At 33.7% G+C, this 72,089-nt stretch overlaps 2 protein-coding genes across 2 annotated transcripts in view; one reads left to right on the forward strand and one right to left on the reverse strand.

Moving 5' to 3' along the window:
• Positions 1–23,201: 23,201 nt before the first annotated feature.
• Positions 23,202–29,095, reverse strand: LOC136062203 (uncharacterized). The gene is made up of 2 exons (XM_065761006.1): positions 29,010–29,095; positions 23,202–23,529 (listed from the first exon to the last, which is right to left on the reverse strand). The coding sequence occupies exons 1-2, from the start codon at positions 29,093–29,095 to the stop codon at positions 23,202–23,204; spliced, it is 414 nt and encodes a 137-aa protein (XP_065617078.1).
• Positions 29,096–69,537: 40,442 nt separating this feature from the next.
• Positions 69,538–72,089, forward strand: part of LOC111993029 (long-chain-alcohol oxidase FAO4A) — a 19,525-nt gene continuing 16,973 nt past the window's right edge. Inside the window, exons 1-2 of the mRNA XM_065761016.1 lie at positions 69,538–69,808; positions 70,122–70,391. Of these exons, the coding sequence (XP_065617088.1) occupies positions 69,548–69,808; positions 70,122–70,391 (531 nt within the window). The 5' untranslated portion in view covers positions 69,538–69,547. The remainder of the gene's footprint in view (positions 69,809–70,121; positions 70,392–72,089) is intronic.

Below are 72,089 nucleotides of genomic sequence, written 5' to 3' on the forward strand. Positions count from 1 at the left end.
CAAGGATGATCAAGGGGGCATAAAGAATCCATATAAATACATGAATGTAATGAAACAAAATGCTATGGATGACAAGGTAAAAGAAAGATGCAAAACATGTAAAAAAAAACACATCTTTCAATAAGAAAAATGTTAGGCACATAGATCCCAAAACACACACACACACACACACTAAACAAGTCTAACCAATTTTATATTTCAAAAACAAGTCAAGAAAATTTAGTGAGTATACATTAGCACATGTAAGACCTATGATAGCCAAATCATATTGTACCTGCACATGTATCAAGAGTAGCAAAGAATATTGCGTGTTGTGTATGAAAAACATCGCAAGATTGCATATGTGTATACATGTTATAACGATCTGAGATATGAGAAAATAACTTTAGCTTACACACAATCATAACTGTTTGATGGGGACTATCACCTTCGAGGTACATCCTATAACTCCCACATCTCCTAGAATACACGCTTGCAACCATATTTAAAGCATTTTTGATCTTTTTGCTTTTTATTTTCTTTGCATATTTTCTTTTATTTTTAGCATATCATACATGGGCATAAAAAGAGAGAAAAGAAATACCCAAGATGTTCAGCATTTGACATCGCACTTTTGCTATGCTGAAGTATACGAATGTCTTTGACACTGCACTTTTGCTATGCCGAAGTAGACAGGTGTTATATTATGATTGGTGGGCAACAGTGGTGAGATGATTATTTATGCCTTTCTCTTAGGATTTTCTAGTCCTACCCGTCAAAAAGAGTGATATGAGTGTTAAGTTTAAAAGATAACTTAATCTTACTCATCACAAACAAGAGCCACAAAACTCACTTGCTTAGTTGTGCATAGAGATGCACATCTAAGCTACAACAGATACAAAGTTTAGAAAACTCTGTTTCAATGGGGCAACTTAATAATTGGACTTGGGTTGGGTTTCCTAAGAATATAGGTGATATTTTGTAATGCAAGTTCAAATGCACTTTTCAACTTTTGTAATAAGATGAATTTTGACTTGGCTTATTTTGATGTGTCTCATAATATTGAAATTCTGCACTTAAATGATTCTAATGAATTTAAAAATGAAATTAATAAATGATTGGAAAAGAAAATTCAACCTATGGAACTAACTTTTGAAACTCTTAATTTAAGCAACGATGAGAATCCATGCTTGTAGATACTGCATTTTGTACCCCTTACGATTCGAGTCCCCATTCCCCAATAATGCTAAAATTCTAAAGCCCAAAGTTGGTTTAGGGCCCAATCAAATTACAAATTGACTTGAGATGTGTTAAAATGGAAAATATAACTTTTAATGAGCAAATAAATCTATTTTTGAAAAATAAAAGGCCAAGGAAATCCTCGGCTTGCATATGCAGGCACAAACCTACGCATGCAGCTAGGGTTTTAGAAGCCTATGAAAGGCAAGTTTTCTGCATTAATTTTGAGGTTTGGAATGAATCCCATATCATCTAGGAGCTGTTCCAAACCCCTATTTTCTCACTATATAAAGCCATACTTGGCACCTTTTTAGAAAACACAAAAAATCCTAAGGGAAAACCTAAGATTCACTAGCAATAGTGAATTAAAGAGGGAGTTTTTCACAAAACATCCCCAATTCAATTTTTTTGAATGGGACCTTTTCTGGTCTTGATCTTTTGAGTTTAAGATTACTAATCATATATATATATATATGATTGTGAATAGATTGACTGAGGGGAACGGTCAAAATTAAGCTTGAAAAGCTTCTTGTTTGAGGATTGAGTTTTAAACCTTTTCTTTTCATTTCTTCTTTTTTAATAATGTTTTAATTTATTTTCTTTCTTTTTTTATGCATTATAGTGTTTGTTTAGTTTATGTTTTTATGTAGTTTTTGTGTTTTAAAGAATGCTAGGTAGCTAGATTTATAGTTTTGAAGCTTTGCTTTGTTTTTTGTGTTTTTGTGTTTCTGGGTTAGGGTTTAGGGTGTGTCTGTGTGCGCATGCTTTGGCATGCGTGCGTAAGCTCGTAGTGTGTGTACGCATACACTGGCCTGCGTACGCAAGCCTATGTATGCACATGCATACTTGTGCTCAGAAACTCTAAATCAAGTTTTTCTACTTTTGTTTCTTTGTTCCTTTCACATAATATGCTTCTGTTTGATCCCTTTTTATACTTTCTAAGTCTCTGTTCATTTGTCTTTTTACTTTAATATGCTAGATTAGGGTTTCCTTTTGAAAGCTCAAATTTGTGCAAAAACCCAAAAGCTTGTTCAGACCCCCAATTAAAAATTACGGCTAGATAGCTTTTACTCTAACTTATACTAAGTGTGAAACAAGAGTAAATAAGTTCAAAGAATCGTTAACATTACCCTAAGCCATATTTATCTGTTATCAACAATAAAATGAAAGTTTAAAGAGTAGGGTAGAGAGATGCAAATACAAGATAACACCAAGACGTGTTATCAAAGAGAAAATCGAAAAACTCAGTGAAAGACCTCTCTGCGACCCTCTAAGTCGAAATTGATCCATTAGAGAATAAAGTTGGAATACACGAATAACAAAAGACCCTGCAAGCCTAGTCTACCCCATGTACTTGAGCCCTCTAAGCTCCTGCTACCAACTGACTTCTTAGAGCCTTGGCTTTTCTAGCTTTTTGGATCCCGCAATTTAGCCCGATTGCATCTACCAATGAATGGCTCCTTCCAATACTTCCTAGCAGCACCAAAATCTCACTTTAAACTTAAAAATGGTGTGATAAGTGTTTGGGCTAGCAACCTCTCAAGGATATAGAGATGGAGAGGTAAGAGTTGAGGAAAATCACAAGGAAATGTGTAGATGATTGTGGGTATAACAATCTCTAACTCTCAAGTGTATTTTCTAGAGTTTTCTCTCTGAAAAGTACTCAAAATTTGTGGGTAATGAGAGTATATATAGTGTGGATAAAGATTTGGTAAAGCAAAACACAACTATTTACCAAACAGAAAGTTTTACAGGTCCTTTGCGGGTTGGCCTTACCTGCGAGATAGTCGTGAAAAATCCAGCCTAGCATGACTCTTCATCTTCCAATCATGTGCTCTACACGTGGCTCTTTTTGTGGGTTACTTCTCGCGAGACAATCGCGAAATCCTCTTGTTCAACTTTTAAAGCTTGATTCTTCACCGATCTCTCACACTCATCCCTTACAATTAATCCCACATACCTATAAGGAAAATGATTGAAGAAATTACAATCAAATTTGACACGGAATTAAAGCCAATACAATATAGTTGGAAATCACAACTTTACACCTTCCTTTTCTTATTTTAGTACCATGCGTTCATATGATCATGCATTAATGCCATAGGTGCTGAGATGTAGTAAGGTAAATGAGGTAAGACATGCATTCACATGAACATGCATTGATTTGAATACGGTTATTGTTTGGATGAACATAAATGAGGTTTGCAATAACATGTTTGTTTGATTTTTCATGTGTTTTTTATGTATGCTTGTTTGCTGCCATGCCTAAGTTCTACCTTGACCATGATAATGCCACATGAGATGCGATGCTTTGATAAAGACATGTTAGGGTTTGTGTTGGTTGATTGCCATGATAGATATATGCTAGGGTTGGTTGATTGACATGATAGATGTATGCTAGGGTTGGTTGATTGCCATGATAGATTTATCTTAGGTTTAGGATGAAATGCCATGTTGTATGCTTAGATGTATGCTAGTGTGTGTGTGTTAAGATGTAATGTTGAATATGATTTAATAGGATTAAGATGTAGGACATAATGAGTGGAAGCCGACCCATGGGTGGGGCGGTTTTGGGTGCCTAAAACCTTCCCAAAATCGTACCTAAACTCCAAACCCATACTTTGGTAGCAAGATCAGTCCTTCCAAATAAGGGTGCTATATTCATGGTTCCTAGACCATAAAACTAGGTGGTGACTCCTTGTTTTCTCCGCCCCAGTCCACTCGGCCAAGGCGTACTCCCCATAAAAAGGCCTAATCGCATGTTGCGCCCATAGTGGCAACTTTGCTGGGGATAAATAGTTTGATTCCAATGTGTCCTATTTCTTAATCTTAATAAAGGCTTATTCAATACTTGTTTGCACACACTTCACTTGGTTCTTTTGTCCCTTTACCTTGGTTGGTGATGAGTGGGAAGATGAGTACATTCCATTTGGGCCAAAGTCTTTCAAAGTTCATTCCACCAACTCACAATGTCTGCTATTGCGTATGATGGGCTTTGAGTACGTTAATGGTTTGCCACCAATCCACAAATTTCCACTTAGGCCTTCGGTTAGAATCATGGCCCACCTAGTTGTAAGTGACCTACTTATCTATCCTTTTAGCTCTAGGGAGCCTACTTACACATAGAGAAATCCTAGATCCCATCAAAAGAGGATACCTTTTATATCTCTTGTTTGTTCAATCATACATATCTTGTGTTCACCTAATTCTAAAAGACAAATAAAAGATGTAACGTTAAAGGATGATCCAAAAGTTATGGCATATCCTAAGATGTTTTGGGATAAAGGAAAAGAAGTTCTCACATATAAAAGACTTATCCCAAAGTCCAAAGGTATATCTTAACTTGAAAGGTTCATAAGACCATAGTCTAATTGCTATCATATGCCCAAACCAAAAGGCCTTTTGGAAAAGAGGGCATTGGACTTAAGGTAACAAGTATGCTATGGACTTAGCATCCAACATCCTACAAAGTTGAAATGAAATTCCCTAATCTTAGGCCTCCTTATTGTGTTCCTAGGTCCAAAATGATGAGAAATTCATGGACTTTGAAAGGAAGACTACAATGTATCCTAGCTAAAAGACTACTTCAAAAAATGATGATGATAATGAAATAAAGAAAGAAGAGCCCAAAGATGATGGATACATTGTTGGCTTGTATTTGAGACAAAGGGTTGAAAATCTCTAAGTTCATTCTAATGAAAGCCCATGAGAGTAAGATGAGAGCATTATTGTAAATGGACTAAAGCCCAAATGAAACAAGGGGTAAGGTTCATAAGAGGATAGGGAGTGATTTTGTAATAAAGTCCTCATTAAAATAGACTTTGTTTGGGTCATATGTTATATGTAATTGGCAAATCCTTTGTCAAAATGCACTTGTAAAATGGGTAGATCTAAGTTGGGTTTGATACACATATCAAGTGATTGTATTAAAGACATGAAAATTGATCCAAAAAACAAATGAAGAAAAGCTATTTTACTGAAGCTCAATAGATTGCTCGATAAAAGGCATCTATTGAGATTTACTGGGCAAGCTCGACACTAGCTCAATCTATTGAGCTTTACGAATTCAAGATTTCCAGATTTGAATTTTGGCACATGCTGATGTATTTGTTTACGGTTTCTTTTCTCACAACCTTAGCTCGACATATATAAGGCTTATTTTAAAAGCCGTCACACATGAAGACAAAGTCCGAGAGCTTAATTTTCTCTATGAGAAGCTACTGCCTTTGTATGCCATAGGGTTTTGTAACCAAGTACTTCCTACTCTTCATTGTTGATGGAATGAAGAACTTTGTAGCCAATAACAACCATTCAAGTTGCTATAGTTAGTCACATACTAGGATCCGTGCAAAAATGGGTTAGTCACAGATTGGAGATTAGTGCATTAAAGGAAAGAAAGCTACTACAAGATCAAGTCCAATTGAGTATTGGAGAAAGGGTTCAACTGTAGATTGATATTTTGAGATGAACAAAGTTTCTCTTCAAATTAGTTTGGAGAGAAACTCTACAAACTCATCATATATCTTTATATTGAGTGTGAATTTTAAAAATCTAACCATTAGATTACATGTTCTTATTACATTCTTAATGCTTACAAAATTTCAAGAAGATCAAAGGTCAATTATTATGTCATCAAATAAATATTATAATTTCAAGTTTTTGTGATCTAATGTTGTATATAAAAAATAAGTTAATTGATTAAATAGTAAATAATATCCAATTTGAACAAAATTTGATACGTATGTTAAGAATATAAGGAATATGAAATTCAACAGTTAGATTTTCAAAATTCACACCCAAAAAAGAAATATATAAGAAGTTTGAAGAGTTTCTCTCCAAAAACTTTGTTCTTTCGGGATAGGCCAGGGTAGTGGTAAGATTCTTTTTACTTGTAACCGCTTGATTGTTGATTGGTGGATTCTTAGAAGTGGTGACCTTAAAATCACTTGGTGGAGTTTTTGCCTTGCAAGAGGTTTTCTCCATTTATCAACAAATCACAGTGTCATTTTAATTTTTGCTGCATTTAGTTTAATTTGTGATTTGTTAGTGCCTCCACGATTTGCATGAAATTTTACCTAATTAATCAACTTGGGTAATTGAATTAATTAACTAGGGTCAAGCTATTGTAACCCAATAGACTTAAAGACTTTCTAAGAACATCCAAAGGATCTTTCAATTGGGACATGTACTTAATAAAGATGGGACTTCTCCTCAGGCACCATTGCACCACCAAGATCAAGTAAACACGTCCCCACTCCAATTTGGGTTCGAGAGAAGCATGGAAGACGCTTGGTCAAGATTGAGGACACACATCAAGAAAAAGTATTTCAAGAAGGGGAATCATCTTAATTAACAATGGCTACTCCAATTAATGATGAAACCACACAAAGGATATTCAAGGCAATGGAGGAGCAAAGCGATGTTCTCAAGAAGATGGGGAGTCGCCTTACCAAGCTAGAATAAGCCAAGTTGAAGAAGATTGCACATGTAGATATTCCCTATAATGAAGAAATGGAAGGTTTGGATGAAAGAGACAAAACCGATTATGAAAGAAACAAGCAATTTGGGAAGCTCACCGCAGAGACAGTGGCTATGAAAGAAAAGATGGAAAAGATGCAACTAGCCTTTCGTAAAGCCCAAGGGATGGATGATTGCCTCTGTAGCATAAGAGGCATAAGTTCAAAGACTCCCATTGCGTTGCCTCAAAAATTCAAGATTTCTGATACAGAAAAGTTTGATGGAACTGGGGATCCAAAACAACACGCTAGGAGGTACCTAAGCATTGTTGAAATGAAAAGGTTGGATGAGAAGCAAACTTTGCATGCATTTCCTCTCTCACTCACGGGAGGTGCATCAAAATGGTAATATAACTTGGATCCAAGCAAGACTAAGGTGTGGAATGAAATAGTGGAGTTGTTTGTGGATCAATTCTTCTTCAATACTATGATTGATGTGACTTTAAGAGACTTGGAGACTACTAAACAAGGGGTAGGGGAGACATTTTCCGAATATATGACTAGATGGAAGGGAAAGGCATCGAGGATGGTCAATATGCCAAATGAGAAAGACAAAATCAACATGATTATCAAGAACTTGCTTCCAGCATATAATAGTAGGCTCTTGTCATCGCCTATTAGTTCTTTTGGAGAATTGTGTGATTGTGGAACTAGAATCGAAGATGCCATCAATAATGAGAAATCGGAGAAAGGTGAGAGCAAACCTCCAATCAAGAAGATATATGAGGGAGGGGGAGCTACTTCTAAAGTATCTAATCCCGTGAAAGTAAGTGCCATCATATCTCAACAAACCTTAGCCTACCCAAGCTTCACAAAGAAAGCCCGTCGAGAATTTTCCGACCTAGGAATGACCCTCGGCCAAGCATACGAAAATTTGTCCTCCAAGGGATTCATTAAACATCTAGATCCCACACCTATGCCCAATCCCATACCTTCCACCTAGAACCTCAATGAATATTGCCACTTCCACCAAAAATCCGACCATAAAACTGACAATTGCTTCCACCTCAAGCACAAAATACAAGACCTCATAGACAATGGAACCCTCCCAAATCCCAACATCATCACCAAGCCTAGCATTAGGAAGAACCCCTTGCTTGATTACCATTGAGCTCCTCTTCTATATCAAAATTGGGTGCAAATAGATGAGATTGAATAAGATTGTTCTAAGTTGATAGAGACCGTAGAAGTTAATGTGATAGAAGTTCAAGGGATATGGGATGCTGATATGGAAGAGGAGCGGGCAAGAGATTCTTCCTAATGTTAGGTTTGGTAATGATGTTGGGATTTGGGAGGGTTCCATGGTCTATGAGATCTTGTATTTCATGTTTAAGGTGGAAGCAATTGTCGGTTTTATGGTCGGGTTTTTGGTGGAAGTGACAATACTCATTGAGGTTCCAAGTAGTAGGTACAAGATTAGGCATAGGTGTGGAATCTAGAGGTTTGATGAATCCTTTGGAAGTCAAATTTTCATATGCTTGTGCAAGGGTCATTCCTAGGTCAGAAATTTCTCGGCGGGCTTTCTTTATGAAGCTTGGGTAGGCTAGGGTTTGTTGAGGTATGATGGCACTTAAATTCATAGGATTGGGTGCTTTAGAGGTAGTTAATCCTCCTCCATATGTCTTCTTGATTGGAGGTTTGCTCTCACCTTTCTCCAATTGTCCATTATTGATGGCATCTTCTATCCTAGTTCCACAATCACACAATTCCTCAAAAGAACTAATAAGCTATGATAGGAGCCTACTATTATATGCTGAAAGCACATTCTTGATAATCATGTTGATTTGGTCTTTTTCATTTGGGCTATTAACCATCCTAGTTGCCTTTCCCTTCCATCTTGTCATATATTTAGAGAATGTTTCCCCCACTCCTTGCTTAGTGGTCTCTAAATCCCTTAGAGTCACATCAATCATGATGTTGAAGATGAATTGATCCACAAACAACTCCATTAGCTCATTCCACGCCTTAGTCTTGTTTGGATCCAAGTTATAGTACCGCTTTGATGCACCTCTTGTGAGTGAAAGAGGAAATGCATGTAAAGTTTGTTTCTCATCCAATCCTTTCATTTCGGCAATGCTTAGATACCTCTTAACATATTGCTTTGGATCTCCAGTTCCATCAAACTTTTTCGCATCATAAATCTTGAACCTTGGGGGTAGTGTAATGGGAGTTTTGGAGCTTATACCCCCCCATGTTATAAAGACAATCATCCATCCCTTAGGCCTTACGAAAGGCTAGTTGCATCTTTTCCATCTTTTCTTTCATGGCCACAATATCTGCAGTAAGCTTCTCAAATTGTTTGTTCCTTTCATAATCGACCTTATCTCTTTCATCCCAATCTTCTACCTCTTCATCATCAGGGATCTCCACATGTGCAACCTTTTTGAGCCTAGCCTCCTCTAGCCTAGTAAGATGACCTCCCATTTTCTTAAGGGTATCACCATGTTCATCCAAAGCCATCAGGATCTTTTGTGCTGTTGTGTCATCAATTGGCAGCCATTGTTTCTTGAGATACTTCCTTCTATACTTCCTTTTGATATGTTCCTCAATCTTGACCAAATGCCTTCTGAGCTTTTCTTGAACCTAGATTGGAGTGGGGACCCTTTATTTTTTTTTTTTTATTTTTTTTTTTTTTTATTTTTTTTACCTTGGTGGTGCAATAATGCCTAAAAAGAAGTCCAATTTTCATTAAGTCCATGTCCCATTTAAAAGTTTTCTTTTGGATTTTTAGATGTTCTTAGAAAGTCTTTAAGTCCATTTTAATAAAGGCCCAATTACAAAATCACTCCATTTCCTCTCATAAACCTTGCCCTTTGTTTCATTGGGCTTTGGTCCATTTACAGTGAAGCTCTCATCTTACTCTCATGGGCTTTCATTAGAATGTACTCAAAGATTTTTAACCATTAGTCTCAAACATGGGCTTACAATGTATTCATCACCTTTGGGCTCTTCCTTTTCATTTTATTATTATCATTCATTTCTTTTTTGAAGCAGCCCTCTATCTTGAATATATTGTAGCCTTCATCTCAAGGTCCATGAAGCTCTCATCATTTTGGGCCTAGGCATACAACAAAGAGGCCCAAGATTATAAAAATTCACATTGACTTTGTAGGATGTTGGATGCTAAGTCCATAGCATACTTGTTATCTTAGGCCTAAAGTCCTTTTTTTCAAAAGGGCTTTTTAACTTGGGCTTATGATAGCAATTAGGCTATGGTCTTATGAACCTTTCAAATTAAGATACATATTTGGACTTGGGGATAAGCCTCTTACATGTGAGAACTACTTTTCTTTTATCCCAATTGTTTTACGGTCTGCCATAACTTTAGGGTCATCCTTCCATTTTTACATCCTTTATTTGACATTTAGAATTAGGTGATCACAAGATATATGGTTGAACAAATAATGGATATAAAAGGGTACCTTCTTTTGATAGGATGTAGGATCTTTCTAAGTGTGGATAGGCTCCTTAAAGCTAAAAGGATACATAAGTAGGTCACTTACAACCAGGTGGGCCATGATTCCAACCGAGGGTTTAAATGGACCTTTGTGGATTGGTGGCAAACCTTTGGCGTACTCAAAACCCATCATAGGCAATGCCATAGATTGTGAGTTGGTGGGATGAACTTCAAAAGACTTGGGTCCAAATGAAGCCTTCCATCTTCCCACTCATCACCAACTGAGGTAAAGGGACAAATGAACTAAGTGATGTGTATGCAAACAAGTATTGAATAAGCCTTTATTAAAATTAAGACATAGGACACATAGGAATTAAACTCATCGTCCCCAGTGGAGTTGCCATTGTGGACACAACGGAGGGTGTCACCACCTAGTTTTACAATGGCCTAGGAACCATGAATATAATGTCCTTTCGGGGAAGGACCTTTTGATCTTATTACCAGAGTATGGGTTTAGAGTTTAGGTATGATTTTGGGAAGGTGTTAGGCATCCAAAACTGCCTAATCCTAGGGTTGGCTTCCACTCATTGTGTCTCATATCTTAATCCTATTATAGGCATATTCAATATTGTATCTATACTCACATATACACTAGCATACATCTAAGCATACAATCATGGCATCAATCAGCCTAAAACCTAATCATTCATCTATCATGGCATATCACAACCCAAGCCTAGCATACATGGCATCTCATATCAACCTAGCATTCATCTAGTATCATATCACATCCAAGGTAGAATTATAGGCAGTAAACAATCATGGCAGAAACACAAGCATAGAAAGATCCAAGTAACATGTGATTGCATCTATACATTAAGAATAACATATCCAAACAAACATGTTCGTATCTATCATTAAACATACATCATGTGTATTCATGTGAATGCATGACTTACCTCACTCACCTTGCTACATCTCAGCACCTATGGCATTGATGCATGAACATGTGATGAACATGTGAATGTGTGTTCATGGCATCAAAACAAAGAAATGAAAGATTAACCCTAATTTAAACATGTGAAAGGAAAATAAACAATAAACAGAAAACAAGGACTTATATCTATAAAAAAGAATCAAAGTAGAGGCATAACATGTGAAACAAATGAAGAATATGAAGTAGAAAACCTAAATTAGGGTTTTTGGGCAGTAGTATGCGTGTGCAGGTCAAATGCATACATGTGCATACGTGTGCAAGCTAGCTCAAAAACCTTAGCCTAGAATCCATAAAACACAAAAGAATAGAGTAACACTTAAAACAATAAATCTAACAACCTAGCATGCTTAGAAATATAAAAGATAACTAAAACTAGCCATATAAGCATAAAACAGACAAAGAAGCAAGATTAAAAGCAAATTAAACCAGAAAAGGGAAAAAAAAAGCTTAGAACTCAATACCTCAAAATAATAGCTCCTAGGCTTGATTTTTGACCGTTTCCCTCAGTCAAATCTATTCAAAATCAATAAAAAGTGATTAGCAATCTTAAACTCGAAGATCAAGGCCAGAAAATGCCTTAATCAAAAGAAAATTGACTTAAGGATGTTTTGTGAAAAGGTCCCTCTTTGATTCACTATTTCTAGTGAATCTTAGTGTTTTCTCTTAGGATTTCTGTGTGTTTTGAAAATGTACCGTGTATGGTTATTTATATTGTGAAAATGAGGGTTTGGAACGGCTCTCAAGCGATATGGGATTCATTCAAAACCTTAGTCTTTAATGTAGAAAACTTGTCTTTCATAGTTTCTAGAACCCTACATGCACGCGTAAGTTTGTGCATGTGTGCACATGCATCATGGTTGCGCTCGTAGGTTGATTCCTACGCGTGCAGGCCGAGGGTTTTCTTGGCTTTATCTTTCCAAAAATAGATTTATTTGCTCATTAAAAGTTATATTTTCCATTTTAATATTTCTCAAGTCAATTTTACATCTGGTTGGGCCCTAAACCAACATTGGGTCTTAGAATTTCAACATCATTGGGGAACAGGGGGGCCTGAATCTAAGGGTTACAAAATGTGGTGTTTACAATAGGGAAAGATACAAGAGAGACCAAGAGGGATGAGAGCATCCTTGAAACTAGGGCCAAGCTTCTTAATCCATGCCGAAACCACTAAAGGTGTGAATTCTACCATTGGGAAGCCTTGAGAGGTGTTTTCTAAGCTTAGAACATGTTTTGTGAGGGTTTGGAGGCCCTTAATGGTTATTATTCTATTAAAAGAGGTAGCTAAGGTTTTTTGGCCTGCAGCATGCGTATGCATGGTCAAGGCTGCGTACGCATGGTCAACACCTGCGTATGCAAGCCCATGTATGCACATACAAGGAGGAAGGCAGAATTGAATTCCTTTTCCTATTTGGAGTGTGATCCTCCATCAAGGCTCCTCCTATGATTCCTACAACCTAACAGACTTCTCAAGGCACACTCAAGCTTAGATTTTCAAGTATCAATGAAAAGAGAAAAGCAAGACAATGTATAAAATTCCCATGAGTTGTAAAATAAGTACTTGTCCCAAATAAAGGCAAAAATGTAAAAGATATTCTTAAATACAACCCAATGTCTCAAATAAAATCCAAGACGTCACTATTTTAAAACACCTTACCATTCATGTTTACTACCTTAGACTTTGAGACTACTTCACATTCCATGCATAAGTGCTTTGTAAAAATACGTAACTCTACTTTAAAATAAACCCTCATAACATATCATAGCAATATGACAATTTGTCAATGAACTAAAATATAAATCTTTATTTCATAATAACAGCACATTATCATTTTCTGATATGTTTACATTTGTATTACAACTGGTGGATGGTCATGTCCTGCACCAGGGCTATGACCAGGAGTTGTTGGGCGAAAGTCTTCAATCTCGGCCATTTTAAAACGATTTATAGTGAACCATGTAGACGGAGGTTTTGGCTTGGTTAAGGAGCTTGTTGGATCAATATCGGTTGGCCTTGATGCTGTTATGGGGCTAAGGTTTTGATAAAGAAGAAGGATAACCATGAAAATGGTTATCATAAAAGTTTCGTTTGCCATGAAGCTGGGTGGAAAGAAGAGGTTTTCTTAAACTAATTAAGTAGAAGATGATGCTTGTTACTAGTTTAGAGTGCTATTTAAAGATGTTTGTAATGCCCTACACGCATTTATGTCAAATTCATAATTTATTATCACACATTAATTAGCGCATGCATTTATGCATGTGTATTTATTATCTAATCAATGCATTAATGTCACTGTATTAATTCATTTTTGTATGTAAAATGAGTAGATGATGCATTTGGAAGGAGTGTAATTTTCTTAAATTAATATATAGAAGAAATGAATCTATTATTTAATACATAGTAATGAGGTAATACTTCGACATAAATGCAAGGTTTAGATAATAAATGAATAGGAATAAATGAATGCATTTGGGGCCTTGACAAACATCTTTAAAAAGCACTGTCTATTGGAAAAATACATGTTTGTATCGCATACAAAACATACGCAGCAAAAAAATTAATGGATTTACTTCATTCACAGTTGATAACATGTACTATGTAAATTTCAGAATATATGAACTAGAGAGTGTACCTTAGTGCGGTGAAATTCAAAACCAAAGATTAGAAGTGCTTGGGAACACTTTTAATCTGCACTCCAATTCCACTTGTGCCCAAGAAGTGTGGTCTCTCATTCAGTTTATATGTATATGTTCAAAAGAGAATTAGAGAGTGCCCTACACTCACATACAAACCATTTCATACATCATACAAAATTCTGTATGTTTCTCTCCTTATAACCGCTTATCTAATTGGGCTAACCTTTTGGGTCATTCCAATTGGGTTTTAGTATGTGACTTGGAGTGGGATCAAATGGAAACAAATAAGACTCTAGCTCCAACGAGCCTTGGGCTTTTCTGTCATCTCTTGACAAGTCCAAAGTTACCATTAATTATAATTAATACCACTATATAAATATAATTGCATTCTAAATCTTATAAATAAATTATATCCCAAAACTTTATTATACCTACAACCCCTTCATAAAGTATTTGTAGTAATACAAAGTCAGGTAGGTTGACTGCCACTTTGAAGATTACTACATCTTAATCCTTGAGTACTCGGATTAATTCTTTAAGTTATTCATTATATATTTATGAAATCCAATTTCATAAATATATACTTTAGTAACTTCTTACTAAAGTAGTTAAGCCCAATATTTTGAGTAACCAAACCCATTAAACTTATTTTAAAGGAATATTTTATATCTCCGTTAAGAGATTATAAATTTCATCTTGAAAATACATGTTCCATCAACACTAAATGTGGCTACCCAACATGCTGAGATTTTGATCGTGACTTTAGATCTCACTCCTGATATATCAAAGGAACCTACACTTCATGATCAAGTCCATTATTCTATCAGGATTAAGAGTTCTTGCAAATAGAAGTCGTGAGATTTATTATTTTATTTGACAGTCATTTGGAGAATAATATCTCACAGCGGTCCAGTTCAATATGTATTAACTCTTAAAACATATCAACGTATCAACTAGAAGTCTCTACTTCTATGATCAAGACAAATCATCTTAGTTAATATGTTATAGTCTTCGCAAATGAAATGCTCAATTTCATCACCAACTACGAACTAAAATTTTGAATTTACAAAGAACTTGTGACTTATATCTTTTGTTACTAAATCACATACTATGCATCTCATGGACTATATGATAATGTCCAAATATTCATGTTACCATTACTTTAGATAATAATAAAACAACTTTATTAATTATAACATTAAGTCATACGTAATGTCACACATAATATCATATATAGTATCATACAATAGGATTTAAGAGCACTAATCCTGACACTGTCAACTAGTAACAAGAATCACCTTCTACTAAATGAGTTTAAGAAAACCTCTTATTTCCACTTAGATTCATGGCAAACAAAAATTGTGTGTTAACCATTTTTATGATTATCATTCTTCTTCAACAAAACTGTTAGGACATATGTGATTCACTTGTTAGGAACATATGTCAATATTTTATGTAATTGGCTAATCCTTTGACAAAACAAATTTTACTTGTATTTGGGTAGATCTAGGATGTGTCTAATACTTCAAGAAATCTTGTTTCAAGATCAAGTGTTAAAGCCATGCAACTCTGTCCAAGATTCAAGTTGAAAAGTGCAAGTTCATACAAAACTGTTAGGACATATGTGATTCACTTGTTAGGAACATATGTCAATATTTTATGTAATTGGCTAATCTTTTGACAAAACACATTTTACTTGTATTTGGGTAGATTTGGGATGTGTTTAATACTTCAAGAAATCTTGTTTCAAGATCAAGTGTTAAAGCCATGCAACTTTGTCCAAAATTCAAGCTGAAAAGTGCAAGTTCATTAAAGCTCGACAGCTAGCTCGACAGCTAGTGTCTATCGAGCTTGAATGGTTGTTCCAGCCCCATAGCTTGACTGATAGGATTTCTGTCGAGGTTTATGAAAAACAAAATTTCAGTTCTATTTTGATTCCAATCCGTGATTATGTGTTTTGACTTTCTTTTCTCATAACCCTAGACATATATAAGGCTTATTTTAGAGGTCATCACAAAAGAGAATATAAGGAAAACATATGCAAAAGGTGATCGATGTCTTATTTTCTCTGAAAGAAGCTATGGCGTCTTTGTGCCTTGTAGTTTTGTAACCAAGTGCTTCTTGACCTTTATTGTTAATGAAGTGAAGAACTTTGTAGCCAACAATCTTTCTTAAGTTAGTGTGTTAGTCACCGACTAGGAGTTGTGCATCTTTTAGTTCGTCATGAACTAGGATTCTTGCAAAAAGGGTGGCGTTCATATATTGAAGAGTTCAGAGGTTCTAAAGCGGTAAAATGTTTCTACTGTAAATTCATTTATGGGGATTGTAAAGTCTAGGGACAAAAGTTTTGCACTAGATCTGAAACTTCTCTTTACTATAGTGGATTGCTTTTCGGGAAGGTTTTCCCTCAGGTTTTTTACTATGAAACTAGTTTGTTTCATTGGTTTTCTTGGGTCATCATATCTTGTCTTATTTATTTTTCTGCTGCATGATTTTGACATGATATTAATGTTTGTTTGTTTTAACAAGTTTTATTTATAATAAATCTAATTAACAAATCCAATTTAAAACTTGTTAATTCTATCAATTGGAGTCTAAATTTTTCAACACACTCCAACCACAAAGTCATGCCTAAAATTATGGACATTATGCATATTAATGGCATATTAACGAATGTGCGAGAACAATTATCATTTCTGAAGGAAATGTTAAGGATTTATCTCACTATCTCTTAATTAAAGCACAAAGAAATGAGATCAAAATACTTTAAAAACCAAAAAACAATGACGAACTATTTTAAAACACCTTACCATTCATGTTTACTACCTTAGACTTTGAGACTACTTCACATTCCATGCATAAGTGCTTTGTAAAATTCCTTTTACTCCACATTAAAATAAACCCTCATAACATATCATAGCAATATGACAATTTGTCAATGAACTGAAATTTAAATCTTTATTTCATAATAACAGCACATTATCATTTTCTGATAGGTTTACATTTGTATTGCAACTGGTGGATGGTCATGTCCTGCACCAGGGCTATGACCAGGAGTTGTTGGGCGAAAGTCTTCAATCTCGGCCATTTTATAACGATTTATAGTGAACCATGTAGATGGAGGTTTTGGCCTGGTTAAGGAGCGTATTGGATCAATATCGGTTGGCCTTGATGCTGTTATGGGGCTAAGGTTTTGTTGAAGAAGAAGAATAACCATGAAAATGGTTATCATAAAAGTTTTGTTTGCCATGAAGTTGGGTGCAAAGAAGAGGTTTTCTTAAACTAATTAAGTAGAAGATGATGCTTGTTACTAGTTTAGAGTGCTATTTAAAGATGTTTGTAATGCCCTACACGCATTTATGTCAAATTCATAATTTATTATCACACATTAATTAGCGCATGCATTTATGCATGTGTATTTATTATCTAATCAATGCATTAATGTCACTATATTAATTCATTTTTGTATGTAAAATGAGTAGATGATGCATTTGGAAGGAGTGTAATTTTCTCAAATTAATATATAGAAGAAATGAATCTATTATTTAATACACAATAATGAGGTAATACTTCGACATAAATGCAAAGTTTAGATAATAAATGAATAGGAATAAATGAATGCATTTGGGGCCTTGACAAACATCTTTAAAAAGCACTGTCTATTGGAAAAATATATATTTGTATCGCATACAAAACATACGCAGCAAAAAAAATTAACGGATTTACTTCATTCACAGTTGATAACATGTACTATGTAAATTTTAGAATATATGAACTAGAGAGTGTACCTTAGTGCGGTGAAATTCAAAACCAAAGATTAGAAGTACTTGGGAACACTTTTAATCTGCACTCCAATTCCACTTGTGCCCAAGAAGTGTGGTCTCTCATTCAGTTTATATGTATATGTTCAAAAGAGAATTAGAGAGTGTCCTACACTCACATACAAACCATTTCATACATCATACAAAATTCTGTTTGTTTCTCTCCTTATAACCGCTTATCTAATTAGGCTAACATTTTGGGTCATTCCAATTGGGTTTTAGTATGTGACTTGGAGTGGGATCCAATGGAAACAAATAAGACTCTAGCTCCAACGAGCCTTGGGCTTTTCTGTTAACTCTTGACAAGTCCAAAGTTACCATTAATTATAATTAATACTACTATATAAATATAATTGCATTCTAAATCTTATAAATAAATTATATCCCAAAACTTTATTATACCTACAACCCCTTCATAAAGTATTTGTAGTAATACAAAGTCATGTAGGTTGACTGCCACTTTGAAGATTACTACATCTTAATCCTTGAGTACTCGGATTAATTCTTTAAGTTATTCATTATATATATATGAAATCCAATTTCATAAATATATATTTTAGTAACTTCTTATTAAAGTAGTTAGGCCTAATATTCTGAGTAACCAAACCCATTAAACTTATTTTAATAAAATATTTTGTATCTCTGTTAAGAGATTATAAATTTCATCTTGAAAATATATGTTCCATCTGTTGGTTAAATCTGGTTTTGTATCTCATACAAAACACATAGCGGAAGCAATAAACAAAGATCTATTTCATTCATGATTGATAACTTGCATTATGTAAATTTTAGAATTAGCGTACCTTGGTGCGGTTAAATTCAAAACAAAAGATTATAAGTACTTGGGAACACTTTCAATCTTCACTCCAATTCCATTTTACGCCCAAGAAGTGTGGTCTCTCAATCAATTTCCAAGGGAGAATAATTGAGTGGTTTCACTCGCACATACACACCACTTCACAATGGTGTCTCACTTTTTCTCTGATAAAAATTCTGTATGTCTCTCCCTTTATATATAACTGATTATCTAATTGGGCCGGCCTATTGGGCCTTTCCAATTGGGCTTTAATGTGTGGCTTGGAGTGGGACCAAAAGGACCAATAAGACACTAGCTCCAATGGGCCTTGGGCTTTTCTATCAACTCTTGACAAGTCCAAAGTTACCATTAATTATATTTAATACCACTATGTAAGTATAATTGCACTCTAGGCCTTATTAATAAATTATATCCCAAAACTTTATTATACATGCAACCCCTTCATAAAATATTCGTAGTAATTCAAAGTCATAAATATAGACTGTCACTTTGAAGATTACTACGTCTTAATCCTTGAGTACCCGGTTTAATCATTTTAAGTTATTCATTATATATTTATGAAATCCAATTTCATAAATATATACTTTAGTAATTTCTTACCAAAGTGGTTAGGCCTAACTCTCTGAATAACTAATTCCATTAAACTTATCTCAAGGGAATATTTTAAATCTCTGTTAAGAGACTATGAATTCCATTTTGAGAATATATGTTCCATCAACACGAAATGTGACTGCCCAACATATTGAGGTTTTGACCGTTACTTTAGATCTCACTCCTGATATATCAAAGCAACCTACACTTCATGATTAGGTCCATTATTCTCTCAGGATTAAGAGTTCATGTAAATATAAGTTGTGAGATTTATTATTTAATTGACAGTCGTTAGGTGAATAATAAATCTCACAGCGGTCCAGTTCAACATGTCCTAACTCTTAAAACATATTAACACATCAACTAGAAGTCTCAACTTCCATGATCAAGACAAATCATCTTAGTTGGTATGTTATAGTCTTCGCAGATGAAATACCCAATTTCATCACCGACTATGAACTAAAATTATGAGTTTACAAAGAACTTGTGACTTATATCTTCTGTGACTAAATCACATAAATCACATACTATACATCTCATGGACTAAATGATAATGTCCAAATATTCATGTTACCATTATTTTAGATAATAATAAAACAACTTTATTAATTACAATATTAAGTTATACATCATGTCATACATAATGTCATACATAATTTCATACATAGCAGCATACAATAGGATTTAAGTGCACTAATCCCAATATATCTCCCACTTGCCCTAAAGACTATTGTGCACTAATCTAACTCCCATTCCCTCCAAGTGCGACTTGAAGGTCCTTTGAGGCAAGGCTTTGGTAAAGGGATCTGCTAGATTATTTGCACTTTCAATCTTTGCCACCATCACATCTCCACGAGTAATAATATCTCTAATGATGTGGTACTTTCTCTCAATGTGCTTTCCTTTCTTGTGATTCCTTGGATCTTTTGATTGTGCAACTGCACCACTATTGTCGCAAAACAATGTGATGGGAACTTATTCCATTCTCATTACACCAAGGTCAGAAAGGAATTTCTTGAGCCATACAGCTTCTTTTGGTGCTTCACAAGCAGCAACATATTTTGCTTCCATGGTGGAGTCCGCAATACAAGATTGTTTGACACTCCTCCATGTTATGGCTTCACCTCCCAAGGTGAATACACATCCTGATGTGGACTTTCTGAAATCTAGATCCAACTGAAAATCTGAATCTGTATAGCCAATGGGTATCAAATCCTCACATCAATAAACAAGCATATAATCTCTCGTTCTCCGTAGATACTTGAGAATATGCTTTACAGCTTGCCAATGTTTTGGTCCTGGATTTGATTGATATCGGCTGGCCATGCCTATTTGGTCTAGTACAAAGCATGGCATACATGAGACTTTCTACTGCAGAAGCATAAGGAACTTGTCTCATCATATATTCTTCCTCTTTAGTCTTAGGCCTTTGGTCATAAGACAGAGGAACTCCTTGTCTGAAAGGAAGTACTCCCTTCTTGGAGTTTTGCATGCTAAACCGTTCTAGAACCTTATCTATATATCTAGCCTGTGATAAGCCTAACATTCTATTCTTGCGATCTCGCCAAAGCTTGATCCCTAGAATAAAGTTAGCCTTACCCAAATCCTTCATATCAAATTGGTTTGACAACCACACCTTTACCGATGACATTACCCCTACATTATTTCCAATGAGTAGAATGTCATCAACATAAAGCACTAGGAACATTACTACTTTATCTCGATGTCTTTTGTACACACATGGTTCATCAAGATTTTGTTCAAAACCAAATGACTTGATTGCTTGATCAAATCTGATGTTCCATGACCTAGATGCTTGTTTAAGTCCATAAATGGACCTTTTTAACTTGCATACCATATGCTCTTGGTTCTTTGCTATGAAACCTTCCAGTTGCATCATATAGATTTTTTCTTCAAGATTGCCATTAAGAAATACAGTCTTGACATCCATTTGCCAAATCTCATAATCATAATGAGCAGCAATGGATAAAAGAATTCTGATAGATTTAAGCATGGCTACGGGCGAAAAAGTTTCATCATAGTCAATACCTTCTTTTTGTGTATACCCTTTCACCACTAGTCTTGCTTTAAAGGTTTCAACCTTTCCATCTACCCCTCTCTTCCTTTTGTAAACCCATTTGCAACCAACAGGTTTAATGCCATTAGGCGCCTTTACAAGATCCCAAACTTGATTGGAATACATGGAATCTAATTCAGATTTCATAGCTTTGATCCAATGATGTGCATCTATATCATTCATTGCCTCTTCATAAGTGTAGGGATCCGATTCAGCCTCTTCTAAGAAAGCTTCATAAGTTTCTCCCAAACCTATGAATCTTATGGGAGGCCGAACAATTCTCCCACTACGACGAGGCACCTGTGTACTAGACATCTCATGAGTAGTATCTTGTAGTGTATCCAATACAACCATATCATCCCTAGTTTCATTTATTGGTTGTTCAACTAAAGGTTCATTCATTTCAGTCAAAACAACTTTATTTCTAGGATCAAAATTATTCATATAATCATCTTCCAAAAATTTGGCATGTATGCTAACAAACACTTTGTTATCTTTATGATTATAGAATAAATAACCCTTTGTTTCTTTTGAATATCCTAAAAACATGCATACTTCGGTTTTAGATTCCAACTTATCAGACTTCCTTTTCAACACATATGCTGGACATCCCCAAATGTGGAGATATTTCATACTAGGCTTACGCCCACTCCACAATTCCTTAGGTGTGTTGGGAACAGATTTTGATGGAACTAAATTCAAAATATGCATAGCAGTTTTTAGTGCATATCCCCAAAAAGAAACTGGTAAAGTTGAGTAACTCATCATGGACCTAACCATTTCTAAAAGAGTCCTATTCCTTCTTTCTGCTACACCATTTTGTTGGGGAGTTCCAGGTGCAGTCAATTGGGATATAATCCCATTTTGAGTTAAGTAATCCTTGAAATCCCCAAGAAGGTATTCGCCACCACGATCAAATCGAATAGCTTTTATGCGTTTACCTAATTGATTCTCAACTTCAGCCCTAAACTCTTTGAACTTTTCAAAGGCTTCGGACTTCTATCTCATTAGGTACACATAACCATATCTTGAGTAATTATCGGTAAAAGTGATGAAGTACTCATAACCTCCTTTTGCTTGGATTGACATAAGACCACATACATCTGTATGAACTAATTCAAGTAACTCTTAGGCTCTTCTACCTTTTGCATTAAAAGGTCGTTTGGTCATTTTGCCTTCCAAACAAGATTCACAAACTGGAAATTCATCAAAGTCCAATGGCTCTAAAAGACCATCTTTGATCAGTCTTTGAATTCTATTTGGATTAATATGACCCAAATGCAAGTGCCAAAGATATGCTTCATTAGTAGAAGGAAACTTTCTCTTTAATGATTTTACATGAGAGTTATGATCTAATTCAGAATTATATAATTCATGCTTATCAGGAGTTAAAATATAAAGACCATCCACAATATTGCCAAAACAGATAAACATTTTATCCTTTTTTATTACAACATTGTCTTTTAGGATAACATAATATCCATGTTTACCTAAATAAGTTGCAGAAATTAAATTCCTACGAACATTAGGTACATACAAACAGTCTTCCAATATTAAAACTCTAGATTCAAAACATAAATTAAACACTCCAATAGCTACAACTGGAATCCTGCTCCCATCAGCTAAGGTAATAAACATTTCCCCTTCATTTAGCTTTCTGGTCTCCTGAAACCGCTGCAAAGATTTGCAGATATGAATAGTACAACCTGAATCCACACATCAGGAATCTGTGGGATTCTGTACCAAACATGTTTCAAGAAGGAATGTACTTTTCATATCTCTATTCTTGGCAGCCTTAAATATTGGACAATTCCTCTTCCAATGTCCTTTCTCACCACAATGGAAACACTTTCCTTTGGTTTTCTTTCCTTCGTTGGCAACTCCTAAGGCAACTTGTTTACCATCTTTCTTAGTGAAGTTCTTCTTCTTCTTCTTCTTACCTTTACCTTTCGACTTAGGTTGAGAAGTAGAAGCTTCACCAACATTGGCTTCAACACGAAAAGTACCAAGGATGCCTTCCGCCGCTACCAACTCATTCATCAATTCAGATAATGTATAAATCTTTTTGTTCATATTATAGTTAAGTCTGAATTCCTTGAATGATTCTGGTAGTGACTGGAGTATCATATCCACTTAGGATTCTCCATCAATATCAGCACCTAAAACTTTCAATGTATTCAGATTAGAGATCATCCTAAGACAATGCTCCCTCACTGAAGTACCTTCAGCCATTTTGGTATTATAAATCTGCCTCATAGTTTCTTGCCTTGCAGAACGGCCTTGCTCACCAAACATCTCCTTCAGACTGAGCATAATGTCCGAAGCTAGTTCTACATCCTGCATTTGATGTTGTAGAACATTTAAAATAGATGCTAGGATATAGCACTTAGTCATCTCATTAGATTTCTGCCAACGATCATATCGCTGTTTTTCCTCAAGAGGAGCATCTAATGATGGAAAGCTAGGACATGATTGAGTAAGCACATATTTGTGCTCTTCAGCAGTAAGAACAATGTCCAAGTTTCTTTTCCAGTCAACATAGTTGGATCCAATCAGTTTGTTTTGATTAAGTATAGCAACAAGTGGGCTAAATGATGCCATGATTTTAAATCTGAAAATAACGAACATGAATATAATAAGTAAACTAGACACTATCAATTTAGCATATAATCATATAATATGGAACCTTATAAGACCATAAAATAATATATGCAACGACAAACCAATCTATGTCTATAATTCCTTGGTAGTAAGTTTATTATAAACGCATTAATTGATTGAGAACTATTCTCATTATTAGTGCTATCATGATAACTCTTATCATACACTAATAATATGCCATATTAGCTTTAGCCTCTAAGTGATAATGACATAGCTCCTTTGGGAGGTTAACATTGCACTTAGTCTAGTGTACACCATTATCTAGAATCATGTGTAACCACATTTCATCTCCCTTATAATGTTTAAATTTGTAGTACCATGGAACAAAACACCCTCCTTTAGGATCGCTAGACATATATGCCAAGACGAGGTGCTTATCCATACTACTTTAAACAGGTTAGTTCAATCTTATAGTACTTGAAGTAAACACCCTCCTTTGGGATCGCAAGGCATATACGCCAAGACGAGGTGCTTACCTATACTACTATGAACCGATAATGGAGGCCGTGAGATCCAACCCTTGTATCTCTCTCCCACTAGATGTTTTAAATTAAAGGTTTTTATGTTTAAGAACCATAATAATGCTAGAAACCCTTAAAAATATAATCCTAATCACATTAGGAATAAATTTCATTAAAGTATTTTAATAGGAAACCAAAATACTTTATTCTAGCCTTAATATACTATTTGACTATAAATATATGATGCAAGGCAAGTAACAATATGATGAATCCTTTATAAACAATTTGCATGTAAACCCATATATTTATATATATATATATATATAATATACGGATTATACAACCAAGGCAAATATTACATGCGTAAAAGATGGTCATCAAGAACTTGCATCTAAACCCATATATTTAATTGAAAGCATGTTAATGGCAGATTGAAAATGCCACATGGGTCCCCGAAACCATGCAAGATCAAAAGCCTTATAATAATCAACAAAAGATGCCAACATATACTTCCATATCCAACCGATGCAATATCATAGTGCACGCACATGACAGTTATTTCAATAACTGTATCCGAACAACTAGAAGTTTATGGCCAAGGATAAATATATATGCACCAAGCCATGTATATCATCTAGAAGTTTATAGAAACTTCAATCTATATAACCGAATGGTCTTCAATCATTGTTATATAGCAAGGATTCAAATGAATCCTTTAAGACAACAAAAAACAACTGTGGGCCAACATAAATGCTTTTGAAGATGGAATTCCATTTTAAAAGGAATTCACTTCACATCAACGCAAAGTCAATCTCCAAAAAATAAATTATGAAATCAAAAATCCTATAAACGTGATTATATAGAACAATCACGGTAGATTCAAGAATCCCATAACACAAAGAAAATGATATTCTTTGATTCTAAAATTCAATCACATGCTATACAATCATTATATGAAAACTTGGCTCTGATACCAATTGTTGGTTAAATCTGGTTTTGTATCTCATACAAAACACATAGCGGAAGTAATAAACAAAGATCTATTTCATTCATGATTGATAACTTGCATTATGTAAATTTCAGAATTAGCGTACCTTGGTGCGGTGAAATTCAAAACAAAAGATTATAAGTACTTGGGAACACTTTCAATCTTCACTCCAATTCCACTTTACGCCCAAGAAGTGTGGTCTTTCAATCAATTTCCAAGGGAGAATAATTGAGTAGTTTCACTCACACATACACACCACTTCCCAATGATGTCTCACTTTTTCTCTGATAAAAATTCTGTATGTCTCTCCATTTATATATAACTGATTATCTAATTGGGCCGGCCTATTGGGCCTTTCCAATTGGGCTTTAATGTGTGGCTTGGAGTGGGACCAAAAGGACCAATAAGACACTAGCTCCAATGGGCCTTGGGCTTTTCTGTCAACTCTTGACAAGTTTAAAGTTACCATTAATTATATTTAATACCACTATGTAAGTATAATTGCACTCTAGGCCTTATTAATAAATTATATCCCAAAACTTTATTATACATGCAACCCCTTCATAAAATATTCGTAGTAATTCAAAGTCATAAATATAGACTGTCACTTTGAAGATTACTACGTCTTAATCCTAGAGTACCCGGTTTAATCCTTTTAAGTTATTCATTATATATTTATGAAATCTAATTTCATAAATATATACTTTAGTAATTTCTTACCAAAGTGGTTAGCCTAACTCTCTGAATAACTAATCCCATTAAACTTATCTCAAGGGAATATTTTAAATCTCTGTTAAGAGACTATGAATTCCATTTTGAGAATATATGCTCCATCAACACGAAATGTGGCTGCCCAACATATTGAGGTTTTGACCGTTACTTTAGATCTCACTCCTGATATATCAAAGCAACCTACACTTCATGATTAGGTCCATTATTCTCTCAGGATTCAGAGTTCATGTAAATATAAGTTGTGAGATTTATTATTCAATTGACAGTCATTAGGTAAATAATAAATCTCACAGCGGTCCAGTTTAACATGTCTTAAGTCTTAAAACATATTAACACATCAACTAGAAGTCTCCACTTCCATGATCAAGACAAATCATCTTAATTGATATGTTATAGTTTTCGCAGATGAAATGCCCAATTTCATCACCGACTATGAACTAAAATTCTGAGTTTACAAAGAACTTGTGACTTATATCTTCTGTGACTAAATCACATAAATCACATACTATGCATCTCATGGACTAAATGATAATGTCCGAATATTCATGTTACCATTATTTTAGATAATAATAAAAACAACTTTATTAATTACAATATTAAGTTATACATCATGTCATACATAATGTCATACATAATATCATACATAGTATCATACAATAGGATTTAAGGGCACTAATTCCAACACCATCAACACTAAATGTGGCTGCCCAACATGCTAAGGTTTTGATCGTGACTTTAGATCTTACTCCTAATATATCAAAGGAACCTACACTTCATGATCAGGTCCATTATTCTATCAGGATTAAGAGTTCTTGTAAATAGAAGTCGTGAGATTTATTATTTTATTTGACAGTCGTTTGGAGAATAATAAATCTCACAGCGGTCCAGTTCAATATGTATTAACTCTTAAAACATATCAACGTATCAACTAGAAGTCTCTACTTCCATGATCAAGACAAATCATCTTAGTTAATATGTTATAGTCTTCGCAAATGAAATGCTCAATTTCATCACCAACAACGAACTAAAATTTTGAGTTTATAAAGAACTTGTGACTTATATCTTCTATTACTAAATTACATACTATGCATCTCATAGACTATATGATAATGTCCAAATATTCATGTTACCATTATTTTAGATAATAATAAAACAACTTTATTAATTATAACATTAAGTCATATATAATGTTATACATAATATCATATATAGTATCATACAATAGGATTTAAGAGTACTAATCCTGACACTGTCAACTAGTAACAAGAATCACCTTCTACTAAATGAGTTTAAGAAAACCTCTTATTTCCACTTAGATTCATGGCAAAAAAAAATTGTGTGTTAACCATTTTTATGATTATCATTCTTCTTCAACAAAACTGTTAGGACATATGTGATTCAATTGTTAGGAGCATATGTCAATATTTTATGTAATTGGCTAATCCTTCGACAAAACAAATTTTACTTGTATTTGGGTAAATCTGGGATGTGTTTAATACTTCAAGAAATCTTGTTTCAAGATCAAGTGTTAAAGCCTTGCAACTCTGTCCAAGATTCAAGTTGAAAAGTGCAAGTTCATTCAAAACTGTTTGGACATATGTAATTCACTTATTAGGAATATATGTCAATATTTTATGTAATTGACTAATCCTTTGACAAAACAAATTTTACTTGTATTTGGATAGATCTGGGATGTGTTTAATACTTCAAGAAATCTTGTTTCAAGATCAAGTGTTAAAGCCTTGCAACTCTGTCCAAGATTCAAGTTGAAAAGTGCAAGTTCATTCAAAACTGTTTGGACATATGTGATTCACTTATTAGGAATATATGTCAATATTTTATATAATTGGCTAATCCTTTGACAAAACACATTTTACTTGTGTTTGGGTAGATCTGGGATGTGCTTAATGCTCCAAGAAATCTTGTTTCAAGATCAAGTGTTAAAGTCATGCAACTCTGTCCAAGCCCCATGGCTTGACCGATAGGATTTCTGTCGAGGTTTATGAAAAACAAAATTTCAGTTCTATTTTGATTCCAATCCGTGATTATGTGTTTTGACTTTCTTTTCTCACAACCCTAGACATATATAAGGCTTATTTTAGAAGCCGTCGCAAAAGAGAATATAAGGAAAACATATGCAAAAGGTGATCGATGTCTTATTTTCTCTTAAAGAAGCTACGGCATCTTTCTGCCTTATATTTTATTAACCATGTGCTTCTTGATCTTTATTGTTGATGAAGTGAAGAACTTTGTAACCAACAATCTTTCTTAAGTTAGTGTGTTAGGCACCTACTAGGAGTTGTGCATCTTTTGGTTTGTCATGTACTAGGATTCTTGCAAAAAGGGTGGCGTTCATATATTGAAGAGTTCAAAGGTTCTAAAGCGGTAAAATATTTCTACTGTAAGTTCATTTATGGGGATTGTAAAGTCTAGGGACAAAATTTTTGTACTAGATCTGAAACTTCTCTTTACTATAGTGGATTGCTTTTCGGGAAGGTTTTTCCCCAGGTTTTTTACTATCAAACTAGTTTGTTTCATTGGTTTTCCTAGGTCATCATATCTTGTCTTATTTATTTTTCTGCTGCATGATTTTGACATGATATTGATGTTTGTTTGTTTTAACAAGTTTTATTTATAATAAATCTGATTAACAACTCCAGTTTAAAACTTGTTAATTCTATCAACTAGGGTCTAAATTTTCCAACACACTGCACCCACAACGTCATGCCGAAAATTATGGACATTATGCATAGTAATGGCATATTAACGAATGTGCGAGAACAATTATCATTTCTGAAGACATCGTTAAGGATTTCTCTCACTATCACTTAATTAAAGCACAAAGAAATGAGATCAAAATACTTTAAAAACCAAAAAACAATGACGAACTATTTTAAAACACCTTACCATTCATGTTTACTACCTTAGACTTTGAGACTACTTCACATTCCATGCATAAGTGCTTTGTAAAAATTCTTTAACTCCACTTTAAAATAAACCCTCATAACATATCATAGCAATATGACAATTTGTCAATGAACTGAAATTTAAATCTTTATTTCATAATAACAGCACATTATCATTTTGTGATGGGTTTACATTTGTATTGCAACTGGTGGATTGTCATGTCCTGCACCAGGGCTATGACCAGGAGTTGTTGGGCGAAAGGCTTCAATCTCTGCCATTTTAAAACGATTTATAGTGAACCATGTAGACGGAGGTTTTGGCTTGGTTAAGGAGCTTGTTGGATCAATATCGGTTGGCCTTGATGCTGTTATGGGGCTAAGGTTTTGTTGAAGAAGAAGGATAACCATGAAAATGGTTATCATAAAAGTTTTGTTTGCCATGAAGCTGGGTGGAAAGAAGAGGTTTTCTTAAACTAATTAAGTAGAAGATGATGCTTGTTACTAGTTTAGAGTGCTATTTAAAGATGTTTGTAATGCCCTACACGCATTTATGTCAAATTCATAATTTATTATCACACATTAATTAGCGCATGCATTTCTGCATGTGTATTCATTATCTAATCAATGCATTAATGTTACTGTATTAATTCATTTTTGTATGTAAAATGGGTAGATGATGCATTTGGAAGGAGTGTAATTTTCTCAAATTAATATATAGAAGAAATGAATCTATTATTTAATACACAATAATGAGGTAATACTTCGACATAAATGCAAAGTTTAGATAATAAATGAATAGGAATAAATGAATGCATTTGGGGCCTTGACAAACATCTTTAAAAAGCACTGTCTATTGAAAAAATACATGTTTGTATCGCATACAAAACATACGCAGCAAAAAAAAATTAACGGATTTACTTCATTCACAGTTGATAACATGTACTATGTAAATTTCAGAATATATGAACTAGAGAGTATACCTTAGTGCGGTGAAATTCAAAACCAAAGATTAGAAGTGCTTGGGAACACTTTTAATTTGCACTCCAATTCCACTTGTGCCCAAGAAGTGTGGTCTCTCATTCAGTTTATATGTATATGTTCAAAATAGAATTAGAGAGTGTCCTACACTCACATACAAACCATTTCATACATCATACAAAATTCTGTATGTTTCTCTCCTTATAACCGCTTATCTAATTGGGCTAACCTTTTGGGTCATTCCAATTGGGTTTTAGTATGTGACTTAGAGTGGGATCAAATGGAAACAAATAAGACTCTAGCGCCAATAAGCCTTGGGCTTTTCTGTCAACTCTTGACAAGTTCAAAGTTACCATTAATTATAATTAATACCATTATGTAAATATAATTGCATTCTAAATCTTCTAAATAAATTATATCCCAAAACTTTATTATACCTACAACCCCTTCATAAAGTATTTGTAGTAATACAAAGTCATGTAGGTTGACTGCCACTTTGAAGATTGCCACTTTGAAGATTACTACATCTTAATTTTTGAGTACTCGGATTAATTCTTTAAGTTATTCATTATATATTTATAAAATTCAGTTTCATAAATGTATACTTTAGTAACTTCTTACTAAAGTAGTTAGGCCTAATATTCTGAGTAACCAAACCCATTAAACTTATTTTAATGGAATATTTTATATCTCCGTTAAGAGATTATAAATTTCATCTTGAAAATATATGTTCCATCAATACTAAATGTGGCTACCCAACATGCTGAGATTTTGATCGTGACTTTAGATTTCACTCCTGATATATTAAAGGAACCTACACTTCATGATCAGGTCCATTATTCTATCAGGATTAAGAGTTCTTGTAAATAGAAGTCATGAGATTTATTATTTTATTTGACAGTCATTTGGAGAATAGTAAATCTCACAGCGGTCCAGTTCAATATGTATTAACTCTTAAAACATATCAACGTATCAACTAGAAGTCTCTACTTCCATGATCAAGACAAATCATTTTAGTTAATATGTTATAGTCTTCGCAAATGAAATGCTCAATTTCATCACCAACTACGAACTAAAATTTTGAGTTTACAAAGAACTTGTAACTTATATCTTCTGTTACTAAATCACATACTATGCATCTCATGGACTATATGATAATGTCCAAATATTCATGTTACCATTATTTTAGATAATAATAAAATAACTTTATTAATTATAACATTAAGTCATACATAATGTCACACATAATATCATATATAGTATCATACAATAGGATTTAAGAGCACTAATCCTGACACTGTCAACTAGTAACAAGAATCACCTTCTACTAAATGAGTTTAAGAAAACCTCTTATTTCCACTTAGATTCATGGCAAACAAAAATTGTGTGTTAACCATTTTTATGATTATCATTCTTCTTCAACAAAACTGTTAGGACATATGTGATTCACTTGTTAGGAACATATGTCAATATTTTATATAATTGGCTAATCCTTTGACAAAACACATTTTACTTGTATTTGAGTAGATCTAGGATGTGTTTAATACTTCAAGAAATCTTGTTTCAAGATCAAGTGTTAAAGTCATGCAACTCTGTCCAAGATTCAAGTTGAAAAGTGCAAGTTCATACAAAACTGTTAGGACATATGTGATTCACTTGTTAGGAACATACGTCAATATTTTATGTAATTGGCTAATCTTATGACAAAACACATTTTACTTATATTTGGGTAGATCTGGGATGTGTTTAATACTCCAAGAAATCTTGTTTCAAGATCAAGTGTTAAAGCCATGCAACTCTGTCCAAGATTCAAGCTGAAAAGTGCAAGTTCATTAAAGCTTGACAGCTAGCTCGACAACTAGTGTCTATCGAGCTTGAATGGTTGTTCCAGCCCCATGGCTTGACCGATAGGATTTCTGTCGAGGTTTATGAAAAAACAAAATTTCAGTTCTATTTTGATTCCAATCCGTGATTATATGTTTTGACTTTCTTTTCTCACAGCGCTAGACATATATAAGGCTTATTTTAGAGGTCGTCATAAAAGAGAATATAAGGAAAACATATGCAAAAGGTGATCGATGTCTTATTTTCTCTGAAAGAAGCTACAACGTTTTTGTGCTTTATAGTTTTGTAACCAAGTGCTTCTTGATCTTTATTGTTGATAAAGAGAAGAACTTTGTAGCCAACAATCTTTCTTAAGTTAGTGTGTTAGTCACCTACAAGGAGTTGTGCATCTTTTGGTTCGTCATGTACTAGGATTCTTGCAAAAAGGGTGGCGTTCATATATTGAAGAGTTCAGAGGTTCTAAAGCGGTAAAATATTTCTACTGTAAGTTCATTTATGGGGATTGTAAAGTCTATGGACAAAAGTTTTGTACTAGATCTGAAACTTCTCTTTACTATAGTGGATTGCTTTTCAGGAAGGTTTTCTCCCAGGTTTTTTACTATGAAACTAGTTTGTTTCATTGGTTTTCCTGGGTCATCATATCTTGTCTTATTTATTTTTCCACTGCATGATTTTGACATGATATTGATGTTTGTTTGTTTTAACAAGTTTTATTTATAATAAATTTGATTAACAACTCCAGTTTAAAACTTGTTAATTCTATCAACTAGAGTCTAAATTTTCCAACACACTGCACCCCCAAATTCATGCCTAAAATTATGGACATTATTCATAGTAATGGCATATTAACGAATGTGCGAGAACAATTATCATTTCTGAAGGAAATGTTAAGGATTTATCTCACTATCTCTTAATTAAAGCACAAAGAAATGAGATCAAAATACTTTAAAAACCAAAAAACAATGACGAACTATTTTAAAACACCTTACCATTCATGTTTACTACCTTAGACTTTGAGACTACTTCACATTCCATGCATAAGTGCTTTGTAAAAATCCTTTAACTCCACTTTAAAATAAACCCTCATAACATATCATAGCAATATGACAATTTGTCAATGAACTGAATTTTAAATCTTTATTTCATAATAACAGCACATTATCATTTTCTGATAGGTTTACATTTGTATTGCAACTGGTGGATGGTCATGTCCTGCACCAGGGCTATGACCAGGAGTTGTTGGGCGAAAGTCTTCAATCTCGGCCATTTTATAACGATTTATAGTGAACCATGTAGATGGAGGTTTTGGCCTGGTTAAGGAGCTAATTGGATCAATATCGGTTGGCCTTGATGCTGTTATAGGGCTAAGGTTTTGTTGAAGAAGAAGAATAACCATGAAAATGGTTATCATAAAAGTTTTGTTTGCCATGAAGTTGGGTGGAAAGAAGAGGTTTTCTTAAACTAATAAAGTAGAAGATGATGCTTGTTACTAGTTTAGAGTGCTATTTAAAGATGTTTGTAACGCCCCACATGCATTTATGTCAAATTCATAATTTTTATCACACATTAATTAGCACAGGAATTTACGCATGTGTATTTATTATCTAATCAATGCATTAATGTCACTGTATTAATTCATTTTTGTATGTAAAATGAGTAGATGATGCATTTGGAAGGAGTGTAATTTTCTCAAATTAATATATAGAAGAAATGAATCTATTATTTAATACACAATAATGAGGTAATACTTTGACATAAATGCAAAGTTTAGATAATAAATGAATTGGAATAAATGAATGCATTTGGGGCCATGACAAACATCTTTAAACCGCACTGTTTGTTAGAAAAATACATGTTTGTATCGCATACAAAACATACGCAGCGGAAAATTAACGGATCTACTTCATTCATAATTAATAACATGTACTATATAAATTTCAGAATATATGAACAAGAGAGTGTACCTTGGTGTGGTGAAATTCAAAACCAAAGATTAGAAGTACTTTGGAACACTTTTAATCTTCACTCTACTTCCACTTATGCCCAAGAAGTGTGGTCTCTTAATCAGTTTATATGTATGTGTTCAAGGGAGAATTAGAGAGTGTCCTACACTCACATACAAACCATTTCATACATCATACAAAATTCTGCATGTTTCTCTCCTTGTAACTGCTTATCTAATTGGGCTAGCCTTTTGGGTCTTTCTAATTGGGCTTTAGTATGAGACTTGGAGTGGGACCAAATGAAAACAAATAAGATTCTAGCTCCAATGGGTCTTGGACTTTTTTATCAACTCTTGACGTGTTCAAAGTTTCCATTAATTATAATTAATACCACTATATAAATATAATTGCATTCTAGGCCTTATTAATAAATTATATCTCAAAATTTTATTATACCTACAACCCCTTCATAAAATATTCGTAGTAATACAAAGTCATGTAGGTTGCCTGCCACTTTGAAGATTACTACATCTTAATCCTTGAATACCCAATTTAATTCTTTAAGTTATTCATTATATATTTATGAAATCAAATTTCATAGATATATACGTTAGTAACTCCTTACTAAAGTAGTTAAGCCTAATATTCTGAGTAACCAAACCCATTAAATTTTTTTTAATGGAATATTTTATATCTTCGTTAAGAGATTATGAATTCCATCTTGAAATTATATGTTCCATCAACACTAAATGTGGCTGCCCAACATACTGAGGTTTTGATCTTGACTTTAGATCTCACTGCTGATATATCAAAACAACCTACACTTCATGATCAGGTCCATTATTCTATCAGGATTAAGAGTTCATGTAAATAGAAGTCATGAGATTTATTATTTTATTTGACAGTGATTAAGAGAATAATAAATATCATAGTGGTCTAGTTCAATATATACTAACTCTTAAAACATATTAACTTAAAACATATTAACGTATCAACTAAAAGTCTCTACTTCCATAATAATAAAAAAAATCATCTTAGTTGAAATGTTATAGTCTTTGCAGATGAAATGTCCAATTTCGTCACTGACTACGAACTAAAATTCTGCGTTTATAAAGAACTTGTGACTTATATCTTCTATGACTAAATCTCATACTATGCATCTCATGACCCATATGATAATGTCCAAATATTCATGTTACCATTATGTTAGATAATAATAAAACAACTTTATTAATAACAACATTAAGTCATACATAATATCATACATAGCGGTATACAATAAGATTTAAGAGCACTAATCCTAACACTATCAACTAGTAACAAGAATCACCTTCTACTAAATTAGTTTAAGAAAGCCTCTTCTTTCCACTTAGATTCATGGCAAACAAAAATTGTGTATTAACAATTTTTATGGTGATCATTCTTCTTCAACAAAACAGTTGGGACATATGTGATATCCTTGTTAGGAATATATGACATTATTTTATGTAATTGGCTAATCCTTTGAAAAAAAAACTCACTTTACTTGTATTTGAGTAGATCTATGATGTGTTTAATACTTCAGGAAATCTTGTTTCAAGATCAAGTGTTAAAGTCATGCAAGTCTATCCAAGATTCAAGCTAAAAAGTGCAAGTTCATTAAAACTCAACAGCTAGTGTCTATCAAGCTTGAATGGTTGTTCCTGCCCCGTGGTTCGATAGATAGGGTATCTGTCGAAGTTTATGAAAACAGAATTTCTGTTCTATTTTGATTCCAATCTGTGATTATGTGTTTCGACTTTCTTTTCTCACAACTCTAGACATATATAAAGCTTATTTTAGAGGCCGTCACAAAAGCGAATTCAAGGAGAACATATGCAAAAGGTGATCGATACCTTATTCTCTCTGAAAGAAGCTACTGCATTATTTACTTCTTAAGGTTTTGTAACTAAGTGCTTCTTGATCTTCATTATTGATGAAGTGAAAAACTTTGTAGACAACAATCTTTCTCAAGTTGGTGTGTCAGTCACATACTGGGAGCCGTGCATCTTTTGGTTAGTCATGTACTAGGATTCGTGCAAAAAGAGTGATGTTCATATATTGAAGAGTTCAGAGGTTTTGAAGCGTTTGAAGGTTTCAGCTGTAAGTTCATCTATGGAGATTGTAAAGTCTAACGACAAAAATTTTGTACTAGATCTGAAACTTCTCTTTACTATAGTGAATTACTTTTCAGGAAGGTTTCCCCCCACTTTTTTTACTGAAAAACTAGTTTGTTTCATTTGTTTTCCTGAGTCATTATATCTTGTCTTATTTATTTTTCCACTGTATGATTTTGACATGATATTGATTTTTATTTGTTTTAACAAATTTTGTTCATAATAAATCTAATTAATAACTTGGGTTTAAAACTTTTTAATTCTACCAACCAGGATTAAAATTTTCCAACTAGTGGTATCAGAGTGGGTACACTTTGATTGAATTAAATTCCCAAGTGTGATCCTTGATCCTTGTTGTCATGGATCGTGGACTATCTCTTTTGATTCCTTCTTTATTTGATGGCACTAATTGTGCGTACTAGAAAGTTCATCTGAAAGTTTTTTTGGAGGCTCTTGGTGAACAAGTATGGCAAGCTGTTGAAGTTGACTGGATTAAGCCAAAGGAAGTGCCAGTGGATTGGGATGATGCAACGATTATAGCGGCAAATTTCAACTATAGGGCCTTGAATGCTTTATTTTGTGAGGTGACCAATAAGGAATTCAAGAAAATATCATCCTCAGAAGTTGCCAACGAAGCATGGACCATTCTTAAGACCACCTATGAAGGTACCGAGGCAGTAAAGACTGTGAAGCTTTAAGGATGGAGGAGGATGAGACCTTTGATGAGTTCTATGATAAACTCAAGGATATTGTGAATTCTGCCTTCAACCTTGGAGAATCTATAACAGAATCCAAAATTGTTAGGAAAATCCTTAGGTCCTTACTTGAAAAATTCCATGCTAAGATTATTGTCATTGAAGAAGTAAAGGACATTGATCAAATTCTTTTGACTAAGCTTGTTGGGAACCTTCGAACCTATAATATGGGATTTGGCTCAATGGGAAAATGTGCAAAGAGTAAAAACTTGAATCTTAAGGGTATAGAGGAAGAGATTAAGGACTCTAAAGATGAAGATGAAAGTGAAGATAAAGATGATGATGAGAATAAGGACCTTCATAACTGATAAGATTATCAAGCTTCTTCAATTTAGGAAAAATGATAAAGGCAAACCTCCTAGGAAATCTAAATCCTCAAGGAAGAGTAAGAATGAGAAACCCCTCATCCAATGCCTTGAGTGTAAAGGTTTTGGTCATATGAGGATAGAGTGTCCAAACTACCTCATGAAGGAAAAAACCAAGGAGTCAGAAGGTAAAGGGCTGGTTACTACTTGGAGTGATACTGAGAATGACTCTTCTAATGAGTATGCGGATGAATGTAGTCACATTATGGCTTTTGCTACCTCAACCAATAAGGTGATTGTGGAAAGTGCTAGTGACAGTGAGGATTCTTCTGATGATGAAGTACCCAAGAAGATTACCCTTCAAAAAGCCTATGATAAGCTACGCACTGAATTTATAAAATCTGAAAAGACTTCTCATCTTTGTAGAAAAGACCTTAATGAGGTAAACACTGAAAAAATTGATTTGTTAGTCAAACTAGATGAGACTACAAGGTTAGTTGAGACTCTTGTTGTGGAGAATACCTCATTAAAAGAGAAGGTCAAGAATTTTGAGGTTGAGCTTAGTCAAGCTATAAATTAAATAGAAAGGATGTCTAGTGCAAAACTTGATGAGGTATTGAGTGCTCAAAAGCCTAGTTCTGATAAGACTGGCTTAAGATATGTTGTTTCCTCCGGCCCCTCCTCTTCCACGGCTTCTGGATTAAAGACTGTTTTTGTGCTCCAATTTGAGAAAGGTGATAAAGGTATGAAATCCAAAATTGATTTGGCTAATTCTAAATCCTTCGTCAGACCTAATGTTTGTCATCATTTTGGTGTTTATGGACACATTCATCCTAATTGTTTAAGTTATATCCTCAAAAGCAAGTGTCCAAACAGTCATAGATTTCCTCTCAAGGACCTATACCTTTGTTTGGAGAGTTATTAAAAGTTTTGAAATTTTTAACTCAATTTCAGGAGAATTTTAATTCTTCTATGTCCTTTAGTAGACATACTAGGACACATGTCTTTTCATCTTTATGGCCAAAGACTCGTATTGTACGGGTGAGAAATGAGCCTAAGACTTAATTGTCTTTTTTTTGTCTGTCCTCTACTTTTATTCTTTCCATCTAAAGTATGACTCTCTTTGCTTGATTTCTTATATGCTTTTGGAATCATGCTTTCATGTATCTACACATTTCTATCATGCCTTCATGCATATGCATCTTTCTTTCATGCTTTCATGTTGGTTGTCTGTTTTTGTTTGGCTGTTTAGTTTTTATTTTGTTTTGTTTTCAAAATAAAAATAAAAAAGAAAAATCAGAAAAATACAAAAATAGTGTGTTTGTGTACATTGGTACTTGTGTACCTTGGATGACTATTGAAACAAAGTTTTCTAAACTTTGTATCTTTTGTAGCTTAGATGAGCGTCTCTATGCACAACTAAGCAAGTGAGCTTTATGGCTCGTGTTTGTGATAAGCAAGATTAAGTAATCTCTTGTACTTAACACTTGTATCACTCTTTTTGTCAAGAAGGACTAGAAAATTCTAAGAGAAAGGCATTAATAACCATCTCATCATTGTTACCCGCCAATCATGATATGACATCTATATGCTTCGGCATAGCAAAAGTGTAATGTCAATGACATTTGTGTGCTTCGGCATAGCAAAAATGCAATGTCAAATGATTAACATCATTGGGTATTTCTTTTTTATCTCTTATATGCACATGCATGATTTGCTTGAAAAGAAAAATATGCAAAGAAAAATAAAAAGCAAAAAGAATAAAAATGCTTTATATATGATTACAAGCGTGTATTCTAGGAGATGTGGGAGTTATAGGATGTACCTCGAATGTGATAGTCCCTATCAAACAGTTATGATTGTGTGTGGGTTAAAGTGATTTTCTCATATCTCAAATCATCATAACATGTATACACTTATGCAATCTTGCGATGTTTTTCATATACAACACGCAATATTCTTTGTTACTTTTGATACATGTACAGGTAAAATGTGATTTGGCCATCACAAGGTTTACATGTGTTAATGTATGCTCACTAAACTGTTTCAACTTGTTTTTGAAATATAAAATTTGTTAGACTTGTTCAGTGTGTGTGTGTATGTGTTTTTGGGATCTATGTGCTTAATATTTTTTATTGTTGAGAAATGTTTTTGAGAGGTTAAAATTTTGTTTGGATCCTTTGTTGAGTTGCATATTTGATTGCATTCACGTTTGTGTTTTTCTCTTCTTAAAAAACTATTTTTAAGCAATCTCAACAACTCCTCGACATCTCTTGACATCTAGGCTATCTATCGAGATTTTTCAACTTCTCTTTATCGTAATCTCGATAGCTTCTTGATCCATCGAGAAAGTTCTTGTCCCCTCAATAGCTTCTCGATAGCTGTTCGATCCATCGAGGTCTACTCAATAGATTCTCGATACCTCTCGATCGATAAAGATCCTCTTGCATGCAGTGTTTTTCACATGTTTTGCATCTTTCTTTTATCTTGTCATCCATAACATCTTGTTTCATTACATTCATGCATTTATATGGATTCTTTGTACCCCTTGATCATCTTTATATTTCTCGGGTGACGCTTTCTAGCTTCTTGTACCCTTTGTCAATCATGACAAAAAAGGGGAGAAAATATGGATAAAATGTGGTTTCCTTTTAAGATTCTACATGTTAGGGGGAGAAATACATGCCTCTGTAAAGGGGCAATGTGTTTCATCTTATTAGGGGGAGTGCTTACCTCCTTCTTCTTGTACATCGGTCTTGTGACCATGTTTATATACATTGTGCTTATCTTTGATATATATGATGATGTATGTTTTCTTCACCTATCTCTACATGTGTTGTTTTGTTTTTTTTTTTTTATACACATGTTTCTTATTATTGTATGCAATCTATTATTTCTATTTCACACAAAGATGCCTTGATGAGTTTTGTTTAAAGTGTTTCAGAAATATAGGTTGTCAAAGTTTACCTTGCCATAGACTCTCTTCTTACAAAATTTTTCAAGAATTTGTGTTAGGATAAATTTTATTGTATTCAACAAGTGAATATGAGTTGAATGATTTATAACTTCTCTCATATGTTCATTTGTTTGTTGTGGTTTTGTCACGAAATGCCAAAGGGAGAGACTGTTAGAACATATGTGATTCACTTATTAAGAACATATGTCATTATTTTATGTAATTAACTAATTCTTTGACAAAACACACTTTACTCGTATTTTGGTAGATCTAGGATATGTTTAATACTTCAAGAAATCTTATTTCAAGAACAAGTGTTAAAGTCATGCAATTCTGTCCAAGATTCAAGCTGAAAAGTGCAAATTCATTAAAACTCGATAGCTAGTGTCTATCAAGCTTGAAGAGCTGTTCCAGCCCTGTGGCTCGGTAGCAGCTCAACAAATAAGGTATCTATCGAGGTTTATGAAAAACAAAATTTCAGTTCTGTTTTGATTTCAATCCGTTATTATGTGTTTGAGTTTTCTTTGCTCACAACCTTAGACATATATATGACTTATTTTAGAGGCCATCACATAAGAGAATACAAGGAGAACATGTAAAAGGTGACTGATGCCTTATTCTCTCTTAAAGAAGCTACTGCGTCTTTAAGCCTTAGGGTTTTGTAACCAAGTGCTTTTTGATCGTCATTATTGATGAAGGGAAGAACTTTGTAGCCAACAATCTTTCTCAAGTTGGTGTGTTAGTCTCGTACTAGGAGTCATGCATCTTTTGGTTAGTCACGTACTGGGATTCGTGCAAAAAGGGTGGCGTTCATATATTGAAGAGTTCAGAGGTTCTAAAGCAGTAAAAAGTTTCTGTTGTAAGTTCATCTACGAGGTTTGTAGAGTTTAGGGACAAAGGTTTTATATTACATCTGAAACTTCTCTTTACTATAATGGATTGCTTTTCAGGACGGTTTCCTCCCAAGTTTTTTTTACTGTGAAACTAGTTTGTTTCATTGGTTTTTCTAGGTCATCATATCTTGTCTTATTTATTTTTCCGCTACATGATTTTGACATGATATTGATTTTTATTTGTTTTGACAAGTTTTATTCATAATAAATCTAATTAACAACTTGGATTGAAAACTTGTTAATTCTATCAACCGAGGTTTAAATTTCCCAACAAAAACCTTAGTGCCATAGTAGCATTAAGGCTAGCAGGAATTCATCCACCAACAATTCCTAGAGGCTCCCTAAGCAAGCCAAAACCTCCTTCTACTGGTTGGTTCACTATAAATCGTTATAAAATGGTTGAGATTAACGCCTTTCGCCCAACAACTCCTGGCCATAGCCCTGGTGTAGGACATGACCATCCACCAGTTGCAATATAATAGTAAGCTATCACGATATGATGATGTGCTGTTATTATGAAATAATGATTTAAATTTTAGTTCATTGAAAACTTCTCATACTACTAAGATATGTTAAGAGGGTTCCCCACTCCACAATCTTTTAAATTTGAGTTAAGGATTTTTAAGAAGCACTTATGGCAGGGATGGCCATGGGTAGGGTATACCCATATCCGACCTAATTAATTTATCACTGGATATCCAATTACCTTACCTACTTAGTACCCATACCCAATTTTTACCTGGTCTGTTTATCCATGGATATCCATATCCTACCCAAAACTAATTTCTATAAAATCACCAAATATGCTTGAAAAGACAAAAACCACTTAAATGACCAAAATATCCTCAAAATCTCTAAAATGAACAAAATACCCATAAAACCACTAAAATGACCAAAATACCTCCGAAATCACCAAATATGCTCAAAAACCACTAAAAAGTACCAAAATAGCCCTCTAAATCTTAAAAAATTACCGAAATACTCCCGAAACCTTTAAAAAATGACCAAAGTACCCACGAAACCTAAAAAATGTCCAAAATAATCCCAAAACCTAAAATTTGACTGAAATACCCCCAAAACATAAAAATTATCAAAATACCCCCTAAACCTAATGATCGAAATACTTCTGAAACCTAAAAACTGACCAAATTACCCTTGAAACTTAAAGATTACCAAAATACCCCCTAAACCTAAAAAATGGTTGAAATGCCCTCAAAACCTAAAAAATGACTAAAATACCTCCGAAACCTATAAAATGACCAAATACCCCCAAAACCTATAAAATGACAAAAATGTCCCTATATCCTATATGATGATATAAATACACCTTAAACCTAAAAAATGACCGAAGCATCCTTAAACCTATAAAATGACCAAAATACATCTAAACCTTTAAAATGACTAAAATACACCCAAAACCTCTAAAACTACCAAAAATACCCCAAAACCTACACAATGACCAAAATACCCCTAAAAATATTTAAAATGACCAAAATTCCCTTGAAAATTTTAAAGTGACAAAAATACCCCTAAACATGTAAGTTGACCAAAATACACCGGAAACCTCTTAAATTACCAAAATAGAGGTTTGGGGTATTTTGGATGTTTCAAAGGAATTTTCATCAAATCAAAGGTTCTAAGAACATTTCAGTCATTTTGTAGATTTTGAGGGAATTTCGGTAATTTTTTAGGTTTCAAAGTTATTTTGGTCATTCTTTAGATTCTAAGGATATCCAGTCATTTTTAGGTTATAGGGGCATTTTTGTCATTTTTTAGATTTTATGAGTATTTTGGTAATTTCAAGGTTTCGGGGGTATTTAAATAATTTTTAAGGTTTCAGGGTATTTTGGTCATTTTTTTAGGTTTTGGGGGTATTTCGGTTATTTTTTAAGCTTTGAGAGTATTTTGGTCATTTTTTAGGTTTCGAGGTCTTTTGGTCATTCTTTAGGTTTCGAGGTTATTTCGATCATTTTTTTAGGTTTATGATGCATTTCTATGATCATCTTATAGGTTTTAGGGGCATTTTTGTCATTTTATAGGTTCCAAGGGGTATTTCAGTCCTTTTATAGATTTTGGGATTTTGGTTATTTTATAAATTTCAGCGGTATTTTGGTCATTTTATAAGTGTAGGGAGTATTTTGGTAATTATGTTTCAGGGATGTATGTTAGTGATTTTTTAGATTTATGGGGTATTTTGGTAATTTTTTTTAGGTTTTAGGGTATTTTAGTAATTTTTAAGTTTTGGGAGTATTTGGTAATTTTTAGGTTTCGGGGGGTATTTCGGTCATTTTTTAGGTTTGGGGGTATTTCTGTTATTTTTTAGGTTTCAAGGATATATCGGATATTTTTTTAGATTTAGGGGGTATTTTGGTCATTTTTATTTTCCAGGGATATTTTGGTTATTTTTTAAGTTTCAAGGTATTTTGGTAATTTTTAGGTTTCGAAAGTATTTCGATCATTTTTTAAGTTTAGGGGGTGAAAGCTCGGATTTGTGCTAAAACACAAGAGCTTGTTTAGACCACAAATTTTAAATTATGACTAGATTGCTTTTACTCTAACTTATCTAAGTGCAGAACAAAAGTAAATGATAAACCAATAACAACTCTAGTGCATAAACATGAACAACAAACAATAAAAGTAAAGCACAAGAGTAAGGGAAGAGAGATGCAGTCATAAGATAACACCAAGACGTGTTATCGAAAAGGAAACCGAAGAATTTGGTGAAAACCTCTCCACGACCTTCCAAGTCAAAATCAATCCACTAGAGAATATAGTTGGAGTATACGAATAACAAAAAACCCCCCAAGCCTAGTCTACCCAATGTACTTGAGCCCTCCAAACTCCTGCTACCAACGGACTTCTCAGAGTCATGTCTTCTCTAGCTTTCCAGATCTCGCAATACACTCAATTGCATCCACCAAACTTCACCGGCTTTTTTTGGCAAATCCCCAAAGTTTCCTAAGCTCCAAAACACTCTGAAAATGTGTGGGTTGTGTTTAGTACAAATCTCCTCTCAAGGTATGAAAATGGGAGAGGAAAGGAGGAGAGGGAAAGAGAAAAGACTAGAATGATTTCTCACTAAGGATGAGTAGCTCTCTCTCTAAAAGATGGGTAAGTTGTATTGTAGAAAACCTATCTAGGGGTTTTCTCTTTGAATGTCCTTTCATACATTTGTGGATGATAAGGGTATATATAGTATGAGTGAAGGGTAAGAAAGTCATACTTAAAATCCTCTAACCAGTGAAATTTGCGGGTCACCTGAGTCGCGAAAACAGCTGGTACAGCTAGCACATGACTCTTCAACTTCCACAGCTGGCACTTGACTCTTCAGCTTCTAGCATGTGCTACTCATGTGACTTTTAGTTGTAATGAACTTGGAACATAAATACCTGTAACCTGAAACACTTGCACAAAACACATTAGACCCTCAAGGTAAAGTAAGTAATAAAATGACAAGTATAATGTAAAAAGTAAATTACAATCAAGTAAACATAATGTGAAACATATGAGCAACTTGATCATACACCAAAACAATCATATAGAAATGACTACAATAATCACATAACAAAACAAATGATCATCCGAACATGCATTCAATGAAGTACAATAGCATAAGGATGTATGCATGTCCAACACACAACTAATGCAAGAACACTAAAGCAAGAAGCATTAGGTTTAAATTGCATCAAAGATACAAAATCCAACAAAAGCACAAGAGTACTAAAGTAAATGCAAAACATTAACTAAAAGTACTAAGTTACATACGCAAAGGTACATAAAGAAAAACAAACAAAACAAAATTTTCTTATTACCACAATTTCTTCTCCCCCTTGGTATATGCATTTCACCTATGGAATATCTCTCCCCTTATAAATGTGCACAAGAAATAGAATTTCTCCCCCTAAGAATGTGCACAAGAGTCATATAGAAATGACAAAACTCTCTAGTATACTACTTTAGAGTATACTCTCCCCTTTTTTGTCATGAATAGACAAAGGGTCAAGGAGATGAGGGCAAGAAATGATGGTATGAACAAGGATAATGATGCATGAGGGGTGCGATATGAATAAGAAATGAAGATCAAACAAAAGACAAAAGAAAGTGCTATAAAGTATAAGGTAAACATTACATGTTAGGATGAAGAAACAAGGTATAAACCAATATATAACAAGGGTAGCAAAGGTGTGCACAGGAGGTAGCTATATGCAATGCATGACCAAAGCATGGAAAATGCACATGTGGGGCAAGGTTTGTTAAATACATAACCAATGATCCAAACATGGTCTTAATGAGGAAACATGAGAAACCCCAAAGTTTGGTACTCATCGGAGTCCAAACAAGTGAGAAAATGCTTAAGAGGCATTTTATCAAACACCTAGCGTGCACACTATGAACAACAATGTAAAACAATGCATGAACATCATGAAATCCACCCTTAATACATGTTCTTTTTGCCACAAGGAGCCAACATTCAAAACAAATCATCAAAATAAACAAGTCTCATACAAAAGCACAAAAACGTTCCAAAACATAATCTAAGGATCAAAAACAATGAAAAGAGTTTAAAATTACCTTAGAGGTGTTAATGGAATGAAAAATCATTCAAATTGAATGGGTTTTGATGTAAAAAATATTGAAAGAGGGGTTTTAGAGAGAATGGGAGAGGTTTAAAACAAGTTTCTCACGAAAAACCCTTTAAAAAGTTGTTTCTCGGCGTTTTGCAACTGGGCGAGCCACGAGATGAGTCACAAAAACAATTTTCATGAAATTTTCTAAGTCTTTTTCGTGACTTGAGTGCACACTCATGAGTGAGTTGCAAACCTCTCTGCCAGAGAACTAAAAAATGCAAAGAAAATGCATTTTTCCAATTTCGTAACTCGCAAGTGAGTCAGAAAAAACTCTGACACCTATTTTTCAATACAAAACATGTTTAAAATAATGAAAAACAAAGTAAGCACTAAACATGAACACAAAGAGTAATAAAATCACTTCCAAATAAATATAAAATGATCAAAAATCTTTTTAGTTTGATCAAACATGTAGTTAAGCACACATACAACACATTTAATCAAGTACAATCAAACAAATGAATAAGACATTCATTGAACATTAGGCATGTGTGTTGTGTGTGTGTATCAAATATGGAATAGTCTTTAGTCTAGAGTGAAGTTTCAATGATCAATTCAATCAAGTCATACACAACTAGTATTAAGTCAAGTGGTCTATCTCAATTATATTAATGAAAATATATGACCTCCCACAAGAAAGTGATTACATATTTTTGAAACTTTTCATTTGGTTTCTTACAATTCATTACATCTCATTTTGAGATTGATGCCTGAAATTTTTGATATTTTAATTTGATGAACAAGCTTTTGGCTTTTTCGGCATCATACATTTTAATACAAGTTACTTTCCTTTTTTCCTAGTCAAATACTAGTATGTGCGATGACTTTTTCATCTCATTATCTCTTTTCGAGATTTAACATTAGTTGAGCTATTAAGTAAAAAAAAAAAATGAGTGGGAAGAGATATAGGCACAAGTCTATGCATGTATCAAAACTAACATGACTATTAACTGATCATCATGACAAGCTTGAAGATTGATTTACAACAAGCACACATAGATGTTAAGATTTTTCCCACAAAGATAAATGTGCATACATAACAAGCTAAGCTCATAAATGCACTAAGCCATTTGTATGAAGGTACTAGGCCAAATACACATGTGATATGTGCTCAAACATATACAATCAAACTTTTTAAATTTTTCACTTTTTATGTGATTTTGGATTTTTTTTTTTTAGTCACACAAAAATAAAACATAGAAGTGAGATAAAAAATAAAAACGATGCATATAAGGAAAATGTAAGATGCACAAATGCATAAAGATATGGCATCTAATGCATGAAGGGTCCTACAAAGATCGAAAGAATTAGATCAAAGACCAAAAGAGCAAAAACTCAACCATAGAAACCCTTCCTTATCCAAACGGAACAATTGTTTGAAATGAGTGTCTCATAAGAAGAGAGACGATAGTTGGAAGAATGAGAACCGAAGATGCACATAGACAATGAGTTAAGAGCATTAAACACTTTCTTTAACAATATGTTATTTTCACTCAAATCTGGTTTACCCTTTTTAGAACAACTTCCAAGAAGCTCAAGTTTCTCTTTTCTTTTGATTCTTTTAAGAGCTTGAAACTTAGAGCAATGTGGTCTAAGATGACCAAAGACACCACAATGGTGACAAACAATGCGTTTAGGCCCACTAGGCATTTTAAGAAGGGGTCTAACACCATGGTTTTGTTCTCTCTTCAACTTATGACATTGAGGTCTTATATGACCAATTACACCACAATGGTGACAAGTTGGAAGAAACTTAGATCCATCCAAAACCTTAGGTTGAGACCTAAATAGAGGCTTTGACTTAAGAGCCTTTCTCTCCACTTTTTGATTTCTTTTATGTGGAGAAATGTACACCGATTTGTCCTTTGAGATATAACACACAATAGACACAAATCCAGGTACCACAACATGATTACAACAAATATTTTCATCATTTTTAGCAATATGTTCAGCAATCAAACACTTGGCATGCATCTTAAGAGATTCATTTTCACATTTTAACTCTTCAACAAGTTTGTTAGACAAAACTAGTTTAGCATTCAAGTCCATATACAAACATTCAAACTCCTTTAGTTTTTCAAGAGAATTTTCAGCAAGTTTCTTATACTTTTCAACCAATTTTTTGGATTCATTGAGCTTAGCAATCAAATCATCATTTTCACAAAATAACTTGCTCAAATTCTTATGAAACTTCTTAGCCTTTTTCTTCAAGAGTTTGATGTTAGGAATATCAACAACACCCAAAGATTCATGTAACATAGCATCACAATTATGATGATTATCACTCATAGAGGCATTTTCACAAACACGTGGCACGTTACAATCATCAACATCCAAAACATGCATAGAAGCATACAAAGCACTATCCATTGCAAATAACACAAAGGATCAAGGATCACACTTAGGTATTTAAACCAAAATAAGAACAAGTGTACCTACTCTGATACCAATTGAAGCTCGTATTTGTGCTAAAACACAAGTACTTGTTTAGACCCCAAATTTTAAATTACAACTAAATTACTTTTACTCTAACTTATCTTAGTGCGGAATAAGAGTAAATGATGCGCAATAAACTGATAACTACTCTAGTGCATAAACATGAACAACAAATAATAAAAACAAAGCACAAGAGTAAGGGGAAAAGATATGCAACCATAAGATAACACCAAGACATGTTATCGAAGAAGAAACCAAAGAATTCAACAAAAAACCTCTCCGCGACCCTCCAAGTCGAAATCAATCCACTAGAAAATAAAATTGGAGTACACGAATAATAAAAGACCCTCCAAGCCTAATCTACCTTATGTACTTGAGGCCTCCAAGCTCCTACTACCAACGGACTTCTTGGAGTCATGTCTTCTCTAGCTTTCCGAATCTTGCAATACTCCCGATTGCATCCGTCAAGCCTCATCAACTTCTTTTGGCAAATCTCCAAAGCTTCCCAAGTTCCAAAACACTCTTTACACTCTGAAAATGTGTGGTTGTGTTTGGATACAAATCTCCTCTCAAGATATGACAATGGAAAAGGAGAGGAGAAGAGGCAAGAATGATTCTCACTAAGAATGAGTAGCTCTCTCTCTAAAAGATAGGTGTGTTATATTGTAGAAAACCTATCTAGGGGTTTTCTCTCTAAATGGCCTCTAATACATTTATGGGTAATAAGAGTATATATATGGGTAAAGGGTAAAAAAGTCATACTTAAAATCCTCTAACCAATGAAATTCGTGGGTCACTCGAGGGTCACCTGAGTCGTGAAAACAGTTGGCACAGCTAGCACATGACTCTTCAACTTCCACAGCTGGCACTTGACTCTTTAGCTTCCGGCATGTACTCCTCATGTGACATTTAGCTGTCTTGATCAAATCTCCACCACTTAATACTAAACTCAATACAAATAAATCCCACAAAAGTACAAGGAAATAAATTTATGCAATTACAACACTTTTTATTATGGAATAAGCCAACACAAATGTTATGAGAAAAATCATAACTTAACATGGGGTATTTATGTAATTTTTAGGTTTCGGGTATATTTCGATCATTTTTTAGGTTTAGGGTGCATATCGGCAATTTTAGAGGATTGTAGGAGTACTTTGGTCATTTTCATGTTTTAGAGGCAATTTGGTAATTTTGATTATTGGGTTATTGGGTGGGTTGGGGTTTGCCCATAATAATTTGGTTGAGTTAGGTTTGAGTTAGATTTAATTATTTAAATGGGTAAATGGATAATATCCAAACCCTACCCAATTATCTTCTGCTCATTAAAAACTGCGTATTACCCAAAATATTTGGAGCGGGTATGATTGGATATCCATTACCCAATGGGTATGGCCATCCCTACTTATGCATAGATTGTGAAGTAGTCTCAAAGGTTAAGGTAGAAAACAAGAACGATATGGTGTTTTAAAATAGTTTGTCATTGTTTCTTGGTTTTTGAGATATTTTCGATCTTGTTTCTTTGTGCTTTAATTAAGAGATATTGAGATAAATCCTTAACAATGCATCCGAAAATGTTAATTGTTCTCTCACATTCCTTAAATATATCATTTCATACACACAATGTCCATAATGTCAAGCATGATTTTAAAATATTTTATTGGTGCCACATTTAAAACATGAAGTTTTTGATGTGTACTGACAATGAACGACAAGGAGTGTGTGAGAGCCAATGTCTATTAAATAAAAAACATTAATTAATAATTGTAGCCTGGTTGATGAACTATACAACTTAAATTCTGTCCCCCTCACTCTTTCTCCCCCTACCACTCCTAATTCTTCCTAAAGTGATGGGCTTAATTCGCCTTATAGTTTGACTGTTTGTCCATTTCTTTTGAGAAACAAAATGAGTACATACCTCTAGGATCTTTTTAGGACTTATCCAAATTGCACTCCATGCCTTCATGACCCACATACATGTTTCTTATTATGGTGCTTGTGAGTAGAGCATTAAAGCACGAAAAAACAAGGTTAAAAAAAATATATATATATATATATATATATATAGCAATCAACATTCCACACGAAAAAACAAGGTTAAAAAAAATATATATATATATATATATATATATAGCAATCAACATTCCTGGCTTTTCTTTTTTGACCGTTACAAAAAAATTACATTTCCTCCTCAATGGTATAATAAGTGGTGGTCTTATTTTGGAGCTGAATTGGAAATGCTACCCTCTTTCTATCTGTTGATGCCCACTTACGACAAAAGGCCCAATGGCAAAAGAAGCCCAACAATATGAAGAAAATAGGAAGAGAAAATAAGTAAAGCAAAGCCCAGCAAGCCAGAATGGTAGGAATAATGGTCAAAAGGCCCGCAAAAATAAAATAAGTTAAAGAAGAAGTAAATGGGTTGAGAAAGCCCAAGGAATGAAGTAGTAAACCCATGGGAATAATAACAAGTAAATGGGCCAGGTAGCCCAAGATATGAGTTAATAAATTTTTAGGGTTGGCTTAAAGGCCAATAAGCCCGAAAGGTAATAAGATGTAAGGATTTGGTTGTTGGGCCAAAGAAGCCTAAAAGATTTAGCAAAAACCCATGGGAGTAAAAGAGGTAAAGAAGAAGTAAATAGGCCGAGGAAGCCCGAGGAATGAAATGGGTAGGCACGGTAGGATTGTGATCAAATAAAGCCCAAAATAAGAAAAGATGTGGAAAGTGGACTGGCAGAAGTATCGGCCCGTAAGCCCATAGGTAACAAGGAAATAAAACAGAGCTAATGATATAGTAGGAGCAGTGCAGTAACATGGCAGGATTACCAGCCAGGAAGCCTACAAACATAGGAAAGAAGTGGACTTGGGCCAGGCAGGAAGGAGAGGGCCTGCATTAAAGCAATGCCCAATCCAAAGAAAAGGTGGAAAGTAGAGAACGTAAGCCCAAAGGCCCATGTATCTTTCACGCCGCAAGAGTTAAACAACTACCAGAACGTACAGTAGAATCAGACAAACACAGAGGCAATGGCAAATGTGTGAAGGCCAAAAAAGTATTGGATTCAGACGGAAGTAGAGCATACACATAGGGCCCAAGCACCACCTACTTGTACGCAACCAATACAGGAGAGGTGGGCCATGGGTTAAGCGTATAAGAGGGTGTGGTCTACTGGTGAGAAGAAGGGGGGCCTATTTTGGGGTTCCCACTCAAACTTCTTTGGGGAGAAATGTCTTGCTAGGATGACATCTCACCCAAAAGAAGTAAATATGAGCTAAAACCACTAGATGCATGCCATAGAGGTAGATGAGGGAGAGGTTTAGCTCTTATCCAAATGAGAATAGTGAAAACAAAGAGAGGTAAGAAACAAGACAAACCACTTTTGTCTAGGAATGAGGCGTTGTGCATCCAACACGATGTAATGGTAGTGGCTGAGTAGCCGGTAGGCTAGGGGCCAATCTTGGAAGGATGCCCACAATGAGCCAAAAGCAGTTGAGGAGTAAAATGATAAATCTTGTCATGGCAAGCAATATAAAAGGCCATAGTTGTGAACAGTGAAAGAAGGAGGAACGACGGCAAGAAATAGAGGTAGAGTGAAGGGAAAAAAAAAAGTAAAAAGAAAGGAAAGACACAAAAATTCAAGAAAAACAAGAGTGATAGGGGTAGAGGCATGCATCAATAGGTTACCCATTTCTCTCCTCCTCAACAGACCCATCCTCTGATAAGCTAAGAACTCAAGTTTAAGCCATCTAGGTCATTTTTCCAAAGTGTGTAATATCTATAACAAGAGCCTTCTCCGACATTACCCCACATTGGAGATCGGCTCCCTTTTCGAACTTGTATTTGTTGAAAAGCTAAGCCCTTTTCTTTGGCAAACGAATCTTGTTTTTGGTTGACGAATGACTAATTTGTTACCTTATTACTGATTTGTTTACTGCAATTTTGTTATTCGTGATTGTATTATTCTGCCACAGCCTCGTTATTCTCCCTCATTTTGTTATTTATGCATTATTACTAATTGTAAAGATGTTTTAGTTATCTCACCGTATTGTGTTTCCTGCTATAATATTTGTAATAGTCGATCCTGCCTTAAACACGTTGTACATTTAAGGCTCCTGCCAAGGTGCATCTACATGAGAATGGCCCAACTTATGCACAAGATGGCCTAAGGTGTGTTTCAGTTAGACTAGTCCCAACTCTCCTACCTCAGAATCACAAGACATGGTACAACAAGAGAAATCAAGCCCAAAAAGCACAAAAGGCCCACCACTCTATTCATAATGATTTTAAATATTTGAAAAACATTATCCAATTCCTTCATACTTTTTTCAATTTTACAAAATTATTAGTCTATTGTATCCACTACAAACTCCCTTGATAATGAGATGGGATTATGATTTCTCCCAACAATCACTAACAAAATATGTCGTTAGAAAACAACAGTTAGATGGTGTCCAAGATATAAAAGTGTCAATGTTAAAGCTAAAATAAAAGAAAAATTAGTTTCCCAAAACCAATTTCTCCTTCAAAAGAGCCAAGACCAATCTAAATTTGTAGTAGTATAGTCCAAAAAGAATATAACAAACATTTATTAGAAGCAACATATGATGAAGAAGAATCGACAAACTCTCTTGTTTCTTAGCCTTATTTTCAAGATTCTCAAGACTAGCAATTCCTTTGAATTATTTTCAAACAGTGCATTGGTATCATTTCAACTTAATCATTTCCATTCTATGCATGATTATTAGTTTATTTCAAGTGTTAGTTCGTTTAGACCCTTGTAACCTAGATTGTTTAACCTAATTAATTAACCAAGTTGATACTCAGGTTTACTATTCAAATCTAGGTTAAACACAAACAATCATGTCACTTGATGCGGAAAAGTAAAGAAGATAAGCAATATGATGATCCAGAAAGACTAATTGTAGACACTCAATTTTGCACCCATAATTTAATTTTGAAAGATGACTGAAATGATCATTTTAAGTGCCCCAAAAATCATAATTGCATTTCATGCATTAAATCATTTATCACATATCATAAAAATGATCTTGAGATTCTAATGATCACAACAGTATGTCCAATTCTCAAATCGGACCATTGGATTAAAAGATATCACAAGATCAAGTTTTCATAGTCTGCATACATTTCATTTGGGTGAGACCAATCACTGGTGATTAATTGAAATTAATTTTGATTGGTCAATAATTAAAATTAATTAAATAATTTATGTAATTGGTTGTTGAATTTGATTAAAATAAGTTTTGTTGCATAGGAATAAAAGGGATAATCTGATGAGGAAGGAATTGTTGATAATTAGGCTTTTAGAAGTAATTATCTTTCAGATAATTATTCTTTTAAGGACTTAATTATCAAGTTAAAATGGATTTTATTTAGAATAGAAGTTTGAAAAACACCCAAGTACAAATCCCAGCCCAGAAAATGCCCAAAAAAGAGTCCAAAACGAACTAGAAAATGAAACTGACCCGAGAACTGGGGAGTGCCAATCGGCAATTGTAAAGTGCTGATTGCCACAGATTTTAAGCCTAGCCCAGAAACATTTAACTCAAGTATAAACTTATCAGATTTGATTTTTTAGGGCTAAAACCTAACCTAACTCGTATCTGCTGATCTTCTAAGCAACCCTACCTTATTTTTTAAGCAGACATACGTCTATAAATAGAGGAGAAAATCTATAATTCAGCACTCCTCTCTCTCCTTATGTTAAAGAAATTATGGAAGCTCTACTTTAGGAATTTCTTTTCTGTAAGTGATACTATTTTAGGTCTCAAAGAGTTTCATCTTCTTCGACCTCTAAAATACTCCCCTCTTGTAGAATACATTCATGTAGGTATTTTCTTACTTTGTTTCTTTCTTTCACATTCTTATTCTTGTTTTCTTCTCATAAACATGTTCTTGATCCTTTTGATTTATTTTCTTTTTTTCATAAATGTGTGTTTTGTTTCTTTCGTTACTCACCTAGTCATGTTCTTAAATTGTTTTTGCGTACTCTCCCTCTAATATTTCTTTCAAATTCACATGCTTAGTTTAGGTTCTAATACATTAATTGATTAACATGTATAGATCTAGGGTTAAATTTATTTTTAAGGTTTTTAGATCTGCAAGAAATTTATTAGAAAACTTCATTTTTTTTTCTAATAAAAACCAAATCTGTATTTGTCATTAAAATACAGATCTAAATTTTTTTTTCTTGAACAAAACTAGATCTATATTTTTCATTAAAATACAGATCTGAATTTTTTCTTTAACTAAACTAGATCTGTATTTTTTATTAAAATACAAATCTGAATTTTTTCTCTTTAAAAAAAAAAACAAATCCGTATTTTTGGTTAAAATACAGATCTAAATTTTTTTCTCTTTAACAAAAGTCAGATCTATATTTTTCATTAAAATCAGATTTGAATTTTTTAAAATGAAACCAAATCTGTGTTTTTCATAAAAATTTACACTTTCATAAAAAAATTTGTTTTCTTTCCATTTATAAATATAAAAACTAGATCTGAATTTTTTATTAAAAAAAAAAATCATTCTTTTCATCATAGAAACTCAGATCTAGATTTTTCACCAAGCAATCTCATCAAACTTTTTTCTTTCATATAAAATAGAATTGCAGATCTAGGACTCTTAAATAATGGATTAACCTTAGATTTAGAATTTAACATGGCATTTGTTACATTTAAATAATATCATACAAGGGTACTAAAATGATCATTTTAGTGTCTAGAAGACCGGACTTTGTCTGGGCAGAATGAGTGCCTAACACCTTCCCATTCTGTAACCTAGCCCTCGAACTTTAGGTTTTTGGTTTGTAGAAATAGTGCTTTATTGTATATTTTGGTAGATTGTATCTAGAACCAAAGTTTTGTATTTTATACATAGATTGTATGTAAGACCAAAACCTTGTAAAGATCTTCTATCAAAATTGTGTTCATTTATTCTATCAATGAAACTTGGAATTATTCAGTTATGTGCTTTACATAGTCTTTTTTTTTTTTTTTGGTAATAAAAAATAAGTGGCGACTCCATATAATCCTAAAAAGAGAGGTGTTGATGCCTATCTCATTTTTTTTTTAGAGCCAGTCCCCGTCTCTCACACCAATGAAACCAACGATTTCAAGGTAAAAAAACCTGGAGAAGATTTAACCTAAACTATCCTCAAGACAACAAATTATCTATGATAGAATGGAAGTTTTACAATAGATTTTTCCCTAAATCTAAAGCTACCACTTGTAGTACTTACTCTCGCGACCACACGTAGCTCCGAATCCATGGACTCTTTTATTTGAATTTGCTACACACAAACACCGTTGTTTGTGACTCTGAGATCCCACTCAAAACTATAAATCATCAGCTATGTATGATCTTGTATGCAACAACTTATTCCACCAGTTGTTGGATAGAGATCTTTTTTCCTGTAGATGCTTGTTGAGTTAGAATGCTACAAAAACCTCACAAATCTCATAGGAGTAACTCACAAGAATTCCAAGAACTACTGAAACGTATTTAGGTTTTTTCTTTTATACTAAGTGTTAGGGTTTGTGCCCTAAAATCCAATTTATTGGCATGTCATGAATAATTAAGTTATTTAATTGTATGAGACCATTTATGAACTAATGGGACATTATCTTAGTCCATGAGATGCATAGTATGTGATTTATGTGAAAAGTCACAGAAAGATATGAATCACAAGTTCTTTGTAAACTCAGAATTTTAGTTCGTAGTCGGTGATGAAATTGGGCATTTCATCTGTGAAGACTATAACATATCAACTAAGATGATTTGTCTTGATCATGGAAGTGGAGACTTCTAGTTGGTATGTTGATATGTTTTAAGAGTTAAGACATATTGAACTGGACCGCTATGAGATTTATTATTCTCCTAATGACTGTCAAATGAATAATAAAGCTCACGACTTCTATTTACATCAACTCTAAATCCTGAGAGAATAATGGACCTGATCATGAGATGTAAGTTGCTTTGATATATCAGGAGTGAGATCTATAAGTTATAGTCAAAACCTCAGTATGTTGGGCAACCGCATATATTCTCAAGATGGAATTCATAATCTCAGATATAAAATATTCTCTTGAGATAAGTTTAATGAGTTTGGTTATTCAGAGTGTTGGGCCCAACCACTTTAGTAAAGAGTTGCTAAAGTATATATTTATGGAATTGGATTTCATAAATATATGATGAATAACATAAAGGATTAAACCGGGTACTCAAGGATTAAGATGTAGTAACCTTCAAAGTGGCAGTCAATATTAATGACTTTGTATTACTACGAATATTTTAATGAAGGGGTTGAATGTATAATAAAGTCTTAGGAAATAATTTATAGATAAGGCCTAGAGTGCAATTATATTCTTATAGTGGTATTGAATATAATTAATGGTAACTTTGGACTTGTCAAGAGTTGACGGAAAAGCCCAAGGCCCATTGGAGCTACAATATTAATGACTTTGTATTACTACGAATATTTTAATGAAGGGGTTGAATGTATAATAAAGTCTTAGGAAATAATTTATAGATAAGGCCTAGAGTGCAATTATATTCTTATAGTGGTATTGAATATAATTAATGGTAACTTTGGACTTGTCAAGAGTTGACGGAAAAGCCCAAGGCCCATTGGAGCTAGTGTCTTATTGGTCTCTTTGGTCCCATCTCAAGCCACAAACTAAAGCCCAATTGGGTAGGCCCAAAAGGCTAACCCAATTAGAAATCAGTCATTATTTAATAAGTGTTATTAAATAAAGAAACTATGAGAATGGTTTTAACGTACGTAAGACGAAAAGAAAAAGAAATCAGTTTTTCTCCACAAGGAGAAGAAGAAAGTTTTTTCTTTGAGAATCTATGTACAAAAGACTGATTGAGAGACCACACATCTTGGGCACCATGTGGAATTGAGATGAAGATTAAAGGTATTCTCAAGTTTAGTTTTGAAATTCACTGCATTAAGGTACGCTTTCTATTCTTTGATTCTAGAATTCATGGTTACATGTTTGATATGCAGCGAGCCTTCTTTTCCCATGAAATTAATATGATTTTGTTTCATTGCAAACATCTTTACATTTTCTTAATTCTAATAAATTTTCATGACATTCAATCTTTTTACTTGGAGTTTCCAAAATGATTTGTAGCGGATACTAGATTATGTTCATCTCTGATATTTTGGACAGTAACAAAACAAAGTCAGAGAAGAGAGAGAGAGAGAGAGATAGTGCCAAACATTCTGCTGCCGATGAGAAAACCCAGTTGTTGGTCCTCACCGCTGAACCTTGCTGTCATTTTTTGTAACTTCTATTTTAGCCAAGAGAGTTAAGTATTAGGTATAGAGATGAAAGTGAGAATGAGAGATACTTTTTTCCCAAAGCCCAATCTCATGTGAGAACAACAATTTTTTTTTTTTTTTTAAATTTAATATGATGTGGTTGTACAGTTGGAAGTTGATGTGGCAAGTAAATTAATTTTTTATTATTTCATTTGACACGTGAAACTTTTCCATCCAAGGGATAATGGCAAGGACCAAAATGACACAGTATTAAAAGGTTAGGAACCAAATTAACACTATTAAAAGGTTGGGGACCAAATTGATATATGATGTAAAGATAGGGACCATTTATGTAGTTTACCCTAATATCTTTTTCACACATGATACTTATAAGTAAACTTTATTTCTAAAAAAACAAGTGCCAAGTGTCTTAGTTATATTCCAAAATAGTGAACCACTAGGAATAAATTAAAACAAGTTACTATCTTAAAGATAGAGTGGGTGTTGTGGGGTGCCTAACACCTTCTCCACACATAACCGAACTTCAAGTTCAATTCTTTCGTTCAAGAATTTTTCTTCCTTTTAGCTTAGAAGCCATTAGGAAAGGCCCTAGTTAATTTAGAAAATAAAATAAATTAGATATAAGTAACTAATCACACCTTAGAAGCCAATGGTTTATGACGATTCCTAAAAAATAGAAAAATAAAAATAAAGAGACTCACTCTCACGCACATCACCTTAATGTCACACATTAAACACATGTTATACACGCATCACCAAGACACTCCTGAGAGATCGAGTGGTGGGCCCAAGAAAAACCCTGTGTCCACTGTTGATATTGTATTTTGTTTGGACTCGATTTACGTGCCAAAATACCAGTTTAAGCCTTAAAAAGCCAAAAATCATATTTTTAAACATAGAAAAATAAGGGATTGCATGAAAAAGTTCTATTTATCCCAATCAAATGTTGTATATATCATTTTGATGATCCAAGAGTTCAAAATCCCAAAATTGCCATTTTTCGCTAAGTTTGACCAATGTTAACTAATCCTAAACATGACTAGTAAAAAATTTGACCAAAAATCCAACCGTCCGACCAAGATAAATTTTTAACCATCCTGAATATCATGAAATTCCCTTTAAAAAGACAATTCACAAGCCCAAAATGAAGTTGAAAAGTATAAGATATCATAAAAACATCAAAATCCTGATTAAAATACTTCGTCATTATTTTTCAGGTTAAAAGGTTGTTGCTGGGGCGTCTTCGCGCAACAAACTATACAAATCCAGCCATAATGGATGTGAAAGGCCTAAACCACATTAAAATATGATGGATTAGCTATGCTAAAGAAAGAGGGCTTGACAATATCCCCTTCAGATTAAGAGGAATTAATTTTCCAATACAAGTACTATACAATTTTCTTCACTACATCTCCTCCCTTCCAATCACAATATATCAGTGACCGTAGCTCCAAATTTAATGAGGCTAGAACCTGTGGGAACTAGACATCTAGACCTTTCCAAGATGTCCGATTTGAAGAAATCCAAGCCCCCGAAGACCTCCAAATAGCAACACGAAAACATGATAAAAAATGGGTAAAATCGGGAAAGGAAGAATGAAGGGCCTTCTAGAGTAAACAATGAGGTAGCAGCAAGATCCCACTAGGGCCGGCATCTACTACAGAGGGATCATACTCCCTCTTTTATCCATAAATACCCCCTTCCTTCATAGTTTTTCATGCACAAATTTCCCATACATTGCCAAACTTCTCTAGGATTCTCTCTAGACCACTCTTCTCTCTCTTCCACTCTCTAGACTAGGCTAAAAACCCACCATACCCAGAAAATTAATCCAGCAGACTTTTTCTTCATTTCCATCCCCCAAAAGCCCGTATGTAAGCCTCTAATTTCTTTGCTAAAGCTAGGACAGTGTAGTTACTACCATAGCTACCATTTCCTTTTAATTTTTCCTTGAATATACTCTTATAATCTATTAAGTTCTTTCTTTTTTTATGCTCTTTTATATTATTGCTCTTTAAATACAAGATTTTATATTCTTGTTTTCTACTTTCAAGTCATTTTAAATTCTTGCACTTTATATTCTTGCTCTTTAGATTCCTTGTATTTTATATTTAAACTCTTTACATTCCTTGCTATTTGTAAAGTTGTAATTTACAACTATGTTTTATGTTGGCTTTATTCCATGAAAAAAAGTGTTGTAATTGCTTTAATTTTGTTCCTTATATTTTGTGGGATTTTACTATATTGGGTTTAGTATTAAGTTGGTGAAGAATCGAGCATATATTGGATGAACAAGTGGATTTTGCGAGTGTCTTGCGAGAAGCCTACCTGCGAAAGAGCCACGTGAGAAGCACATGTTGGAAGCTGAAGAGTGCCAAGCTATCAATTTCATAAGTGTCTCGCGAGAAGGGCCAACCTGTAAGATACCCACAAAACTCTCTGCCTGGAGGATTTTAAGTGTGACTTTCTTACTCTTCACCCATACTATATATATCCTTATTACCCACAAAAGTATGAGACGTCATTCAAAGAGAAAAACCCTAGATAGATTTTTTACAACACACAAACCTATCTTTTAGAAAGAGAGCTACTCATCTTTAGTGATAAATCATTGTAACCTCTTCTCCTTCCCTCTCCCATTATCATACCTTGAGAGGAGATTTGTACCCAAACACAACCCACACATTTTCAAAGTGTAGAGAGTGTTTTGGAGCTTGGGAAGCTTTGGGGATTTACCAAAAGAAGCCGGTGAGCCTTGGCAAATGCAATTGGGCATATTGCGGGATTCGGAAAGCTAGAGAAGACATGACTCCGAGAAATTCGTTGGTAGCAGGAGCTTGGAGGGCTCAAGTACATTGGGCAGACTAAGCTTGGAGGGTCTTCTATTATTCGTGTACTTCAACTTTATTCTCTAGTGGATCGATTTCAACTTGGGGGGTCATGGAGAGGTTTTTCACCTAGTTCTTCAGTTTCCTCTTCGATAACACGTCTTGGGGTTATCTTGTATTCGCATCTCTCTTCCCTTACTCTTGTACTTTACTTTTATTGTTTGATGTTCATGTTTATGTACTAAAGTAGTATCGGTTTATTACGCACATTTACTCTTGTTCCGCACTTTGATTAAGTAAGAGTAAAAGTAATCTAGCTGTAATTTTTAAAAGGGATAATTACAATTTACCCACCTGTGGTTTGACCCGATTTCTATGTGCCTACTTGTGGTTCAAAGTTTGACACTTTGCCCACCTGAGGTTAGGTCCATTTAGTCTCCGTAACCCACCTCTGTTAAAAAAAGGGGTAAATAAGTCTTTTTCCACCCATTTTATGTCTCTCTCCTCCCAAAACAAGAAAAACAAAAAAACAAAAAAAAAACAAGATTAAAATATGTTATTTTTTTCTCATAATTCACAATCACGAAGAACATTCACAAACATAAAGAACAAACCCAGAAAACTAATACTCAGAAAACTAATACAAATCAAATGAAGCAAAACCATGAGAGAGAGAGTTCTTTGTCTTCTTCCTTATACTAATTTTTTGTGCCTGAACTAATAAATTTATTAAAATCAAAGCATAACACAGTTTACAACATGACAACAGGGAGGATCAACAATTTCCAGCACTTAATTTCTAAATTTTTGATTTTCAACATCTAAGATCTCACTCACGCAGCAAACCCAAACAACAAACCCACCAGATAAAATCACAACATCATGAACAACAACCCAGAACAGTATACCAACTATACCAAACAACAAAGTGGCCTCGACGATTCACAACAATACCCAGCAGATCCGATGATTCACAATAGTATACCAAACAACAAAGTGAAAATTTCAACTATACCAAACAACCCGGTGATTTGGTGGATACCGATATGCCAGAACCCATTGAATACTAAGGAAGAAGATACTAAACAACAACCCAGAACCCATTGAATCACCGGATCTGCCACCAGATCGATCAACAATTTCCTATATCGAGCCCATGACTTTCAATGCTGAGCTTCGTTTTGTGAGAATTTGAAGGAGGTGGCCTCGGCGGCAATGTACTCTTCAATTTGGCCACCATAGCTGGCGATGGCTTGGATTCGGAGGGGATAGAGGTCGACTACCAAGAGGGGCGTGACTTGGCAGAGCTAGGGCTCGGCAACGACGCTGGATCGGTGGACTTCGCCTCCCTCAAGATCACATTTCTAAACCAAATCCATACCCATGATGGATCAGCTGCCTCTAGACACACCCCTTGTCCTCCTCTGTCAGTTCACCGCCCCTGCCATGGTAGATCAGCTATGGCCCGTGGGTTTGGTGGTGTGACAGCGGCCCTAGGTTGGTGATTTTATTTTGATCATCGGTGTGGGGTGGAGCTCAGCTATGGGTCTGGATCGTCGAAGATGGAGGAGATCAGAAAAGCGTAGAGAGAAAGAGAGATTGAAGGATTGGAGAGAGAGAGTACTGAAGGATTTTATATATATATATATATATATTTTGCTAACCTTTTAGCAACTTTTATTTTATATAATTTCAAAAACTCTAATAAGGATTATAGAATAAAGGTTATGTATTTAATTATTTATGCCTTGAAATTTAAGGAATTCGTTGGATTTGGATTCGAAATAGTTTCAGTCACATAAGCCTACAACTATTTAATTCTAGGAGAAAAAGGAGTGTTTGATCTGTTTTGAGTTTGTTTTTGATAAAAAATGTGTTAGAGTAACGTCTGCACTGAAGGTGGGCTACGGAGGAGTAACGGACCTAACCTCAGGTGGGCAAAGTGTCAAACTTTGAACCATAGGTAGGCACATAGAAATCGGGTCAAACCACAGGTGGGCAAATTGTAATTATCCCTTTTTAAAATTAGGGTCTAAACAAGCTCTTGTGTCTTTACACAAATCTGAGCTTTCACTATTTACATTCAATTTATTTATTTTAATTGTCATTTAAATACAAGTCTTTTTTTTAGAGAGAGTTTCAACCTATGGCATCTACTTCTAAAAATAATTTTTTATTATCAGACCAAGACACCAGTTAGTTTTTGATGTAAGCGATGATTGAACCTCAAATCTCTTATTCAACCATCATCCATCAAAAAATTTACCAACTGAGTTAATTGAAACCCACAAATACAAGTCATTATACCATTGTCTTTATTATAATTTTTGAGGGTTGTGTTCCTTTATAACATATTCACAGGTATGTGCTATATGTGAAGGTTTTTGCACCTTCTTTTACACAGGTATACTAAATCCCATGGATTTTAAGGAAACCAACATTCCATCAGACCAAGACACCAATCAGTTTTTGGTGTAGGCAGAGATTGAACCTCAGATCTCTTATACAACCATCAGAGACTTTACCAATTGAGCTAACTGGAACCCACGTTTCAAAGTGATTTTGAGTGCTTTTAAATTGTGATTACTTTCGAACTATCAAAATTACTTCAATTAATTACCTTTGGTTGACATATATTAAGCTCATCATTGGAGCCGGGAACTAAATGTTATTAACCAGTACAATATGAAGTGTCTACACATATAAATTGATAAAATTTTAAAGTTTAGGTTTATAAAATTTATTTGGTCTCATCAAAATGGAAAGTTGTCTAAAGAGAAATAAAAACAATTATATGACGTCCTAGACTATATATGTGATCAGTGGCCCTATCCCAATTTTTTTTTTTTTTTAATTCCCTTTATTGACAAAATAAAAATAAGGGTATTGCAAAACACACCTCTGAAGTTTAAGAGTGTTTGGATTTTACACTCGAATGTTTCAGAAATTAGATTTTACACCCTGAAGTTACATTCCGTTTGCATTAACAGCCCTTCCTGCTAGTTTTTGCTGACATGTTTGTTAAGTGCCATGTAAGCTTATGAAGTGTACTAATGATCCAATTGAAACACAATAGGCGGATTTTTTTTTTTTTAAGAAAAACAACACGTGGATTTAATTATTACATCTCAAATAAATAACCTAAAAAACTTTAAATTATTTCTACCAAACTATTAAATAATTTAATTCTATCTTTTACCTCAAAAAAAAAACAATAATTTAATTAATAATTTTTTTTACCTGATAGGATGAACAAACCCAAACAATAAAAAACAATGAACACTAGCGAACAACCCAGAAAAATAAAAAAAGAAGAACACGATGAACAAACCAGAAAAATCAAACACAAAAATTCAAACCAACAAAAAAACAAATTACCACAGGAGATTCAAACCCAGAAAAACACAACCATAAGATTGGAATGCAGAAATAATCGAACCTAGGAAAATTGAATTAAAATTGAAATAGATGTAATGAACAAGAATGTTGGGAAAAAAAAAAACAAACAAGCATTTTCCTTTCAATCTCAATTGATGATGTACAGCACTAGGCCCCCAGGACCATCTGGACCTTGGGCCCAAATTCCGTAAAATGGCCCGTGGTTACTAACTTCCCTGTTAGAAGCTAGGCTTAAGGCCCACTAGGGACACGGATGCGTGCCCTATGACCTCATGTTTAGCCCAGAACCTGTTGGCCGGTTGTTGAAATATTCACCTATTACTCAACGACGAGGGAACGTGCCCGGCAAGTCTCATTTCCAACAAAGTACAACTGCTTGGTAAAACCGTATCTTGGATGCCCAGTAACGCCATGAGTAATACTGTTGCCGAGCATCCTCCTCTAACAGGAACTAGTTCCAAAGCCATTCCCATCAAACATTCACCTAAGGATAACAGCATTGGACCCTTCAAACCACTAACTACAAAAGTAATCATAGCACCCCACTAATCATAAGGCCATAAATAAGAGAAGCTAGAGAAGAAGAAGGGGTTATTGATGGGGTTCTAAAGAAAGTTGAGAGTAGAAAGTGAGTCATAAGAGGGAGAGGGAAAAAATACTGAGGTTGGGGAGGTTTAGTTGGGTCTCTTGACAAGAATCGCCCAAGGTATGAAACTCAAAGCCCACTTTACAAATATTTTGTGAGCCTACTAGTAAGTTAGTCCTATAAGCTCGTTCTGGGTGCCCACAGATGAGATCTAAGAGCACTTCACCGAATAACCCAATCCATAGCCATCAGGGCACAACAACCTATTTACCTACTAACTGTCGTGATTCATCAAAACAAAGCCAAAATGCCCATCACCCACTCTTCTCTAGTGTTTGCCGAGCCACCGATGAGAGACTATGATTCCAAATATGGGCTCTCCAATCTCAATGTCAATCTCCTAGCCACCAATCTTTGAAACACCACCAAATCGAGATGAGTAGCGATAGCGAGGCCAAAGAGAGCAAGGAAGAAGTTGAAGAACTTGGGGATGAAATGAAAGGTTGATGATCTTGAGTAACCACAGTAGCCATAGTTAGTAGCCCAGCCCTTTGAGTACTGGTATTCTATCTCTCTCTCTTGGCCTCACCAATTTGTGGAGTAATTGTGATTTTTGTTTTAGTTTAGTTCTTTTATTATTTTGATAGTTTCTATGGCCTATGTGGGTATTAATTAAGATTGTACTGGGTTGGATTTGATGTTAGGAATTTTTGGGATGCCCAAAAAATGTTAAAGAAAAAATATTTGAATTATTTTATTTTTTGTTTTAAGTTTATGTGACTCTGAATTTTAAAGAATTTAATTTTAATTATTTAAAGTGTTTTTGGTTATTTATTTGAGATTGAATAATTAAAATGGGTAAGTCCACGTGTCATGTTTCAATTGGATCATTAGTACGCATCATAAGCTTATGTGGTACTTAACAGACATGTCGGTAAAAACTAACGGGAGGGGCTGCTAATGCAAACGGAATGTAATTTCAAGGTGTAAAATCCAATTTCTGAAATGTTAGGGTGTAAAATTCAAACACTCCCAAACTTTAGGGGTGTGTTTTGCAATTTACCCTAAAAATAAATGTCATACTTGATTTTATCTTTTTTTTTTTTTTTTTTTTGGTTGAATAAAAATAAATCTCATCCTTGCTTGTGCCAATGCTAAGTGTTTGGCCTTTTTTTTTTAATATATATTTAACAACATTGTCTTTAGTTAAAAGAATTATGTGTTTGGTTTTTTTTTTTTATTAAAAAAAAATTGTCAATAACTCATGCATTGTACCAAAAATTTTAACAATTTTTTATCACTTTTTTTTTTATATATATATAAATAAATACACACACACAAGGGAGAGGGAAAACGGTTCTAACACAAAAGCACACCACAAACTCCACTCAAAAACCACGGTAATTTTTAAGAGAGTGTGGAGCAAGTAATAGTACAAACAATACACTCTCTTAAAGCGATGTGGGACAATTACCCATTCTTTTTTTGAAAAACAAACACACGTGCACACACACATATGGTGTTTATTAATATGTAAATATTATAATTGTATTTTTGTTTGTGGAACTGTCTATTCTCACTGTAGGGTCGGTTTTTGTAGCCTAAGCCCAAAAGAGATTGGTTATAGGCCTAACGAACCCAGAACAATGAATTTGTAGAGAGTGGGTTGAAGGTTTAGGCGCTGACCGGCGTCTTAGAAGCATGAACATCTTTTCCTTTTATTGAAGAAATACTTGGAACAATTTACAACTAGGAGATGCTCCTCGGCCCATGGCCGAGGAGGCTTTTTTCCTCCTTTCACGCAAAAACCTCCACCCATACATTTTGCTTGTCTCCCTTATATATTACTCTCTTCCTCCTTCTGTTGATCGTTCATTGGCCTCTCCTCTGGCTGCCTGTCCCATCAGAGGTCGTATCCGTGCTCAAGTAGTTCACCCTGATTGATGTAGCCCTGCCCAGGGGTTGCATCCCCATTAATGCGGCCAGAAGGGTTAGGTGAATGTATTAAGTGCTGAGATGACAACTTGCTCTGGGTCTGTCCCCTCTCCCCTACAGTTATCCTTAGTACGCCGAGGACGAGGGGATCCTCGGCGTGGATCCAAAGAAGAGTCTGCTCCCCAAATTGGCCTTGGGTAGTCATCCTTCCTTGGATTGGGCCATTTGGGCCTAGCTTGGAGTGGGCCGTGGCTGCACGATTTCCTGGCCCCACACTCACATTTAAAAAAACATATGATGTGACAAATTTTAATGGAGTGTTTAAATATAAAATAGAATTTACAATCAATTAAAATAATGATGCGTAAAAGTGTCAATTGTTAGAACTCAAAATCATATGTTGCAAAATATTTTGAGGTTAAACCAAAGCAACGTCTTTATTTTATTATTCCTTGGGTAATTGATTTTTTTTTTGTTGATAATTACAAAAGGGAATGCGGGGATATTAATCCTAGATGTCATAAACACACTATGAGATGTTAACCAATTGAGTTATAAGACTCTTTGCAATCAAAAATATGAATAAATTTTTTGAGTGAATTGAAAAAAATTTAATTGTTCCCCCTAATTTAAGCGTAAAATTATCATCATCAAATTTTCTTTTTCTAATTAATATAATTTAAAAAAAAAGGGGGGGGGGGGAACATAATGCTTTAGTAAATTCATAAATATTTGATTTCTTAAAAGGAAATTAAGAAAATAAATCACTGTTATATAGGTGCAGCTATTGCTTTAAAAAAATTATAGCATGTAACATTTCTTTCTCTCACTATTATTCAAAAGAGAGGGATCAGTGGGTTTGGTTTTGTTTGTGGAAAGAACAGTAAAATGGGAATGGTGGAGGGTATTTGGGACTTTAGGTCATAGTTATTGTAATAAGTAACTTAAAAAGGCAGTATATATATACATAGAACTGTTTTTTTGTTTGGGGAGGGGGGAATTGCCTCTCTACTCCGCCATTATATATAAATATAAAATGATGCGTAAAACTGTGAAATTTCAAAAGCTTATATGGCAAAAAAATTTATGCTATATTTGGAAGTTTGGAGGGAGAGAAGAGTAAAAGAAAATGATTACCCTCCATCTTATTTGGAAGTTTTTAAAATTAAGTAAGGGAGAGGGAAATATTTAGTCTTTTCATAGTTTGTAATTTTGTTAATATGTTAAGGGTAAATTTGGTAATTCATTTAGTCAAGCATTTCTATGTTCTATTTTTCCTCTAAATCTCTTCAATTTGGAGAATTAAAAATGAGGGGTTAGTAGTAGTTAGAATCCTTCCAATCCCTCCAAATCTCTCCAAATCTCTCTCACTCCTCCCTTAAAAAATATCCAAATAAGGTAATTTAACTTACTCTCTCTCCCTCTACTCTACTCTCCTCTACTTTCCCCTCCATCCAAACAAACTATTAAAGTTAAACCAATATTCAAACTTTTTGGTTTTAGGCATTACTTTCCCATCAAATATATATAAGTTCATAGAATAACTATCGTTATTTATCCCTTCGTTTTGCCAACATAGAAGTCATCCTAGACGATTTCTCATTCCTTCCATGTCGAGCCACGTATAGATTATGCAAATGAATTATGATTCTCAATTACAAGAATTAAATTGTCGGTTAAGTGAGCAGGATTGAGAACTTTTAGCGTTCTTAAGATAAATCCATCTATTAAGGACCAAAAAAATTAATAGCCTATCAACTTGTGTTGTAAAGTGATATTCTTGCACAAATTAATGCATTAATAAATAGTTATTTTGTGTCTTTTATATATACACCAAATAGATATTATATACGTTTCATATTCTAATTTAATATATTTCATGCTTTTAAATGATTAAATAATTTTAATTTATGTTTTAGTCAAAAAATAAAATTTTGGTACCCAGTTTTTTTTTTTTTTTTTTTTTTGGGAGAGATGTGAGTGTAGTTACACACGTAACAATTACATAATTAAAATAAAAATTGTAGAGTGAAAGAATTTGACATAATTTCATTTGTGTGGTTACAAGTTTATACAAAACGAATTTGTGAAATGCTGACTATGGATCCGTTTGAAACAGTTTATTTAGCTGAAATTGAAAACTTTTTTACTGAAAATACTGTAAATAAAGTTATAAGTTAGCTGAAATAGTAAAATGAGATACATGAATAATATTAAAAAGTGTAATGAGACCCATAAATAGTAACAAAAATAAGTTAAATAGCAAAAAAAGCTGTCCAATATAAGCTACTTCAAATGCAACCTACATAACCCAATATGGACCTCTTCTTCTTCTTTTTTTTCTTTTTTTTTCTTTTTTTCCTTTTTTGCAGTTATAAGCCACATCTGTGTATAATGAATGGCGTGAATTGAGAGGTGTAGTAAGTCCAATACGTAAACCCTACTAAATTAAATGGAGGCAGATTTAATGAGTTAATAGGTAGCGTTATACGTTACATTTATAACATCGATTGCTTTTGGCTTCTGCATCTTCCGTTTGGCACTGCACACTTGTTAGTTGTGATCTACAATTAGGTTTGTCATTACCAACACGTGTTCTATCTCTGGCCATGATATTTATTTTTTTCATTTGAGGGTTGTACTTTAACTTGTATCATGTATGCAGGACAGAACCAAGATTTGCACCTAGGGGCCAAAGCTTAAAACTAGAAAAAAAAAATTATAAAAATAAAAACTAACATATATTTTATATTCAACAAAATACTACATACAAAATAAGTATTTCTTAAACATTTCATATTATAAAACACATCAACAAAGTATAACATACAAAATAAGTGTTTCTTATTTTGTGTGCGATTTTTGTTTAGTCTATATTTATTTTTTTATTTTTTTTTTGTAGTTAAAGGGGCATGAATTTCATTTATTTATTTCTTTTTCTTATAGGTCAATATCTAAATATTTTAGAGGAAAAGAAACAAAATATATATATATATATATATTTAAAGGCAAATCTTAATTTTTTGTATACCAGTTTGTTTGCATATATTAGCTTATGTATACCATCCCTGCATCATGTATGTTTTCTCAACAACAACAACAACAAACTTGTATCATGTATGCTTATTGCTTTCTCAAAAGCCAAAGTAATATGTGGTAGTACAATTGTTTATTTATTATTTATTAAGAGTAATGTTACTTCCACAATATTTTATTTTTTTATAATAGATTTAATATTTATTGAGTTATTAAGTTATGGAAAAAGTTTAGTTACAAACTTAGTTGTAGTCTAAGGTTACAATTTCAATCAATATCTTTTTATTAAAAATGAATTTTGACAAATACACTATCATAATATATTTTCTTCTTATATCTTCTATACTTACAAAATTTCTAGAAAATAAGATCGATAGATATATTATCAATCAATTGTTTAAATTGCATGTTTTTATAGTTTAAAACTATGCATAAAAAAAATAAGTTTATAGATTATATAATAAATAACATTCAATTAGTACAAAATTCAACATATATATTAAGAGCGTAAAAAATATAAAATTCAATGGTTAGAATTTCAAAATATACAGTCATGTTAACCAAACTTTATCCTTAAGTTATTATTGATTCTCATTTATACATATCACTGAGATTACATACTATGTGTCACATTATTATCTACTATTTATAATTTAGTCACCTAATAAAAAATTTAATGAAAAAAATAATAATTGACCCTAGATTCATTAATTTTTTTATATAAACCCCTTGTAGCTCTCTCATTCTTAAAAGCTCTCATAAACAATGGAGTCACCAAAGGCTAATGAAAAAGAAGAACACACGGTGATTAAGATAGATAATTTTGGCACACAAGACCTTCTTGTAGAAGGAGAGAGATCCCACTCGCAGGCGTATGTAAACTCTTTGTCTTCTTGGGAGATGGACGCACTCACTGCGCTTTGTGACACCTTCTTGCCTTCCATTGATGTTTCCAACGTTACAACCAATGACTCTGTTGTCAAATTCTACACCACTTCTGCTTCAATGGCTGGCACTCCAGAACGAGTAAGATAACTCATATCCATACCCATATTCATAATTTTTCTAACAATTAGATACATGCATGCATGCTGAAATTTCATATATTATGCCTTTTTTGTTTTGTTAGTAATTAAATCGTTACAACAAGTGATAAAGAGGATTTGAACCTTGGTTTCTCTTAAAGGAGAACAAACACTGTCACTGAGCTAGAAGGTTATGGATGTCTTAGTTTTTATGAAAGAAAAATTTTGCAAAGTTCTTATGCAAAAATATGTACAATTTTTCTGATTTTTATTTAAACCCATTTGGTAGATATTGATATTGAATATGCATGTAGGTGGGGGGGTTGATAAGTGAGAGACTGAACCACCCAAAGAAGTGGCTGATGAGAGTGGCGTTATGGGTGTTATCAACTTGGATTGGGACCTTTATACTATGTGGGAGAGCGAGCCTTACTAGTCAATTTCCATACTTTCAAAGATTTTCTAAGGTGTCTCCGCAAAAAAGAGAAGAAATAGTGCTTTCATTATCTCTTAGTTACTTTTCTCTTCTAAGAATGCTCATCAAGGCCATGAAGATCCTCACACTCTATGCTTTCTTCACTCAGGTTAGAGCTGGTTCCCCTTTAGAATTAATTATTTGGATTTATCATGGTTATTTGATAATTCATTAATTTTGCATACAAGCATGCATGTATGACTTCATACTTTTATTATATAATTATAATTATTTACCATATATGTACATGTATCTATCCATTTTCTCCAAATGTTTACTTTCTTTGTTTAATTTATATCTATTGATTATCTTATCTTAGTCAATAATAGAATCATATATGATGTCACCCAAGAATTTATCTGTTATTATAAAAATAAAATAAATAAATAATCGATATGTTAGATATTTTTAGCATAAATATTTATATATAGTTATTTCTGAGGATTTCGACATCAAACCAACTTCCAACCTAACATTGACGAGCCAACGGCCAAGAGCTAACATCTACTTCTTGCAAAATTATTTGAAAACTATATTGCCTCTACTTCTTGCAAAATTATTTGAAAACTATATTGCCTCACTATAATATTATAAAAATACTTTATTAATAGACCAGTGGATAAGGAAATTGCAACCAATTAAGGGAATACTGTAGATTTTTTTTTTCCAAATTTAACAAAAGGGATATAGGTATATATATATATATATAATCCCATTATTGTATAAATCTCTAAAAATGATACTATTAAATTAAATTGAATCGTAAACCTCACCCTTATATATAAGAAATTAATTCTAAACCAAAAGGTCATTAGTAAAGCAAATGTAGACTGGGAAAAGTCATTAAAATATAGTATCTTAATCTAACAATAAGAGTAATGGATCATATCATGGAGTGGACTTTATCAGTTTATATTCTACGGTATTTATAAAAATAAATAAATAAATCTAGCAAATCAGCACATTGTTTTTCTTTTTTTATACCTTTTTTTTTTTAATTTTAAGAAACTTCTTATATATATATATATATTGATACTGATATGCATCCGTTACATAAAACCTGCCTTTTTCTCTCCCGCCCAATGAAGAATTTTTGCCCCATCCATGAAGGCATGAACAAATAAGTCACATATTTTGTCACTAGTAGACTTGCCTATTCTCAAAGACACAATTCCTCAACCACATAAATAGTCAACTACATTCATTGAAAAATAGAGACTATTTTACAATTAAGAATTTATTTTATCTAATAATATATATAATATCATATAAATGATTTTTTTTAGAGAGATAATTTCAATTTATAATATCTACTCCTGATGATTACTTTTTATCATTTGAAAATAGAACCCACAAAATGGTTTTATAAGATGTCTTGCCCTCATAATAGGTTAAAAGAAAATATCAATTCTGAAGATAATTCTTTCCAAATGAAAATTTTTGATAGGTGCTTTTCAACAGATATAGAAAAGAATAATTATATTCTTTGTTACAATCAAAGTAGAGATGTGTATTAATTATTGAGATGTGTTTTTCAACGAAGAAAGAGAATCTTTAGTTATAATCAAAGTAGAAATATGGATTATTCAAGAATGTCGATTTCACTATAAATTAATATGGTTATATTGATTTTTTTTTTTTGATAAGATATTGATTATTATTATTATTATTATTATTATTTTGAGAAGATGATTATTTATTGATTGTGTAGAAAAAGTCAAACATATTTTTTTTCAGACATGTCAATGACCTCTTGGTGTAATGAGATTGAGAAAATACAAAACCACAACTTGTTGTGTCACAACTT

This window comes from Quercus suber, unplaced genomic scaffold, assembly GCF_002906115.3.
Source record: "Quercus suber isolate HL8 unplaced genomic scaffold, Cork oak 2.0 scaffold_391, whole genome shotgun sequence".
Classification (NCBI taxonomy): Eukaryota; Viridiplantae; Streptophyta; class Magnoliopsida; order Fagales; family Fagaceae; genus Quercus; species Quercus suber.

Coding starts and splice junctions, on each gene's coding strand:
- LOC136062203 (XM_065761006.1), bottom strand. CDS start 29,095: ATGGCAGAGATTGAAGCCTTTCGCCCAACAACTCCTGGTCATAGCCCT. Junction 23,530..29,009: donor CCACCAGTTGCAATACAAAT/GTAAACCCATCA, acceptor ATCATGTCCTAG/CTTTCCATCATTAGATGCTC.